Source organism: Marmota flaviventris, chromosome 9 (assembly GCF_047511675.1).
Source record: "Marmota flaviventris isolate mMarFla1 chromosome 9, mMarFla1.hap1, whole genome shotgun sequence".
Taxonomy (NCBI): Eukaryota; Metazoa; Chordata; class Mammalia; order Rodentia; family Sciuridae; genus Marmota; species Marmota flaviventris.
The window spans coordinates 62,860,658-62,918,107 of NC_092506.1; the positions used below are offsets into that span (position 1 = coordinate 62,860,658).

General features: G+C 49.4%; 1 protein-coding gene across 3 annotated transcripts; it reads right to left on the reverse strand.

The window, feature by feature from the left end:
- Nucleotides 1-25,842: 25,842 nt before the first annotated feature.
- On the reverse strand, nt 25,843-57,241 carry Chrdl2 (chordin like 2). 3 transcript variants are annotated; one of them, XM_027942463.2, is made up of 12 exons: nt 56,609-57,241; nt 46,693-46,805; nt 42,583-42,676; nt 39,761-39,903; nt 37,396-37,489; nt 35,003-35,058; nt 32,887-33,055; nt 31,818-32,012; nt 31,165-31,338; nt 30,328-30,382; nt 26,649-26,741; nt 25,843-25,995 (listed from the first exon to the last, which is right to left on the reverse strand). In XM_027942463.2, the coding sequence occupies exons 1-12, from the start codon at nt 56,688-56,690 to the stop codon at nt 25,905-25,907; spliced, it is 1,359 nt and encodes a 452-aa protein (XP_027798264.2). In that variant the 5' UTR covers nt 56,691-57,241; the 3' UTR covers nt 25,843-25,904. The 3 variants fall into 3 exon arrangements, with proteins under 3 accessions (XP_027798264.2, XP_027798265.2, XP_071472585.1); XM_027942464.2 differs by lacking the exon at nt 30,328-30,382; XM_071616484.1 differs by lacking the exons at nt 39,761-39,903; nt 42,583-42,676.
- Nucleotides 57,242-57,450: the final 209 nt, after the last annotated feature.

Below are 57,450 nucleotides of genomic sequence, written 5' to 3' on the forward strand. Positions count from 1 at the left end.
TAATAAGGGACAATACTGCCAGCTTCCTCTCCTTTTGAAAACTGTGGGATCACAAAGAAAACTGCATAAGAATATTCTTTGTAAACAATAAAAGACTCACCAACTGTAAGGGATCATTATTATTGCAGTGGGAGATGCAGGAGGCCAATAAAATGAATTTGGTTACAGTAAGCACAGAGGTTCCTCTCCGTTTCCTTTAAAAAAGAAAGAAAACCCAGCAGTAGCAAGTACTGCCAGGTGCACAGCGTAGTTTTTCCAACTTTGAGAAGCAAATAACAAGAGGGGCCAACTGGCTCATCCCAGGAGGCCTGTCTTCACCAATTGAATCTAAAATCATGGCCCAGGGAATGGCTGCAGGCCCAGGCCCAGGACATTGGGCCCTGTCCTGGTGGGGCGGGACCCAGGGAATACAGGGCCAGCAGAGGTTGTCCACATGGCTAGAGACCTAGTCCCTAGGTCCCTGTGGCTTGGAACTGCTATCAGGCCCAGCCCCACCAGATGTGCTTCTTAGAGTCCCAGGTGGCCTGTAAGGTGCTGCTCAGCCCCCGACTACAATCAGGAGCATCACCTCAGGGTTAGGCAGGAAAGTGACCATGGCTACACCACAAAATAAGCCAGGCTGAGTTTCTGTGGCTCCCCAGGTGGCCAGCCTCATTAGTGCTGAGAGTTGCGTTGGCCTGCCAGAACTGTGGGCTGAGGTCCAGTGCAGGAAGCTTGGGGAAACTGCTTCCAGTTTTTTCCAGGCCCAAAGACACATCCCCCCAAATGCCTGACTGGATATGAGCCCCTGAAATCTGAATGTAATCTGGGTGCAATCCTCTCAAACACACCTTTAAGGTGGCCACACTTTTGCCAAATCTTCCCTGCCAGGGCTTCAGGTCCAGCCCCTTCATTATCAGTTGAGGAACCTGAGACCTAGAGAGGTCAGGAATTGCTAAAGGTCAGAGCCATGGAGCTTCTCTGAGGCAGCACAATAGAACTGGGAGCAGAAATCAGGCCTCTGGGAGCAGCTCTACACCTCTGCCCCTTCTCCTCCTTCCTGATATTTTCTAGCCTCTTCCCCTGGGGGATGCTGCCCTTTCATCTCTCCCAGAACTTCCAGGCCAGCCTTGTCAGCTCTGAGGTCCCCATCTAAGGCTCAGATTCTGCTTTCTATTTACTCCACACTGGCCAGCTTCAGGAGCATCATGATGGGGCTGGGGGTCAGGGGAGGCGAAGTCTAGGTGAGGAGCTGCAGCTCCAGCCCAATTCTCCATGAATGAGTATGAGAGGGCATAGATGTCTCCTGAAACTCCCATATGGGAGCTTCTCCTGTCTCTCCTTACACCTCGCTCCCAGAGCACTTCTCTTCAAAGTGCATTCTTTATTTAACATATCCTTGCTGAGGATTAAGACTCTGTGGCATGCCTTGTTAGGGCTTCTGGGGTTCAGAAACTACTTACCAGCTCAGCCTTGTCCTCTGGTGCTTCAAGTCTGATGGAGAAATCGGGCTAGACACCATCAGTGTGATCAGCACTATGAGAGAGGGAAGCACAGGGGACTCCAGGGCCCAGAGGCTATCCCTTGTCTATAAGCTGGGTTGTTTAGAGAAGACCTCACTGAAGTCAAATAGCTGTTCAAAAGATGAGACATTTCCTAGGCAGACAAGGTGGAGAAATGTATCCCAGAAAACTTGTGCTAAGATAAGAGGTAGAAGACATGATAGGGTTAGGGAACAGTGCTCAGTTCGGTGTGGCTTAAATACAGGTTGTGTGGGGTGAGGGCAGGGGTGGACTTGGGGCACAGAGGAGACCAAATGTGAAGTGTGCTACAGGCAAGTCATTACTTGGACTTTAATGATGGAGAAGCAATTGAAGAGTGTTGAGCAGGGGAAATGTCATCAAATGAACATTCTAGAAACACCCTTCTGTCTTACAAAGGACAGATTGGAGTTGAGGCATCTGGAAGTATCAAGTCCAACCTCCCATTTCGCTTATATTCCAGGCCTAGAGAGGTGCCAGGGCAGGTTCAACCTGTTTACATTCTCCATGGAGTTGCACGGCCACTGTTTCTACCAGGGGTTGAACCCAGGGGCACTTAACCATCGAGCTACATCCCTAACCCTTTTTATATTTTATTTTGAGACAGGGTCTCACTAAGTTGCTTAGGGCCTCCTTAAGTTGCTAAGGCTGGCTTTAAACTTGTGATCCTCCTGCCTCAGCCACCTGAGCCACTGGGATTATAGATGTGTGCCCCTGCACCTTGCAGTACTTCTTGTCCTTACCAGCCTGAGGCTTCCCATCCAGCAATAGGAAGGACGAGACCCAGTGAAATTTCAGAGAGTTTCACCCAAGGATGAATCAAAATCAACCATGGAATTTCTAAATGACACATGGTTAAACACCATCTCAAGCTTACTGAATCATCCATTCATTTCACAAATACTTATTGAGCACACATCACATGCCAGACACTGCTCTAGATAGTGGGGATACAGCAATGGGCAAAGTCCCTGCCCTCTTGGAGCTTGCACATAGAATCTCTGAGGAGAGGCCCAGACATCTGTATAGAGAAGAGCTCTACTGGTGGTGATCCAAAGCATTGTCATGGGCTGAACTGTGCCCACCAAAAATTCATACACTGAAGTCCTAACCCCCCAGTACCTCAGACTGTGACCACATTTGGAGACAGGGTCATTTAAAAGCAACTAAGTTAAAATGAGGTCATTGATTGATGATGAGGTCATCAGAGTGGGCCCTAATCCAATATGGAGTTAAAAAGGTTAGAACACAGAGGGAAGACCACATGAAAACACAGGGAGAAGATGGCCATCTGCAAGTCAAGGAGAGAGGCCTCAGGGAAAAAAAAAAAAAAAAAAAAAGCCAACCCTGCTGACACCTGGATTTTGAATATCCAGAAGTATGAGGAAATAAGTTTCTGTTGTTTAAGTCACAAGTCCATGGTATTTTGTTATAGCAGCTTTAGCAAATTATGTATCAGCCTGGGCCTGGGGTCTGCTACTAGAAGGGACTGCTGCTTAGAAGAACTGGCTAAGGATGCAGAATGCAAATTGGGAACATATCTGAACAGTGTGGACCAGCAAAACCAAAACTGAGAGATATCTACAGCTGTATCCCTGACAGAAGCCAGGTAGCTTCTCATGGGTTCACAGAGGCATGACTATCCGGGAAGTGTGGATGTGGCAGAGAAACCTACTGCTAGAGCTCTATCTCAAACCCTGGCAGGCCTGGCAGGGACTCCTCCTCACCCACAACAAATCACATCTACAGAAATGATCAGAAAATTCCCAGGTTCTTGGTCTTTACAAGGAGGCTCCAATGGGAACAAGCCCACAGAGACCCAGAATGGGCAAGAACCTAGCCTGAGGTCACACAGCACAATGGATGGTATCCAAGCTACTGTCTAACTCCCTGCTGGTCCCAGCTGCCTCCTTCTCCAGCCCTGGCACCTCGCCCAAACCTACTGCCACCCACTCTGCTTTCCCACCCTCTCCTCCCCACCTCTCTGGCTCTGACTTAGGCCAGGAGCATGATTTCAGAATGATGAAACCCAGATCCTGAGGTCACGCCGGCCTCTTTGCAGTGGCTATAATTTTGCACAACCCCCTTCCCCCCAGTATGCCGGGGAAGCTGCCAGGCCTTTGGCACTTGTTTGGGGGAATGTGAGGATGAGACACCAGAAGGGATCACTTGAAGCCAGGTCAAAAGGGATTTTACGTTACAGGCCATCTCCTGACCCAGCACTGGACTAGGGGACACACAGACCAAATATGCAATCTGACGCTCACATCATACATTCACCCATCATCCCACTTAATCTCCTTTATGTTCATGTGTTCCAAGTTAACACCACCCAAATGCCTATTCCTTTGTCCCCTGAGATGCTGATTTACATTTCTGGGATATTGCTTGTGAGATTTCCTTTGCCTGGATTGTTCTGTCTTTCTCCCCGACCCTCCTTGTCTAATTTTTCTAACTCCTGCTCAACCTTTAAAGCCCAGCTCTGGTGTCACCTTACCCAGCAAGCCTTCTCTGATCATTCCCCCAACAGATGGGCCTATATTTTTCTTATTGTACACACATGATAATGTATCTTTCTGTTCATCACATTGTGCTTACATGTCTGACTGTTTTCCCATTCAGAATAGGAGTTTCCTCAAGAATAAGAATGGGGTTGGGACTAGGTCATCTTGTGTCCCAGACCCTCATACAGAGCTGAGCATAGGATGAGTCAGTAAGCATTAATTGACTATTGAACACTCCCCACCCAAAGATAAATAAAGCAAGGAGTGTTAGCCCCCATTTTACAGAGAGGAAAATGAGGCCCCAAAGAAGTTACCTTACCTGCTCAAGATCCCGGTGAGTTGATATCAGGGCATGGATTAGAGTATAAACTAGTTCTCCTTATACACCGAGGACAATATTCGTAGAGCAGCCAGCTCAAAGGTTGTTCAGACTCACTGAGGATGAGCTATAGAGTGGATGTATTAGTTTCTAATTGCTTCTATAACAAATTTCCACAATTTAGTGGCTTAAAAAAAACACGTTTATTAGGATTCTAATGGTCAGAAATTCAAAACAAGTCTCATTGAGCCAAAATCAGGGTATCAGTAAGTGCATTTCTTTCTGGAAGCTCTTGATGTGACTCCATATTACTTTTTCCAGCTTCTATGGGCTGCCTCCCTTCCTTGACTCATGGCCCCTTTCCATCTTCAAAGCCAATATGACTAATAGAGTCTCTCTTGCATCGCGTCAGTCCAATGCCTTCCTTTCTTTTTTTTTTAATACTTATTTTTTAGTTTTAGGTGGACCCAATATCTTTTTTTTGTTTGTTTTTATGTGGTGCTGAGAATTGAACCCAGTGCCTCATGCATGTTAGGCAAGCACCACATCTGTCTCTCCAATTTATAAGAATTCTTGTGATTATGTTGGGCTCACCCATGTGATCCAAAATAATTTCTTCATGTCCAGGTCAACTGATTTGCTTTAGTTCCTTTTACTATATAACCTAACATATCTCAAGACCCCATGGAATAGGAGGTGTCCATCTTTTGGGGAAAGAGGAGCTAGGGAGAGGCATTTTGCTTCCTACATTGGTGAGCAAATAAGCAATGGAATGGACCCACTGAGTGTAAAATGACCAGATTTCCATTGTGCTCAAACTGTCCTGGCAAATCTGTCATCCTGAGAGTGATAGTACCCCATTTCACTCTCAAATGCATCTTGTTTGATGGATAAATTATATGATTGTTCTAGTCTCAGACTTAGAGCAGGAAACCCCAGCCTTCCATTTTTCCATTGAGGAAGTTAAGGCTTACAGAGAGGAAGGAGCTTGCTCAGTGTCATAGTGAGTGACAGAGTTGAGACTAGAACCTAGATGTATTGCCAGGAGGAGAAGGCCAGACTGATGGCCCATTCAGATTGGAAAATTTCTTTCAAGTCAAGAAGGCTCCCTAGAGGAAGTGGTAGGCCCAGTCATCAATTGTGATAATGAAGAGGGAGATGACGATAACAACTTATTAACAATTAGTGCCGAATACTTTACATGTATTATTTCATTGGGTTCTCACAAAAATCTTGGGTCATTTTACAAATTGAGAGATTCATGGTGGTGAACTGACCAACCAGAAGGTATTGAAGCTAACTTTCAAACACAGATCTTTTCCTGTTATAAAGCCCTGTACTTGGTGTTGTTGGGCGTGGATTACTAAGAGGATCAGAAGCTTTATTCTGGAGAAGCAACAGCTGTTGGATAGAGATGGATTTTGATGGATGGGGGGTTGGGATTTTCTGAGTCTATGAATCTATGAGAATGCGTGTGATGATGAAGATACAGTGATTCAACCACTTGTGTTTAATTTCCACTGAAAACAAATAATGGTCACAGGATGAAGAGTTTATTTATCGTAAGAGGTTTAGTTATTCTTTCCTTATCTGCTCACTATAAAACATTTGGAAAATACCAAAAGTAAAAAGAATATAACAATCATGGTAATTCCACAATCCCAAAGAACCACTATTCACATTTTGTCAAATTTTCTTAAAGGGAATTTTAAAGTAAAATATTTCCACATATAAAAAAAAAATAAGAATAATATGATCCACACCCATGTACCCACCCTCCATTTTATGAAATAAAATGTAAGCTGGGTGTGATGGTGCATACCTGTAATCCCAGCAGCTTGGGAGACTGAGGCAGGAGGAGGGCAAGTTTGAGAACAGCTATGGAAATTTAGGCCCTGTCATAAATAAATGAATAGGGATTGAACAGGGATGGGGATGTAGCTCTGTGGTAAAGCACTGCTGGGTTCAATCCCTAAAACCATACACACACACACACACACACACACACACACACACACATATCTGGTCCCCAATTTACAATGAGTTGATTTGGTATTTTTCAACTTGCTGAAGTGGGAAATTGATACAAATTCAGAAGAAACTACTTTGAATGTTGAGTGTTGATCTTTGCCCAGGCTAGCAGTATGCCATGTTATACTCTGTCAGTGCAGGGCAACCGCAGTGAGCCACAGCTCCAGTCAACCATGACGTCATGAGGGGAATAATTCATACTCTACAGTGTACTGTGTTGAAAGTGTTTTTGATGTTGTGTTCTGTGTTTTCCCATTCCATCATGTGTACAAAACACCATCCATGTTTTTAAAGAGAGATTCAGCACTTTATTATAAAACAGGTTTTGTGTTAGATGATTTTGAACAAGTGTAGGCTAGTGTAAGTGTTCTGAGCACATTGAAGGTAAGCTGGCTAAGCTAGGGTGTTCAATAGGTTAGGTGTATTCAATGCATTTTCAACATCTGATATTTTCAACTTACAATGAGTTTACCAGGAACATCGCCCTCTTGTAAGCTGTTGAATATTTGTAATTGAAGTCTGGTGGACCAGTATACATTATTCCCTACCTTCCTGCCAAGAGGTCCTTTCAGGAGGCTGCAGAGGCTCAGTGGTAGAGTACTCTCCTAGTATGGGCAAGACCCTGGGTTTGATCCCTAGCACCTGCCCCCCCCCCAAAAAAAAAAGAGTTCTTTTTAGGCTTTTCTCTATGCTTATTGTTTTTGCTTGGTGATTTTAGTTTTATACCAGAAGAGTACAGAAAAGACATCAGAGGGCCCCCCAACCCCCCAAAATTGGTAGCTCCAGTTTATTTTATTTTTTGGTACTGGGGATTGAACCCAGGGATGCTTTACACTGAGCTATATTCCCAGCCCTTTTTTTTATCTTGAGACAGGCTCTTGCTAAGTTACTTAGGGCTTCACTCAAGTGCTGAGGCTGGCCTCAAATTTTGATCCTCCTACTTCAGTCTCCCAAGTCACTGGGATTACAGGCGTGTGCCACTGCACCCCACCAACATGTTTTCTTAAGAAAAAAAGGAGTTTTTGAAATGGCTTCTTCTTCATACATGTGGCTTTTGGTGGCTTAGGGATGTCACTCCAATTCTGGCAGTTCCTGCTTCTGGTGTGCAGGACATGGCCCCTCCTCTGGCCCCTTCTTACCTGTCTGACCTCGGTGCTTTCTGCCTTCCCTCTTTCTTGGCCTCTCCTTTTCCTCCCATCTCAACCTCAGTGTATTGTCCTGTCCCATCAGTCCCCATCTCTTCTCTCTGCACCTCTCCTCAACTCTGCCCAGCTCCTTATCTAGTTTTCAGCCACTCCAAGAAGCTGCCCAGGTAGAGAGAGCAGCTATACTTCTGCCAAAGGTCGTGCTTCCCAGGGGTTATAAATCTCCCCCATCTTCCCCACCAATGCCTGGAATTCTTCTATTTCCAATTTTATTCATAATATCATTGATTCTCAGGACTGGAAGCATACTTAGAGACTAGCCATCCTTCCTCACACCCCCATCTTCAGAGCAAAATCAGAACCCAGGTGCCCTGCCTCTCATGACAGGGCTCTTGAGATTCCTCCCACCAAGAAAGCACCCACCAAGGCTGGACCCTTCCCTGAAGCCTGCTTCAAGAAGAAGGGTATGTTGTATACATGTGGGGCTCGGGGGGGGGGGTCACTGCTACTGTCCCATCTGGAGCACAGAGTACCTGTAGCTGGGTGTCCCCTGGCTATGGAGAAGGTCTTGCAGCAGCCTCATTTAGAAGAAGTATCAGAGCTGGTGAGTTCTAAGACCACCCAAACAAAGTCCACTTCTTCAAGACTGGAGAAAACTGAATCCCAGAGAGGGCTTAAGCACACACACAATCTGTGGCCTTCAGTCAAATGACTAACATCGAGTCACCCAGCTCTAGACAAGGTACTGGCCTGTCTTCCTGTGTTCACTTGTCCCCTCTTCCTGGACCCCTGAGACACCTCATTTTCCTACCCTGGCTCCCTTCCTGCCCCATCCTAAGGAGGGGCAGGAGTAAAGCTGTGTGGGTGGGAAGGGGCAGAGGTACTTGGGTACCATGAAGCAGGAGGCCAGTCTTGCTGATGCTGTTGAAGTCATCTTGCAAAGAGTCTAGAATGCCAGATGGAAAATGTGATCTTTACTCAAAAGGCTGAGGATGGAGATCTGGCTCCCTCATTTACTAGTTATGTGATCCTGGGCAAGTCACTAAACCTCTCTAAGCCCCCATATCATCCTCTATAAAATTGGATAATGATAGCATTTAATGTGCAGATGAAATAAGAGGATGCAGGGGGAGTGCCTAGCACAGATCCTGATACACACATTTATCCATGGCAAATGGCAACCCTGTGACTCCTTAGATGTCCCAGGATTAGTCTGGGCTCTGTTGCTAAGATCCTGAGTGGCACCTGATTCCTTAAATCTTGCTGAGTCTCCCATAGGTTCTTGGCCCCACACAGGGTCACACTTGAGGGGGATTCATTCTCTAACCTGATAAATGTAGAACTCATGTTTCTTTCTTCTTCCAGTACTGGGGATTGAACTCAGAGGCACTCTACCAGCCATTTTTGTTTTTAATTTTGAGACAGGTTCTCGCTAAGTTGCTGAGGCAGGCTTTAAACTTGTGATCCTCTTGCCTCAGCTTCCTGAGTTGCTGAGACTACAGGTGTGCACCATTGTGCCTAGCTGAACTCATAGTCTTTGAGGAACCAGCTGCAAATACACATCCCTGAGCTCTGTTCTTCACACAAAAGGGTAGCTGGCAGGTGTGGCAGGGCCCACTGCACTGGGAGGGGGAACTGCAGCTGGAGGTGACATGGCTCAGGCCACACTTGTTGTTCAGGGTATAAAGCTCAAGATTCTGCTCCAGATGACAGTGTCCAACATGGGGCCAGGCCAGGGCAGACTTCAGGGAGTGACTATGAGGCAGCTGTGTCCTACAGTCCCCTCAACAACATCCCATGAAGCCCGTGATGCTGCAAAGACTGCAAGCTCAGCCTCAGCTTATCCTGGGTTCCTCACCACGAGCTGATGTTGAACAAGGATCCCCAGAAACTCCCTGACTCTGTCTCCTCGTCTGTAATGTGTGGCCTGAGGACCATTCTCCCTTGGATGGGCTTGATATCATCATGTGTCAATCACACAGCACAGGGCTGGTGTAGTGTAGGTGCTCCCAAAGATGATGGTGAGGATGTCTGTGAATCTCATCTTCCCAATATAGACTGTGAGCCCTTGGAGGCTTGTGCTGGGGTCTTGTTCTCTTGTCCCCCACTTTCCAGCCCCAAATGGTGTCATATTTAAGTGGGACTTTTCCAAATCCATTGACTGAATGAATGAATAATTTTCTAATCTGGGGGAGGGCATAAGGCAAGGATTTGCCATTTGGTGTTTTCACGCTGATGAGGTCATAAATGATGAATCACTTGTAATTGGCTGCTGAGCCTCCGTGTGGTTTCCAATTTGTGATCTCATTTATTCTCCCACCCCCTGCCAGCATCGTGTCTTATGGGAGGACATGGAGAAACTGGGATTGGTCTCCCCAATCTCCAGATGGGAAAATTGAGCCTGGAGAAACGTGATTTATCTAGGTCACTCTGTAGTTGATGCCACAATTGGGGCTTGTCCCTTCTAGCCCAGGGGTTTTTGCAGGAATCTAGTGGTAAGTTTGGGTTTTTCAGGTTGCAAGGAGTAGAGAGCCACTGAGGTCTGCAGGAGACATGTGGGGACCATGAGAGCACAAAGGACTTCTCAGGCAGCACGGCAGTGATGAGCTTGGGGTTTAAACTGCAGCTTTGCCAGTCTGATATCCCTTAAGTACCTTCTCAATTCCCCAGTCTCTGCTTTTCTTTCCTGTGCACTCTCTGAGTCTCCTATTTTTACCCCCCTCGGGGACAATCTGTTAGCTAGGCAGGCATTTTGGTTGCAAGGAGCCAGGCTCTTGGGCCACATTAGGATACTTCTCTGGGGGGCATGTGGCCTAGAACTGAGAAAGGAATACCAAGGCCACTTTCCACATGCTCCATTCTCCTCCACTCTCACTGCCCGGTGCTCTGAGTCTAGAGCCCTGGAAGGGTATCAGTCAGGCTGAGCCAGACACCTTTCTGGCAGACCTTTCCCAAAGATCACCCTGGGAGCTCTGGGAGCACGTAAATTGGTGTTCTTCCTCATTTTATTCTCAAGCAGTAGCCTTCCCTGAGCAAAAATCTGCCCAGCACAACTTCCTTGAAGGGAATATAGGATCAATTTCATAAGAACAAAATATTGGACAGAGGAAGCTTGCTGCCAACCCCCTTACGCCTTTAAGTTGGATTTTGCCCCCAACTCCTCAGAGCCAGCCCACCTCCCAGAGCACTAGTCTCTCTTAGGCCCAGCCTAGAAATGGACACTTCTGCCTTAGGTGTGGCTAGGATTGGTAGGGACATAACTCCAAACTGCCACTATGTGTCCACAGTGGTGTCTTCAAAAGAAGCTTTCCCAGGCAAAGGACAACCAGATGCAGATGGATCTCTAGTGTCTGTGAGCAGAGTGGGACAGCCGGTTCTCTCTCAGCGCCTATGCTCAAAGCCCTCTCAGCCCACAAAGTGGGTGATAGATGGGTATTCCCGAGGCAAGGATTGCATCATGGTGTTCTGGGAAGTTCTTAACAGTGAATGGAAAGTTGTGATGTGCCCTTGTGGTGTAGGGGAATAATTAGAGGGACTATGCAGGTAAGGCCACCTTGAACAAGCTGGCTGCAGAGAAAAATTCAACATGATGTGAAAACAGAGGAGGAAGTGGGTATGTGAGGTCCTCACAAGTGTGAGCCTGAGCTTCTGTAGCCACGGGTTGGCAATGCCCAGAGGCTGTTGTGAGGAACGCTCAGCCAGGTACCCTTGAGAAAGGCCACATGTCCTTACATCTCCTGATTTACTAGTGTCTAGTTCCTAACCCAGCCTGTGTGAGGGCCCAGAAAGTTAAAACTTTTGATTTACTCCCTCATTCTATGAATGGGCATTTGTGTCTGGTTTGATCCATTCCTGGGAAGAGCTGGGTAGGTACTATCCAATAGGGAGCAGCTAGGCTTGCCCATGAGCTCTATGAGGGCAGGGAACTTACCTATGTACTGTGTCCAGAGGTTTCCAGAAAGCCCTACCTAAAGTAAGACACTGCAGAGGAATCTGACGCTTCTGGTCATAAGGACTCCAGCTCTCCTCCATGAGGGCATCCAGAACAGGAAGCTTCCACGAGCAAGTGGCTGGCCTCTGACAAGCCTGTCTGCACTGACTCACAAAGAGCCCAAGACTTCTAGAAGCAAAATGGGGAGGCTTACGTCCAAACTTTGCTGAGTGACCTCAGGCAAGTTATGTAACTACCTTGAGACTTGGTTTCCTTCACTGTATCCTGCGAAACACATGCTATTTGTCCTACATTAATGGGAAAGCACCTGAGCACAGCAGAGCTCTGTGCACACCTAAGCCATTCTTGCCATTAGACTACAATGGAACTTACTGGAAATTAGGGGCTGCCTGTCAGTTCACCTTCTTGAACCCAGGGTCTGACGCACCATAGGTGCTCAGTAAATCCTTTTTCAGTAAATTGACAGTGGAAAGGAGCATTTTTGAGAGTCATTATTAATGATGGTCATTCCATCAGTCAGCAGAGTGGGAGGCCAAGGGGCCCGTTGGAAATGGCATCAGGCCAGCAGACTCCAGTTCTAGGCCAGACCTAGAGCAAGCCTAGCTTGCTCAGGGACCCGGCAAGGCACATCACAAGTCTGGACCCCAGTTTTCTCACTTGTTCAATGACAGAGCTGGACAAAATGAGCTCTCAGGTCCTTCTTGGCTCTGAGGGGTTACTAGGGGGTGACCATGTGCCCACCCCACTCCGGGTCCAGGATGATCATGGAACTGCTCTTCTGGTTTTCCCTCCTCCTCCATGTTTTGTCTTCATCTTCTGGGTGTTTTCTCTTTGAGGCTATTTTCATTTGTCAGAGTTTAAACACTGCTTTGGTCATTTTCATACACACATGCCCTGTCCCCCAAGCCCACCCCATTTTGGAAACTCTTTGTGGTCAGCAGCACTGTCTCCCCCTCACCCAGCTCATCCTTCCCCTTCCTTTCATCAGTTTGGGACAAGTCTCATCTTCACGTTGGTCTCTCCCCTGGATCCAGCCCAGGGCTGTGGCTGCCCCTTACCACAGGTGGGGGAGGGCAGAGTGACATGTCTGCTGACAGACTGATGGCCAGCACTCCAAGGGAGCAGGCCAGCAGCCGCAAAGGTGCAGTCTGTGCCAGGTGGGCCTTGCCAGCCAGAGCTAATTTTAGAAGCCATGTTTGCAAATTTTGTGTTAATAGTGTCTCTGTCCAAGCTTTGGCTCCCAGGGCTTAGCGGGGGAGAGAGCCTTTGAGAAACCCTCCCTCCCTCCTTGTCCTCCTCCTCATTTGTGTTGTCGTCTTCACAGGTGGTTGGGATCAGTGGAGGACTCCCATCCCAGTTGGAGCCCTCCCCAGCCACATGTCTGCAGACACAGGGCCATGGGAGGGGGGCAGGGTGCGGAGGTATAGAGTTGAGATTGCTAAAGGACCAGTCCCAGAGGTAAGGCAGGACCCCAAGCATGGGCCACTCTTGTCAGTGCCCACCTCACTGAATGAGAACTATCTGCTGCTTTGCCTGTTACCTCATTTGGCAGTGAACCTGGACCACCAGGTTCTGTATTTCTCTAATAACACCCACCCTAACCTAAAGTCCCTCAACAAGGCCTTGACTGAGCCCTCACCAAAAGTACCACAGAAATTACTCCCCAGTGTATCTTCTTCCTGGGCCAGTTTGTGAAGGGAGTTGAAGTGGCAACAGAGGGGAACAAGTCCTTTCAGTCCCATCCTCAGGGGCTCCTGGTCTGGCAGGAAGGACAAAGGCCTTCAGCATGTCGTTACCCTTGGGCTGGGTATTCTGGAAGAGAAGTGGTGAGTGCTGGGAGGGTATAGCCTTCTTTGAACTGAGAAATGAAAAGACAGCAGGAGTCAGGTGAAAAGTCAGAGGACAAGCAAGCTAGATGGCAAGAGCAAGAGCAAAGACCTTGAGGTAAGAGTATGATCCCAAGATTCAGTGACTTGGTGACCATGGAGGCTTGGGGGTGGGGATACCTCCAACCACGAGTGCTCCCAATAAGGAGGCTCCCATCTTTTCCTAGTGTCCACTCATCCACACAGACCTGCACCCCTGCAAGCACTAGCAATAACCCTAAATCCCACCCAGTGTAGCCCAGGATGGAAGGGACCTCCTCCTGCAGGGCAGTGCCACTGGCTGCAGCCAGAGACCCTCAAGTCTGGGGCTGCTAAGGCAACTCTCAGAGTAATTCTGTCTAGGGCCCTACCTGAGTAACCCTGTGCTGGGAGCTCACTCTCAAATGGACAGCTTGGTAGGTAGTAAGCAGGCTCTGACCAGAAAAACCCCTGTGGAAGCCCACCTCCCTGTGACCCAGGTGGCCCTTCCTAGTTCTCCCTGGGCTGAGTGGCAGTCTACTGTGGCTTTTGGAGACATAGTCCTGGGTTCCAGGCTGGCTCTTTCATTTAGAACCATGTGACCTTGGGCAAGGTACTCAACCTCCCTGGGCTTCACCTATAAAATGGGGATATTACGCCAGGCGTGGTGCCAGTCTGTAATCCCAGCAGCTCCGAAGGCTGAGGTAGGAGGATCACGAGTTCAAAGCCAGTCTCAGCAAAAGCGAAGCCCTAAGCAACTCAGTGAGACCCTGTCTCTAAATTAAATACAAAATAGGGATGGGGATGTGGGTGAGTGCCCCTGAGTTCAATCCCTGGTACAAAAAAAAAAAAAAAAAAAAGTGGGGGGATATTAATAAAGCTGGTAGGATTTCACAAAATGAAATGGGAACAGCCTATGCCCAGGGCCTGGAATACAGCAAGCACTCGAACGTTCTTAGTAATACTACTATGTTGTCACCGTTACCATGTAACAGAAGGGGAAACTGAGGCCCCAGGTGTCGTGGGACTGGCCCAAGGTCGCCTGGGGGTGCGCGGGGAGCCCAGCGCTGCCGGGCGGGCGGGGCGGGCGGCCGTGGCCTCAGGGGCCCTCGCCGGCTCCGGCCCCCCGCCGCCTGGGCACCGCTCGGCGGCCGCGCTTTACGAGCAAAAACAAACAAGTCCCACAAGCGGCCCCTGTGCGGCGGGGCCCCGCGCCCGCCGGGTCAAAGCCGGCTTTGTGCCCGCCCCGCCGCCCCCGCAGCACAGGCGATTTTAATTAGCGTCTGGGTCTGCGCCGGGACGCAGAATCAAAGCCCCGTTCTTCCAGCGCCCCCACCCCGACCCCGCCTCCCGGCCCCGGCTCAGCGTACGCTGGCTAGCAGCCGCCGGAAGTGGGGCCCTCCCCGAGTGGAGCGGAGTCTCGAGTTCGAGTCTCGGGGGGCGAGTTATCCGCGCGCTGCGCCTCAGTTTCCCCCTTATTGACCGCACTCACCTCAGCCAGCCGGCCGCCCCTACCGTGTTACTGGGAGGTTGACACCCAAAGTTGAAAGGTTAACAGGCGAGCTAGCGCTGGGGCCAGGCTCAGAAGAAAGACCCCCAACGAGGAGGCCGCGGAGGAGGGCAAGTTGAGGTGTTCAGCAGGCAGAGGGAGCAGGGCTGCCACCCAGAGTGCCTTGCGTCGGCCAGAGCTGGACTGCCTCCTGCATGGGCGAGGGAGGTGGCTGCTCACCTGTGGGTGATGGGGAGCCCCGCAAGGAGTTTGAGCTGGGGACTGAGAAGGTCAGATCTGGGCTTTGGAAAGTTCCGAAGAGCTGCTGGGTGAAGTAGGGCTGGGGAGGGGGCTTGAGGCCGAAGTTGTGATGAGGCATGAGTTGGGCTAAGACAGCCACCAAAGGGAGGGACAGGAGGAGAAGGCCTTGCAGGGTCAGGCTGGATCATGGGTAGCCTTCTCCAACCAGGCTGATAGTTTCTTGAAGGATAACCAGGACCTTTGGGTACTCCTGGGGTGTTTGTTTAAAATGCCAATTCAGATCTCCACCCAGTACCTACCCAATCAGAACTTCTCGGCTTGGGGTCCCAGAATCCAAACTTTGATCAATCCCCATATTGAGTCTGTTGTATGAACATGGGATTTACAGAGGGTGGGTAAACCAACATCTGTAGGAAAAAAAAAAATATATATATATATATATATATATATATATATATATATATATATATATATATATATATATAATCCTTGGTCCCCACTCTCCCAAGGGTCATCACTGAAATGGGAAATGGGACATTTGTTCCCACCACTGAGCCTCATTTCACTCACAGGGCCCCATGTCTTTCATTGAGCCTCATTTTCCTCATTCATAAAATGGTCACAGTCTCACTCATGTACTGTCCCTTCTAAGTGGGAGAATCAAAGGTGCCCTTGGGTGAAAAAGGCCACCAGAGGCCAGAAGATGCTCAACAGTTCCCTCATTTATTCTCTGCCATTAACCCTTCTAAAGGCATCTTTGTGTATGTCTGCTTTTGCTCAACACTCCTCTGTCACTCCCCATTGTCTTCAAAATAAAGCTGTGACTCCTCAGCCTGTTTTTCCAAATGAGGACCTGGCCATATTTTCAACCTCCTTTCCCACACTCCCCTGTCTTGGGCCAAAACAACCTGCCACCCTATCCCATCCCAAATGCCTGTGCTTGCCTCCTTCATTTGCCTAAACTGTCCCCGGAATAATGCTTTCTTCTCTCCTTCCTCCTCCACTCTCAAATAGCCAAAACTGGTCATTTCTTTCTGACCCTGTTGGAAGTCTACATCCTCTAGCCCTGCCCTGCACTGATGCAGTGGGGTGTTCTTTGTTGTTATGAACCCCTTTAGCACACTCTATTCCTGTCAAAATGCTGGCTACCTTCTATACTGGCTAAGACCTTGGGCTTTGAAATCTGATAAGCCTGATTTGTTGCTCTCATTCCACTATAGCCCTAACTGGTGCCTGGATCGCAGCCTGGTAAGACCCTGAAGCAGAGACATGTCCTCAGACTTCTGACCTACAGAAATTGTGAAACAATAAAAGTGTTTTAAGATGCTAAATTTGCAGCAATTTGTTACTCAGTATAGAAAACTAATATAAGCAGTATCCACCACATAGGTTTAATCTAGTGAAAATTTAAAGAGGTCACTGAGGTAGTATTGGCCTAGTGCCACTTAAGAAAGATGCTCAGTAATTGGGTAGTAATTAACTGTCTTTGTTATTATATTTAGGATATAGAACTTTACTAAAATATATTTTCAATCATCAGCTAATTGATTTAGCAAGACCATAGAAGGCTAGGCATGGTGGTTTAAGCCTGTAATTTCAGTGACTGAGGAGGCGGAGGCAGGAAGATTGCAAGTTCAAGGCTGACCTCAGCCCTTTAGCAAGAGCCTGTCTCAAGATTTAAAAAATGAAAGGGGCTGAAGATTGTAGCTCTGTGGTAAAGCACCCAGTACTACAAAAAATACAAAATAAACCCCAAACTGAAGCAAAACAGGATTCTCAGGCAGAAAACGTAGATAGATATGAACAAACTTGCCATGGGAACTTGCCCTGCTGGGCCTGTGTCCTTTAAGATGCTCTGGGCTGCAGGTACAGAAAACCTGGCTAATGGTGGCTCTTAGGTTGGGGTTCCCAGGAGAAGTTGAGATAAGGAGTCATGTGAAAGTGATGTGTTAGAAAGTAACACATTTGAAGACAAATCCATAGTAGGGGAGTGGAGGAGAGGGGACGGCAGGAAAAAGGGAAGAAGGCAAGGCAAGAGCATGATTCAGGGCAAGTCCCACAAAGGGGAATTTGGCTCAGTTTTAGAGCTGCACAAAGGACAGTTTAAATTACTCCTCAGTTGTCCACATCACAAGGGAGCTGGGGGATTAATGATTTTTCACTATCAGTCACTGGTTAAGGGCCACAGGGGTGGTGGTGGGGGACGGGGGAGTGGGAGCTATAGATTCCCAGGCTCTTCTGGTTTTCCAGGCTCAAACATGCAAACTAGGTTCCAGCTGTGAGGACAGTTCTTTTACAAGAAGTAGATGCTGGCCTCGATGTTGGGAGATAAATATCCAGCACTGAGAGCCCGTGCATCTGAAAATGGCAAAGGGATAAGAGGTACTGGGTGGGTCACTTCTAAAGCACTTCTATGGTAATATAAGCTCTGAGGACATCTTGTTTTCTTTTTTTGTAATTGTATGCTTTATTTTTATATGGTGCCGAGGATTGAACCCAGTGCCTCACATGTGCTAGGCAAGTGCTCTACCACTGAGCCAGAATCACAGCCTCCTTGTTTCCTTAATAAGAAATGTGGAGGTAGACTCCTAGGTTGGTCCAATGGGGCTCATGGATGTCTTTGAAGACTCAGCTCCCTACAGTCTTCCTCAGCATTGTTGGCTTTCATCATTCCTCATGGTTACAATATGGCTACTGCAGCACCATGTCTCACATTCTTAACTAATACCATATGAAACAAGAAGCAAAGGGAAAAAGAAACAAAAATGCTTTCTCCTCATGTGACTCCCTCCTGTGAGGAGGAAAATCTGCCCTCCACTGGCACTGGATCATGTACCTAGCCCTAGGTCACTCACCAACAGAGGAGAATTGGATTACCAGCACTGGCTTAGGTCAGTCATGGTTCACCCCAGATGCTAAGCATCCATCCAAATGGGGTTCTATTAGAAAAGAGAAAGACAGTGATTGCTGGGTGGGCAGCTAACAGCATCTGCCACAGGGCATCAATTTCCCTCATTTGCGAAACTGGAATATTGTTACCTGCATCTGAGATTGATGGTGAGGATTAAGTGAGATCACCTGCAAAACAGTGATTGTAATTGCTATTCGTGTCCATGCTATTTCTTCTCTATTGCACAGTGAGCTTCTTGAAGGTAGGGGCCATGTCTGACTCACCCTGGCTTCTTTTGATTCTAAATAACTCACAAACCCGTCCACTTCTCTATCTCTTGTCTGTGCCCTAGTCCAGACTCCTACCACGTCTGACACTGAGAGCTACGATCATTTACCAAGATATTGTTCTACTCCTGTTTTTGACTCCCTCCCAGCCCTCTCCCACAGAAGCCTGACTGTTCTTTGTAAAGCACAAATCTGACTGAGCCACTCCACTGCTACAAATCCTTCCAGGCTCAAAAATAGGGGGAGACATTTAAAGTAACTACTGGTTTGAAAGAGGCCCTGGGGCATCAGGATAAGCTCTGGTATTGGCAACCATGCCAGCACCTCTTCCCTGATCGCCAGCCCCATTCTGAAAGAATGGAAAGGCTGGCCCCTGCTCCCTCTCCAGGCTTCTCTTTACACACTGTGCCCCTCACCCCTGCTTCACTGCCCAAAGCTCTTCTCTTGCCTGGCTGGACTTCTTGCAGGTTCCCAAGATGTCCACACTCATGCTTGTCGCAGGGCCTCTGGCCATACTGTTTCCTAGAACTGGAACAAGATTTCTCTATCCCCTGCCACCTGGGGCAATTTTTCCCGGGGCCATTCCTTAAGGTATCTACTTGGATGGTCCCTCTTCTGGGAAGATTTCTCTGACCACCTTCTCCCCCAGCTGCCAGCCATGGTTTCTTACAGCCTCCCTGAGCCTTCTATCTGAATGCTTGTCATGCTCTTTTGTTACTATTTATGTCTCTTTCTCCTTCACCACACTGGGGACTTTTGAGGACATGGCTGGGATGCAGAGAATATTTGCATCACCTATGCTGGTAGTAGTAGGTGTTGATGGTGGCAGTGGAGAGCAGGACCACCTTTAGACTCAGAAAGAGGGACTCCCCATTCACCCACAGCCAGGCCTCTAAAGGGCCCCATGTAGGCCCTCTTCCAGCTGCCCCTCCACCCGCATCATTAGCACAAGGAGTCCATGAGATCAGGGGAATGTACACCCCCACCTCCTTGTTGAATACACTCAGAATCCCAGAATCCTGAACTTCTCTGCCAAACAGCCAAATTCAGTTACAGACCTGCACATCTTCCTGCCCTAGGCCCCTTCTCTAGCCTGAGGGATTGTTTACCACTAAAGGGGTCAGGCCAGCTGTGGGTGAAATTCGAATCTGTTCTACTTATTTTTGCTGCATAACAAATTATCCTCAAAATTCAGCACCTTAAAACAACTGTTTTAGAATGCTCATGAATTCTGTGTGTCAGGAACTTGGGCAGGGAGGAATGGGATGTTTTATCCCTGCTCCATGGTGTCTGGGGTTTCAGCTGGGAAGACTCAATAGCTGGAGACTGAAATCACCTAGAGAGGTTTTTATGTACATGATCTGATTGTAGCTTCCAATAGCAGGCCTGGAGCTCAGCTAGAGCTGTAACTGGAGCATCTATGTGTGGCCTCTCCAGGTGGCCTGGGCTTCCTCATAGCATGGTAGCCTCAGGTGGTTGGATTTCAAATCTAGCAATGTAGGGTTCCAAAAACTGATCCTCAGCACCACATAAAAATAAAATAAACAAAGCAGTAGTCGAATTGTTTGTTCTGGTCTAGCATTGGAAGTCACCCAGCCTAATTTCTGCTTCATTCTGCTGGTACCAATGATCAAGTCTACCCAGATTTAAGGGAAAAGACATGGGCCACACCTTACAGTGAGGGGAGTATAAAAGCATTTATGGAGGTATTCTAAAACCATCACAGACATGCACACTGGAGTGTTCAGCATGTGTATGTATAAGACCCCTCTCAGTACAGGACAGAGCTAGAATAAAAAATAAGAGTGGTAAGCTAAGGGCTGAAAACTCCCTATTCTGCTACTATATTCTGGCAAAGAATTCAGAGAAGTCAGAAAACTTCGTATTTGAACATGGACATCAAGGTCATTAAGTAATAAGTTATATTTGTCAAAGTGGAAAGATAGCGCTGGGGTTTGTGGCTCTTATTATTCCAGTTTATCCTCAAGATGTCCTCAGAGAAGCCAGCCCTGGTCTTCCCTGCTGCCTGGCGCTATAGGCCCTTCTGCAGTGGAACTTATTCTTTTTGACTTCAATGATTGACTTTTGAGCCTTTCTGCTACTGGTCAGTGGGCTTCTTAAACAAGAGAGCAAGTGGTACAAACTGGAATAATAAGAGCAGAAAATAGGAAAAGGCTTTCCAGAAAGAGAGAATAGCCTGTAAAAGGCACAGAAGAAAAAACACACAGGGCTGGGGTTGTGGCTCAGAGGAAAAGTGTTCACCTAGTATGTGTGAGGCACTGGGTTTGATCCTCAGCACCACATAAAAATAAAATAAAGATATTGTGCCACCTACAACTAAAAAATAAATGTTAAAAAATAAAAGAAAACACACAGGTCCAATACATGGTGCAAAGTTATAGTGGTAGCAGTCTGAGAACAAGGATCTCTTTGGTGACCATGTATTTGCTATACCCACCTTATTTGGGGCACTGCTCTTCCCCACTCCAGTCATATGATAGCACCTAGGATTATTGATATGTCACCCAAGGAGGACTGATCAGAGTCTCCCACAAGAACATTTCTTGGAGAGGAGGACCCTTCGTATCCGGTCTGCTTGTGAGCTGTGAGGGTGCTCAGTAGTGCATGGTGTGTTGTCTACTTCTAAGAAGAGTTGGTTGGAAAGAAAGTGCTGACATTCAGGGGCAACAGAATTGAGAATGGAGAGAGAACGTTTCTGATGGTGTCAGAGTCTGATTCCTGTCTTCCCGGAGCCCAGATCCATCCCAAACTTGATCAGGTGGTGCAGCACACTGGACACTGGGGTGCCATTGGGAGACAAAACAGGGGATTCGGTTGAATCGGCAACAGGTGACAGACCAGGAAGGGTCAGGAGAGGGAGCTTGGCATTAACCTGGGGGCAGTGGAAAGTCATGCACAGAGGGCCTTGATGAGGGAGAGACATGGTCAGATCTATGTTTTTGAAAGGTCATTCTAGAGAATAGTCTTGTGGCAGAGGAGCTGGTGAGAAGGCTGATCTACTCATTCTTGGGACAGATGTCATGTGCAGGGGAGGCCCAAACTTCAGAAGCAGACCCTCAGATTCCAGTTGTAGCTACACATTCAGTTGCTGTTTGAACTTTCATTTATGCCAGAGGGAGATAAAAGTGAGACCAGGGAGAGAAATTAGACTTCATGTGGCCATTAAACCAGTCTGGAGCTGTGATCCAAAGATCCAGGTTCTCATTCTAGAGGGTCTGAGAAAACATATACATAGAAAGACCTGAACATAGAAACCCTTACCACCCATGCCCCTTCCAATCTCAGCCAACCTCCTACAGCAATTCCTGCCCATCTTCCATGAACTGACTGTGAAGGAGAAGGCAGGCAGAGGAGACTTCCAAGGATCAGGGTAAAGGAAGAAGGATTGCTGAGCCAGCCCTAGAAAGAGATGCCATTGTCCCTGGTGGGGCCCCAGGCCTTCCCTCACCCCCAGGCCAGCTCCAAACCACAGGCCACGTCCTGTTTCTCAGAAATACTGCCATTTCCCAGAGCCCAGTGTTCTTGGGGGGGATGGGAGGACATGGCTTCACAGCTGCTGCAGGAAGAGGAGGAGGAAGCCTCCCCAGGAAACCTGGAGGCCAGGTCTGGCACTGTAATAGGATGATACAGTTTGGGGGTCAGGAGGGTCAAGTGGGAGAGTGGTTCTGAGCCCAGGTCTGCTGCACCTGACTCAGCCCAGGATCTGGCCCCCTCCAGTGCTCTGGGATTTTTAAGGATACTGTATCATAGTCCTCAGTTGGAACCAAACTCCTCCATTTGCTATTATGTGGTCGCTTTCCCTGAGCCTTAATGTCCTCATCTCTATGATATTGTTAACAAGCCCCACCTCACTGGGTTGTCCTTGGGATCAGAAAAGACAATGAATATGAAACTGCTTTGTTTATTAATGGCCATTCATGTGGGAAGGGATGTCACTGGTCACCAGGAAGGACAGTGGATCTATAGGACTCCCTGCTGGACCCTTGGGAAGCCCCAGGAGGGGAAGAGCTGGGCAGCCCTGGAGACTACCTCTCCTGTCTCCCCCATCTCTGTCATGGGAGACAAGTCAGGGTTACACAGCAATTCTGCAGCCAAGAAAAATGGGTTTTAGTTTGTCCTTGAACCTCATCTTCCTCCCTCCTACTTCTGTTTTTTTTTTTTTCTTTTTCTTCTCATCACTGAGACTTGCTTGAATCTCCCATAGAAAACCCTTCTTCCATCTCATGTGCACAGCCAACCACTCTTTTGCCTCTCTCCTTTATAGCCAAATTTCTTTTATTATTTATTTATTTACTTGCTTGCTTGCTTGCTTACTTGCTTAGTTTTTGGTACTGGGGATTGAACCCAGGAGAGCTTTACCACTAAGTTACATCCCTAGCCCTTTTTATTTTGAGACAGAGGCTTTGTAAGTTGCTGAGGGTCTCCCTAAATTCTGATCCTGGCCTCGAACTTACAATTCTGATCCTGCTTCAGCCTCCCAAGTTGCTGGGATTATAAGCATGCACTACCAGCCTGGCCCTTCTTTAATACCAGATTCCTTAAAAGACTTTTCAATTTCCTCACTCCCCAGATACCACCTCAACCCCACCTCCCAAACCCCAGCATCTCCCTGTCAACAATCCTGACATTGCTGATTGCCATGGTCACCAGATCCCTCTTGTCCTCACAGAGGGCTCTTTAAGACCTCATCTAGCAGACTTCTCAACCTCCATTCCTCCTGCTTTCCCTCTAATCTTTGCAGTTGTTCCCTTGTTGATGGCTCTGTCCTTGTCCCCCTTCTCGTTTCATTCTTTAGTCTCTCCGCTGGCTTTAGTTACCACCACAGGCCAACAGTGCCCACCCCTATCTCTGGCCCAGCCTTCTCTCCTGATCCCTAATATGCCCAAAGAGCTATGGCTGTCTCCGGAGACTCCGGTGTGCCCAGCTGAAATTTCTGGGTCCTTTTCCCTGTTGTCACCAGGTGAGACTCCAGGAACACATGGACTCCTCCCTCTCCTTCACTCCTACATCCAGTCAGTTGGTTGTCCTCTCTGCCTCTCCATGACCTCCCTCCTACCAGGCCATTGTCATCATCCCTCACTTGGATTCCCACAACTACCTCCTACCTGGTCTCAGCCTCTTTCTCCCAACCTCTAAGCCCCTTCCGGTTTTCTAAACCACACATCCAACCACAGTGCTACCCAGGCTCCCCAGTGCCCTAGAATGAAGTCAGAGACTCAGCCAGACAGGCAACCTCACTTCCCTTTGCCCATTGCCTCAAACTATTGTCTCACAACAGTGAGCTATTTGTGATTCTCCCTATTTTTCATCTTCCATGGAGTTTTCTCTATGTAGGCTATCACCAGCCCTCCTCTCTCTTCATCTTCCTCTTTTTCCTTTTTGTTTTTTGGGGACTAGGGATTGAACCAAGGGGTGCTTTACCACTGAGCCACATCCCCAGACCTTTTTATTTTTTATTTGAGACAGGATCTCAATAAGTTGCTTAGGGTTTCACTGAGGCTGGCCTTGCTCAATTGCTGAGGTTTGTCTTGAACTTGGGATCTTCCTGCCTCAGCCTCCCAAGTCACTGGGATTACAGGTGTGCACACCCTCACCTGGCACCCCCACCCCTTTCCCACCTCCTCATCCTTCAGCGCCATCTTGTTCTTCCTCAGTTTTGGCAGGGCACTGTACTCCCCACAGTCCCTGCCAACACCACCCTCAGCACTCAGGTGTCACAACACTTTCATCTCCCCCTTCTCCTCAGGGCTTGGGGCTTCCTCAGGATGGGAAGGGCAATTTTGATCCTTGCTCTGTGTCAAAGGTTTAGCACAGGGCCTAGGCAGAGTGGCTCAGAAGATGTTTTATGAACAATGATGGAAGGAAAAGACAACTAGAATGGTGTGAGCTTCTTGGATTAACACCACTGTGTTCGCACACTGAGAAAGGCCCAGACTGATTTAAGGAGGGGTTGATGTGCCCCTACCGTGGTGGAACATGGGATTCACAGCATAGGCTTCAGATAAGTGAAAAGCCCATTAAAGCAACCAGGATGGCAGATTGGCTTGCAACAGCAGGATAACTATACAGGGGAAGCTATTCCTGTCCAGGGACCCTGAGGTTAGCACCTCCAAGACCACTCTCTAGCAGAGGGGAGGGGCCTGGCACCAGGGCAGGGTTGGGGAAGGTGTCAGGGAAAGCTTCACTAGAAGAACACATCCGAGCTAGCTTGAAAGAGGACCAAAGGTCACCATGTGAATGGCTGGGCCTTGCAGTTCTTGTGCTACTTTAAATATGGGATGCTCAGAGCCCATTCTGAGTTCCAGGTTAAGCCTGTGTGGGAACAAGGCAGGCTGAAGTAAAGAGTCTTCTTCAGGAGGGACAGGCAAAGGCTACGGGGGAAGGAGATGAATGTCTTTTGACTCAGGGGATGAGGGTAAGGCTCTGGCCATGTTACTCAATTCCCAGTATCTCAAACCAGGGGCCCCAGATCTGGCAAAGGGAGCTTGAGGAAGTTGGACACCCATCCCTGATCAGTGGGGGTGACATTGGTGGGATACTTAGCTGTCTTTCTGGACCTCAGGAACCCTAGATTGGAGGCCAAGACTACGAGAACAGTTGTCAGGCCCTCTAAGTGGCTGCATAAGTATCCTCTCCACCTTTTCTCCAGGGCTTTCAACCAGTCCTGGGCAAGGTGTCCATAGGGAGCTGTGGCTGCAGGAAGTTGAGACCAACTGTACCAGAGCCTCTGGTCCTGCTTCAACACTCCAAATGCTGTGAGGCGTTGGGGAAGAGAACACCTTTCGGAGCCTCCCATTCCTCCTCTCTACAAAGGGCATAAATCCTATACTTACTAACCTTAAGGAAATCGTGGGTCTTAAAACGTTTTTGATATTGCAAGGACAATGCATGTGGACAGGATCAATTATTGATCTGTCTTTCGTTATATGTGTTAGTCCTTCTTCTCATGATGCCAAGTTGGCCATCTGACTGCAAAGCCTTGGAACGCCTCAGAGGTGAAAATATTTGGGCTTCTAACATTAATCCCAGCATGGAACTGGGGAAGGAGTGCCAGCCTGAGCACAGCCCTGGCTTCCAGTTCTACCTTTGCTAATAACCAGCTCTGTGCCTTCTGGCAAATGCTGCTTATGCTCCTTAAACTCAGTTTTGTCTCTATCAAGGGACTGAAAATGGTGAGGGCCCCTGACTCCTGGGGAAGGGCTTTGGGGCTCCATTCACTACACTGCTGGCTAACTGAGTCAGTGCCCCTTCTTGGGCTCAGTGCCACTTAGGTGAGGCCAGGAGGGTTGGGGTGGGGGAAGAAACTGCTCGTAAAAGCAGGAGCTGCTTTAGTGGGGGGCTTGGGGATAGAGGAAGTGCTGGGCAGAGGACAAGGGTACTGTAGCACACAAGGGCCTGGGCTACGAGGCTGAAGGAACTCTCCCTGGCTCCAGTGGCAACCCACCATGAGGATGAGGGCTCCTTTCTACCCCTTCTGGATTTCACCCCTGTAAAATACGGATAGCTGGGCCAACCTGCGGAGTCCCTGGAAGAGCACACATGGGACTGGATTAAATGCAGCACACAGGGTTTAGGGGTAATGCAAGTTCTTATTTATTAATATATAATAACAAAAATGATAAAGCTCACATCTGCAATTGCTTAGATCTTTGTTATAAGGTCTTGGTCACTTTGTCTGGACTGGCTGTGACCTTCAGTTCTGGTGTCTGGGCTAGGAAGACGTTCCAGTGACCTGTATAGAGGGAGGCAGAAGAGAGAAAAGAGTATGTGTGTGAGCACGCGTACAACAGAGGCGGTGACTGGGGATGGGGAAAGCTGAGGGTAGGAGGAGTTGCACAGCCAGGGGCTGGAGCAAAGAGGTGTCATCCTCATCATAACAGTTCTGGTCCATGACCCAGCCTTCAGACAACCTGTGTTTTGGGACTGGGATGGTTCCTGACTCCTGTTGGTAATACTCACATCTGTGCCCTGCCCTCCCCTACCCCTACCTGGGCCCATTTTCCTAAAAGTAATGCAGAACAAATTAAGGGTACTAAGGACAGTGAGTAGGAGGGTTTCAATGGGAAATGTTCCAGTAGAGAGGGAGTGGGCAGCACCAGGGTTTGGAGGCTTAAACCTCCCTCCTACAGCTCTGTCCTCTCAACCCCACCCCCAACACCAAGACCAAAGCCAGCCAGCTCTGCTTCACCTTCCCTCTCTGGCTTCCGAGTTGAGAAATCTGGCCCAGCCGCCCACTGGATTCCTGTGCTGGGAACTGACGTCTGTGGCTGACACCCCCCCTTGACAGCCCCTCCTCCTGGCACCAGCAGCCTGGGAACTCCCCAAGAGGTCCTGCCTCCATCCCTGCTCTCCTCTGAGGCCCCATTTCTCAGCCCAAGGTCCCACCTTCCTGGGTGCTGGTGAGCAGCCGGAAGTTCTGTGCCTCTTTCTGGAAGTCTTGCTTCCTGACTTTCTTGATCTGAATCAAGTGGAAGATTCCTGAGGGCAGAGACAAGGGCATGAGCAGGAAAAGCAGGACCTTACCGTCAGTGACTTAGACTTAAAACCAACCCAGCCACCTCCCTCCCCTTCCCCCATTCTGATCAGTCACCAAATCCTGTGGAATAAATCTGAATATTTCCATCTGCTCTCCTGTCTCACTGCCATTGTCCTCAGTCAGGCCCCCACTGCCCTGCCCCACCCACTATTATAGAGCCTAACTCTTCCTACTGCCCATCTAACGGTAATCCTAGTGGTGGCCATTTAACATGTGTATGGAACCCTGCCATTCCCCTTCTATGACATTCACACGCCACTTCCAAGACAAGGTCCATACTCCATAATCTCTTTTCTCTGCTGACCCTGCTCCTGTCACTAGCACCATCTGCTCTCACACAGCTACCTGGCCACAGGTCCAGAACAGAGAGAGAGAAGGAGGGAGTGGAAGTGGGTGGCTGGCCCATATAGACTGGTCAAGCATTCTTCTGGGCAGAGAACATATGGTAAAGACCAATAGCTGTGCTTACTCGGTCACTAAAGAACTCAGAATGGTAGTACCTTGCATGTGGTCCAGCTCTAAGCAAACACCTGAAGTTCCTGAGGGGCCAAGCCCTTCCAATGCCAACCCCTTTGCTGCAACACCTTCTCTGCTCCTTCTACTTCTCCCATTGCCAGGTGAACTGACTATTCACCAAGCTTGGCTGGTACATCTTCCCTAATCCACCCCTGAGACAGTGAGAACTTCCTCCTTGGAACAACCATAGCATTTGGCTTTTGCCATTGTACCCATTTCTAAGGTGCTACTATTATGTATATTCCAGTGTCCCTACCAGACTTCCAACTTCTAGAGGGCCTTCCTCTTTGGATCCAGAGGTTGGCCCATATCAGGTATGTAGAATGAATGAATCCCTGGATGTATGTATGAATGTATGGATGGACGGATAGGAGAATAGGTGGATGGATGGATGGATGGGAGGGTGGGTGGAAGGATGGATGGGAGGATAGGAGGATGGATGGATGAATGGATGGATGGATGGATGGATGGATGAGAGAATGGATGGATGGAGAAATGGATGGGATGATGGGAGGATGGATGAATGGATGGATGGATGGGAGGATAGATGGATGGATAAATGGGTGAGAGGATGAACAAATACATATGTGCCCAGGCTAGGTGATGCTCTGAGGAGGAATGAAGTATAGCTAGATCCCCTGAGGTTTGTAGCTCATGGGGAGCTGGCCCCTGGCAACACACATGAGACTAGGCCCTGAGCACAGTGACATCGTACCAGCTGTTACCCACCAAGGCCTCTGGCCAAAAAGAACAGATGTAACCAGCAAGACCTCTGTTAAGCCAGCACCGCCTTCAAGAAAACCAAGAACTAAACAGGTTTATGGGAATCGGAGTGGGACCCCATCAAGGGGAACAGAAAATATTGATCTTGGAACTGAGTTTTAGGAACCAGGAAACTGTCCCCAGGGCTATTTCCACTGACACTTAGCACTGTCTTTGGTACCCCCAGCCCAGAGGCCAAGGACCAGGATATAACTCCAAAAGTGCAGGGCTACATCACAGTTACAAGCATGAGATGAGGAAGGAACAAGTCCTTATACACAGGCCTGCCCCTGGAGAGGGAGTGACAGGAATGAGGGAGGGGGCCCGCACTATAGTCTCTAAAGCATAATGGGAGGACTGGGCTCTTGACCTGGAATCAAGAGCTGGCCTGAGGGCCATGGTAATGTCTCTTGTCCTTTGAAGGACTGTGAAGATTTGAGGGTAACTGGGCCCTGTGGTCCCCAAGGGCAGAACTGGCTTTGGTAGATGAGTTCCAGGAAAGAGGACAGGTTCCATTTATTGTGAAGATGAACTATGCCTGGGCTGAGCCATTCACAGTATTGGAACTGAGTCACTTGGGGGCATGTACACACTGGACCAGAGACCGTCAGGAGGCTGCAGGGACATTTCTTTCCCAGACGGGCTTAGGATTGAGACCTCTGAGGTCTTCCCTACCCCGAAGCTCCGGAATATCCAAGGTCCTTTCCCTTAGGCCAGCTCTCTCTTAGGTTCCAGTGCCTGGAGCTGGCCCTCTGTGGGGAGGCCTCACTAGCACAAGTCCCAGCACCCACCTGCCTGCTGTTTTCACTCCTCTGTGAGGACAGTGAGTGGTGTCCCCTGACAATCAGCCCTAGGAATGCTCATTTTGACTCTCCTGGTCTGAGTGGGACAGGGAAGGATTGAGGAAGCTGATCTAACATTTACGCAGTTCAGGGGTCAGGCCATGGGGAACATGGTAGTGACAGGAGGGTGGCCTGGCATTGGGAAGGTGAAGAGTCCTACACAGAGTCTTCTCTGTGGGGCCTGGTGTGATTGGCAGTGAGCTACAGCCCTGCTGTGCCATCCTGGCACAGCTTAGCCTTCCTCAAGTGGCTCCCTAAAAACATAAAGTACCTCTATGGAGGTGGCACTGGGGACATCAGACCTGGGTTTGAATCCTTGGTTTACTGTTTAAACTGTGTGACTTTGAGCAAATTGTTTGATTTCTCAGGCTCAGTTTTCTTATCTACAAAATGGGCATTCATACATACCCCTTAGGTTTCTCACAAGGATTAGATGAGGCGCATGCTACATAGTGCCTGCTACATGCAGGTCACAGAGTACAGGGAATGTGATCGTAGGCTCCAGAGCCAAAGTTTGAGGCTGTCGCTACCATTCTGCCAGCAAAGCACCCCTTTGAAGTCCCTCTCAGCCCCCTACATTGTGGAGGCCCATCTCTGGCAGCCTTTCCTGGCCAGCTCAGCCCCCGACAGCTCTCACTGCACTTGGGTCACTAAGCCATGCATTCCTGAGGACAGAACCTGGGGCTTATTACTTTCCATGGCCCCAGCACCTGCTTGGAGAGTGTGGATTCTGGGGAGGCCCAGAGTAAACATGCAGCCAGCACCAGCCCAGGGACTGACAGAATCTTAAGACTCAAAACAATGGAAAGGACAGACCCCCCAGCCTTGCTCACACACTACTCTAAGCAGAGATTGCTCCCTCCCTCCTCTGTAGGAAGGCTCTGGTTATGAGAAAGTTCCTCTCATTGATAGGAAACCTGCCTCTCTGCAATTCTTACCAACCCATGGGTGGGAGGAGGAAACTGACATTTGCAGTATGTTTATAGGTTAGGGGTTATCCTTATATCATTTCATTTAATCTTACAAAACCCCTCTTCCCCGATTAACAGAAGAGAAAACTGAGGTCCAGAGAGGTCAAGTGATTGCCCAAGTTCATACAGCTAAGAAAGAGCAGAATCAGGATTTGAAGTGGCAGAGGTGGGATTCGAACCCAGGTCTGCCTTATTCCAAAGCCCATGCTTGTGGTCTGACCCTTGTGATCACTCAGAACATGGCTGTTCCCTCTGCCTGGGGCAGCCCTTCAGAACCATGAAGCCAGCAGTCCTGGCCCCCTGAGTCTTCTCTTCTCCAGGCTGAACAGCTCCACTTTCTTCGTCCATTCTTCCTACGACAGGGGGCAGAGTAGAGCAGGGAAAGAGCCGCATCTGACGTCACAAGACATGGGCTCTAGCTCCCGTCCTCTACTTACTGGCTGTGTGGCCTTGGGCCAGGTACTTCACCTCTCTGAGCCTCAGTTTCCTCATCTGTAAAATGGGGATAATAATATCTAACTCTCAGGATCGTTGAGGATCAAATGAGATAGTGAATGTGGAAGCACTTTATAAAGTGCGACACACATTGGTTGTCATGGTCATTCATCATTCTTAACATCATTCCCTCTTCCGCTTCCACCCCACTCCCCCGGCCAAACCCATCAGTGGAGAAAAGTGACCTTATCAGTAATTCACACTTAAAGAGTTTAGTTTGAATCGTGGTTTAATGTTTCACTCTACCCAAAAACCAAACTCTCAGCAACCCCCTTATCAGTGAAAACTCCTCCTGATCTTCACTTGGTAATAGGAGCAGCCTATTAAATAGGGCAATTTTCTCACAGAATTCTGACATCAACTTACCTTGAAGTGATAGGATCCACCACTGAGAAAAGGCTGAGTGAAACTAGCCTCAAGGCCTAGTGCTTTGGGGATGCTGTCCTGCCTGGAAAGATCTGCCTCAGGGGCCACTGAAATCCTACCATTAAACATCTCTCAGTTCCATCAGGGTAGGCTCCTTGCAAGATGCAATAACCCCTTCCCCCCAGGAGAGGGAGCACTTCAAGGCCTTGGCATCTCAGAGAGGGAATTTATCAGAACTGTCAAGAGAATCACAGACCAAGTTGGTCTCCCAGCTTCTTGGAATCAGGGACTCTTACACCTGAGAGGGCATTCAGAAGCACCTGATCAACAAAACACGCCTAAGGCCCCGGGGGGTCTGGAGGACAGGAAGGGGAAAGGCCAGAGGTATCCCCAGCCCAGAGTGAGTTGCTCACCTTTTACCAGCTTCCAGAGGTAGATCTCCACCTGATCAGAGGCTTCGTGCTCAAGGGCAAAGCGATGCAGGGTGTCTGGGCTTGGGGATACTGACGTGTGGACGAGAACCCGGCTGGGCGCTGTGGGACACCTGGTGGAACTGATCTCACTGTGGCCAGGGTCTGCCTTGTCCTCTGGATGAGATAAGGAACTCGTGAAGTGTTCAATCAGCAATGGCTATTCTTGAAATTTCTAAGGTTCTAAGATTTTATGACTGGGGCTGGGGATGTGGCTCAAGCGGTAGCGCGCTCGCCTGGCATGCGTGCGGCCCGGGTTCGATCCTCAGCACTACATACAGACAAAGATGTTGTGTCTGCCAAATACTAAAAAATAAATATTAAAGTTTAAAAAAAAAAAAGATTTTATGACTTGATGGAGTCCAGACATTATATGAGTTTACATCTTTGTCAGGCACCTGATTCTATTACTATAACATTTGATCATTCCATTACGGTCTGACATTTTCCCCTTCTGTGCTCCTACAGTCCGTGCATCTATAAACCCTGTGTCCTGTGGCTCTGAGTGTGTGCACCTCCAGGTCTGAGATATTCCAAATGTCTGTGGCCCTGGGGAGAGTGTCTGTGCCCTCCCTGCTCCCAGCACCTCCTTGTACCTGGGCAAATCTTGCAGCACTTGCCAGCCACTTTCTCAGGGTGATGGCATGGATACTCGGTAGGGCAGGTCACACGCTGACAGTCCTGGTGGCCATCCTGACAAGTACATAGGATGCAGGGCAGGGGGCCAAAGGAGCGGAAGGCGGGGTGCCACACCTCCCCATGGGAATATGTCTTCCCTCCATGCACGCAGGCTAGATGAGGACAGGAAGGGTGAAGGGTCAGTGCCTCAGGCCCAGCCAGATTCTCTGGGCAGCAGCAGATGGGATGGGCCCTGGAGGAGCTCCCTCCCCGCAACAGTGTGACCTGCAAAGCACAGGCCAGGGTGTAACACCTGTCCTCTGACACTCCCCCATCTCGGCACCCAGGGCTGAGATGCCCCAGTAGGGACTAGCTGAAGATGGAGAGCCCTCCCCTAGCTTCGGGAACAAGGAGAGGGCTGGCCTGGGGGTAGGAGAACTGAGATCAACTTGACACCTGTTGATCGCATGAGCTCTGGCAAGTCCCTTTCCCCTTCCCCACCTCAGTGTCCTATCTGTGCAATGGCTGGGATTTGGTAGCCACATGGCTCTCCATCACCACCAGTGGGGGACCCCTGCAGTGAGGCCCTGACCCTTATGCAGCCCTGGCTTCCCTGACTCCATCCCCACGGTCTCTCTGCAGCCCAGCTCCCTTCTTCCTTTGTCAAAAATTTCCTCAGCACTGCTTGATATTAATTTATTCATCTTTCTCCCCAGCTAGCCCATGAACCACTTGAGGGCAGAGACCATTCTTCACCTCTCTGTTCTGTCTCTTCCATTTACCAGAAAAGACACGACAGAGGCTCAAAAAATATTGCTGTAATGTTCTAGGACTGGTTCTATCTCTGACTCAATGCTGTGCCATTCAAGGTCCTGTCAAATGGGGGTTAGACCCCTTGACCTCCAAGGGCATTTCAGTTTTGATATTCTATGAGATTACAAGCTCATGGCCAAGTTGAGTTGGGGGAACCAGAAGAAGGGGTAAAGGAGGTAGACACAGTTGGGTCCCCTGCACCCATCAACAGATTGGAGGAGGGTCCAGCCCCACCTTTCTTATGTTTCTCCTTCAGGACAATCTTGACAGTTGTGCTGCCTGCCCCCTTTGGTCGGAAGTGACGAGGGATGAAGCCCCGAGGGGAGCTGGGGCCAGTGGGGGCTGGGGTGCCAGGGTCTTTCTTTCTCCCGCCATCGCCTGAACATGGATCCTGGGAACGTCTCTACAAATGGCAAGAAGAACACGGCTCACTCACTGAGTGCCACGGTCCACTGCTGGGGGAGGAGCCATGGGCAAGGCTGCAGCAAGAGGCCTGAGGGTGAACACCACAGATTTCCCAGTAAAGAGAGGGCATAGGCTCCAGATAGAAAGATCTGGATGGAGTCTAGGATGTTCTCAGTGGATCTTTGAAAACTCTCAGAGCATAGTGATTTTAAAATCCAGTCTCCATCAAACCTTTTCAGGCCTCGTCAGAGCCAGGACCTTGGGGCTGGAGTGAGTAGAAGCTGCTGAGGTTTTGATCTGGGAGACATAACTGATGAAAGATGTGGAGAACTTAAGTGAGAAACAGAAAGTGAAGACAGTGTGCACGCCTAGCAACTCAGGTTGCTGAGGCAGGAGGATTGCAAGTTCAAGGCCAGCCTCAGCAACTTAGAAATGCAGCATCTTAGCAAGATTCTGTGTCAATTTTTTATTTAAAAATAAATAAAGTTAAAAGGGCTGGTGATGTAGCTCAGTGGTAAAATGCTCCTGTTCAATCCCCAGTGCCAAAAAAAAAAAAAAAAAAAAAAAAAAAAGAAAGAAAGAAAGAAAAGAAAAAAGAAAGTGATACATAGTAAGAGTACGAACCAGGAATTTTCTTTTGTGTGAGAAGAGTTAGTTGGTATGAAAAAACGATGGGCCTCTGAAGATCCCAGTAGGTCCCCAAATCCTATGGGGCAGAAGACTAAGATCAGGCTGCATGCAGAGACAAAAGTCTTCAAGCTCAAAAGTCTTTTCCTGAGCTCCTGGAATCCAAGAGCCCAAGGTGCTGCCCCTTCAGATCAGATCTGGACTAGCAATGATGGCAAAGGGTGGGAAGCGAGGGCAGCTTACGGGCTTTGCAGTTCAGTTTGGGAACTGGGCAGCTCCAGGCCATGGGAGAGGAGCAAGTGGACAGGGGACAGAGCCTAGTACTGCCCTCTCCACCCAGAGTCACATCCCTTCTTCTAAAGCTCATTCCTGCCCATACAGTCTCTGAGTCACTTCTTTCGTAGGCCAGAGACTGAGTTCACAAGAGGTCCCAGTGTAGAAACTGTCCCAGACCCTAGCACAGGCCCAGGTACACAGGAAATGCTTTTTGAGTGGAATTGAGGTAAGAAGGACTTAGGGAGTCCACTCCCCATGTGGTGACTTGCCCAATTCATCCAGCAAGTCAGTAAGTTGCTGCCCTGGGCCTGGAACTAAGCTTGGGTGGGCTTGAAGTTACACTGCCTCCTAGGGAGAGGATAGAATGGCTCAGGTCCTGTGGCACAGGCCTCCCCTTGAGAAGGTCCAGCCTGGAAAAAGAGGATGATCTGGCAGAGAAGGAGAGGTCATGAGCACTCCTGAGGATCTCTGAGAAGAGGAACCCAGCCTCCAGTGCCCCAGGATTCAGGAGACCCAGGCTGAAAGAGCAGGTGAGACTGTTCCTACTGTAGACCTAGCACAGAGGATCAATGGGAGACTCGAGTCAGTGTCTGGCCCTTTCTCCCACCTCCTTCCTCTCAGACCAGCAAGAGAGCAGTTCAGTCCAACTTAACTGCAGACTGGACTGGGAAGGGAAAACAGAGAGGTAGATCCCAAAGAACCAGTGTCCCAAGAACTGGGTGGGGGGCCTGACTCAAACCAGAGGTCATTCCCTTAGGAGAACATGTTCCTGGAGGCAGCCCGAGGACAGGCCGGATGGAACAGTGACAAAGAGATGTAAGGAAGTTTAGGTCCTGCTCCTAGCCTGTGTGGATATCTGTTTTCTCCCAGGCTCCTCCTGGCCCATCAGCCATGATGGGAGTGCAGCGAGAGGAACTAGACTGGGGTAGCGGGGAGGTGGCTAGCATAGCTGACCCAAGGCACTAATGATCCATGAGTCATGCGGATTTAGGCCCAGATACAGCCTCTCTATCCTCCCTACTAGGGTAAGCTACATACTTACCATCCCACTGTGTGTTTGCAAGGGATCCTCTTCAGCTGATGTCTCACCTGCTCCATCTGAAAACTCAAAAGGAAGATAGGTCAGCCTCCAGTTCCTCAGCCCTGCTAGCTCCAGCCTTGAGGCTTCTATCCACAGACTCTGCCCTTTCCAGAGTCTAGTCCACAGCCCCAGCCTACCAGCAGGCTCCTCTGCCCAGGGGTAACTCATCCCACTTTCCATTTCAGCCTCCCCTCATCCTGGATTTCTTCCTTGTTTTCCCCACAATGACCTCCTGGTCACCATTAAGACTGAACTGCTTGACCAGGCCAGAGCATCATGTTCATCTTGGGTTTTTTTTTTGTTTTTTGTTTTTTTGTACCGGGGATTAAACCCAGAGGTGCTTAACCACTGAGCTACATCCCCAACTCTTTTTTTATTTTTTTATTTAGAGACAGGGTCTTGCTGAATTGCTTATGGCCTTCCTAAGTTGCTGAGGCTAGCCTTGAACTTGTGATCTGCCTGCGTCAACCTCTCAAATCTCTAAATCAGGCACAGTGGTGCCACTTATAGTCTTACTAGTTGAGAGAATGAGGCAGGAGGGTTCCTTTGAGCTCAGGAGTTCAAGAGTAGCCTAGACAACATAGCAAGATTCTGTCTCAAGAAAATAAAAACAAAACCAAATCACGCGGGGCATGGTGGCACATGCCTGTAATCCCAGTGGCCTGTGAGGCTGAGATGGCAGGATTGCAAGTTCAAAGCCAGCCTCAGCAATTTAGGAAGACCCTAAGCAACTCAGTGAGACCCCGTTTCTAAATAAAATATAGGGCTGGGGATGTGGCTAAGTGGTTGAGTGCCTCTGAGTTCAATCCCAGGTACCAAAAAAAAAAAAAAAAAAAAAAGACAAATCTCTTCTCTGGGATACTGAGCCATCATGGATGTCCAAGGACCCAGAATCCCACTCCTGCAGCCAGTTTAGCTGCAGTGTCCTGGACAGCCACCCCTCTTACCTACAGCTGCACTGAAGTATGAGGCCTTGGTTTTCACCACACACTCCCAGGTCCCTACCCTCCAGCCCCTCGGCCCCTCCAGTTGAACACTGCAGGACCTTCTAGTTTCCTCTCCCCTAGGGAACCAGCTCACAGCGTCCTGTGGAGACCCACAGCTTCCTATAGCCCTGAGTGCCATCTATCTCCTAGGCCGGCCTCTACCGTCTAGCTCCCACTGAGCTTTCCTGCTTCCCAGAATCAGACATTGGAGTTAATATCTGTAGGAAATCACAGGCCAACTTCTGTGGGCACAATTGATGCCCAGAGAAGGCAAGAAATTTCTGGCATTAGCTTCAAGAACTGGGACTACACTTGAGTCACCTAACTCCTGGTCCAGTGCATCTTCCAAAATGCCACCATCTGAAGCATTCCCCTGCCCTCAGTGCTGCCTCCTCCTGAAAGCTGTCCTTGACTACCAAGCACACGGGGAACAGCCTGGCTACTTCCTTCTGCTCAAGCCCAGCCTGCCCTTCACTAGCCTGTGTGTGGGCCTCTCTTTCATCCAGAGATTCTACAGCCATCTTCTGAACCCCGGGGAGCCAAATCCTATGCCCCACCCTGCCACGAGGAAGACAGGAAGAGACATGGTCCCAGCCTGGGTTAGTCCTTGCTCTTGTGCCATTTCACCCCTTTGAGCCTCTTCTGATCTAGGGACATGTCCACTGGCACACTATAGCAGTGCCGCTTCTGCTCCAGCCAACAGGTCCTTAATCTAGCAGCACCCCTCCTGTGCCTGCATCTCCTGTTCATGGCCCGTGTCCTGACTTCTTACCTCACTCCACTCCTGCCTGCCACTCCCAGTGCTACCCAGCACCCAGTACCCAGCACCCAGCACCGACATGAATGCATGGCAGGGAAGCGTAAAGGAATTCCCCACCCTTGGGGTGAACCTTTGACCATGGGTGAGTAAATTCTTACCTCTTCCTCTGCCACCCCCTATCTATCTTTCTTTCCCTTCCTTTCTTTTTCCCTAGTGCTGGGGATTGAAACCAGGCCTGTGCATAGGTAGCCACTATGCTATGCCCCAGCCCCACCCTGGGCTTTTCTAAGAAGATCACTTAGAGCACAAGATCCCCTGGTTTGCCAAGCAGAGGCCAGACCCCAAAGGCATCCCTGTGTTACTTCTCTCTCCTGCTCTGCCCCACTCTCCCTTTCCCTGCTTCCGGGGTTGTGATGATAATGTAAATGGCACATTGGTCTCTGCAACGAGCTCTATTTTCCAGTAGGGGTCCAGGCGAAGCCACCTTTGCCCTGGAGGAATGGTCACTGTATGCTGGGTGTACCCGGGGTTCCTCCTAGCTCTGACACTTCATGGTTAGTCCACAGAGGAGGGGCCGGGGTGGCTGGCGGATCTAGGCACAGACTCACCTTTGCAGGCCTGGCAGCAGGAGGCAGGCAGCGGGAGGGGTGCGGGGCAGCCGGGTTCAGGGCAGGTGGCGAGGCCACAGTAGATCTGGCCCTCCTGACACACAGAACAAATGGCCGCTGAAAGGTTCTGAAGAGGATTTGCCTAGGAGCTAGGAGAGCCCTGGTCCCTGAGAGCAAATGCGCTGGAGGTCTCCCCTGAGGTGTGGGGAGGAGAGCACGAGGCTCCTGGGCGAGGTCCAGCCAGCATGGGATGAGGGGTAGGGGGATGTCCCCTGTGCCCTCCCCACTCCCCCATGGCCCCTGAAGGTGATATCATCTTTTTCTAAAGCCTTTTCACACCTAGTCTCCCCTGGGCTCTCACAGCAACCTGTGAAGTGGGGTTCTCCTCACCCGCAGATGAGAGGATCCCTGAGAAGGGCCTGTTTCATGGAGTCAGAGAGACAGTTGGGGCAGAATGGACTGAAGCCCAGCCCTTAGACTTTTCCTACTAAAATCAGGATCTCCTGGCTTGGAACAGGGGCCCCAGCATGGGTAGAGGTCCAGATGAGTGACACCTGGGGCTTATCTTGATCTTACTTAAAAGTCCTTGGCCTCCCACTTTGGTACCAGCCTTGAAAGACAAGACCACAGGGCAAAGGGCCTCTGGGAGGAAGGAGGCCAAATGACATTGGTGAGGGCTTCTGTTTTCTGGGCTTAATTTCCCCCTCTGTAAAATGGGGGCACATCCATCTAGGTTGTGGATCAACCAAGGGAATGGTTACAAAAACCAACTGTGAGGCTAAGTTCCCAGAGAAAGTGACATGACCTGGAGTGCTCCTCCTGCTCCTCCCAATGAGGCTGAGAAGAAAGAATCTCTATCCCTCAGATGAAGCCAGGAATTGAGCCAGTCTCATAAGCAGGGAGGAGAAGAAAGAAGTGGGGACTCTAGTATCCAGTTAGAATGGACAAAGGTATCACTAGAATGTTCTCACCAGCCTACTACCATCATTTCTGCCTCTTCCCCCACACCTGTACTAATCCAGGCTCTCCCTACACAAGAAGCAATATGACACAGGGAAAAGAATGTGAGCTTTTTGGAGTGACCTAGCCTACATCTGCAATATGGCTCTGCCACTTACTAGCTGTGTGACCTTATGCAAATCACTTGACTGATCTTAGCTGCAGTTTCCTAAAGAATAGGAATAGTGAACTGGGGTTGTAGGTTCAAAGGTAGAGCATTTGCCTAACACATTTGAGGTACTGGGTTCAATCCTCAGTTAAAAAAAGTTATAAAAATATATATTTTAAAAAAGAATAGGAATAGTGATATGCTCCTTCTATTTCCTATAGGTAGATATATATGGCATTTCTATGAATCTAGTGGTGCAATGTACTACACTACTGAGAGAGGCTCAGGCCACATGCAAAGTTGTTTCATAGTCACTCCAGGTATTTATAAGTTGTTTGCTCTGCAGCAACAGATTGGATTCAGACTGATGGGGCTTTCACTGAAGAAATGGGGAGGCAGGCCTGAGAGAAATGACCTGCCCAAAGTCACACAAGGAACCAAGGCAGAACTGGAGCTCAAACCTCATTTCCCCTAGGGAGACTTCCCCTAGAGAGGACATCACCAAGTCAGACTCCCTCTTAGAGGAACTATGGCTAGAGAAACTGGATGATCAGCTAGCAAGGAGGTGAGAAGAGCAGAGATTTCTCTAGATGCAAAAGAGAGCCCCTTCTAGAGGGCTCTGAGCAAGAGGGCGAAGACTTTCTAGGCCAAGCCATTCCAGGCCATTCTCTGTTCTCTGGTAATACTGCCAAGTCCATCCTGCCTATCCCTGACCACAGGCAGGGAGAGTTGAAGCAGTTTCAGATTAAATTCCATTTGCTACCATTTGGCCTTCTCTCTGTGCCCTAGGACTGATGAACAATCATTCACTCATTCATTCTGCAATTCTCCTAAGCATCTTCTGCATGCCACGTCCTGGGCTGAGAGCAGCAGAGACACAGAAACAAAATGGGTGTGTTCAGGGCTCAGTGGTATAGTGGTTGCTGAGCGTATGTAAGGCCCTGGGTTCCATCCCCAGCACTGCCCCGCCTCCAAAAAAAGTTATATTCCCTCTTCTCAAGGAGTGCAGTGCCCACTGAGGGAAGCAGAAATGGGCTACTCAGTACCAGTGATCAGTGCTGTAACAGGAAGACTAGGAGGGTGTGGAAACCCAGAAAGGTCACCTGACCCAGATAAGGCAGGATATTTCAGACCCTAGAGGTTCCCTTCCCTCTAAGCTCTTCCATTTTAAGACCAGGGAAAAAATGCTTCCCACCCTCATCCATACTGCTGTGCTCTTTCCAGGCCTGGACACCACAGGGACAGTAAAAGTCTTACTGTACAGCTGCAGAGGACACACTGGTTGGGCAGGCGGGTGGGGAACAGCTCCCGGGCAGTGAAGATCTCTCCATGTTGGTACATGGTCCCGTTGTGCTGGCAGGACTTTGGTGGGGCACGGAGCCCAGAGGGGGTATGAGGTTCTGCAGGTGGGGAGGGTCAGGAGGAAGAAGAAAATGAGGTTTTATGTGGACCTATGATTTTTTGCTAGAATTAAACAGTCCACTCTTCTGAAGATTTTGCATATTATCCTTTCTTGGCATTTAAACCAAACCCTGGTGTCTGCCTTCCCAGCCATTCCCCACGTCAGCCCGCCGAGGGGTCCTGCTGACACCTACAGCTGACCATGTTCCTCCCTCGCCCTCCACCACAGCCTTGCAGCCCCTCAGCATCTGAGCTGGTCCTGACCAGAGCGAGAAGGAAAGCCCAGAAGCCTCAGCCCCACTGAAGTACACAGCGTTCATGTAGCAGCTCCTGGTGCCAAGCTCTGTTCTAGGTGCCAAGGGCCACAGCTGGGAGGAAAAAGTCCCCATCCTCAGAGAGCTATGTTCTCAGAGTCAGCTGGAATGATCTCCACTGCCCCTATAATGGGGTAAACTTCCACCATTCACTGAGGGCCAGGACCCCCGCCCAATCATCGCCAATAAGTCAATCCTCCTGCAGGGCAGAGGGCTGTGCCTGAGACAACTCACTCATTCATTCAAGAACCTTCACCAAGCACCTTCCCTGGACCAGGCACCATGCAAGACATTGGGAATGGAGTGAAGACCAAGATTCCTCCAGATCCTACCATCAGAAGTCCCACAATGTAAATACGGGAGAGAAACAAGCCACAGGCAATGCAACTGCAGAATGGTGAGGGCTGGGGCACGTGGAAGGACAGAAATGGCTGCAAAGAGGAGAAAGCTTCCCAAGGAGGCTGATGGCTAAATGGAGTCTTGAAGAACAAGGAGAAGCTAAGTCCAGTGACCTATCCCAGTGACTTGAGAGGATAAGGCAGGGGTATTGCAAGTTCAAGGCCAGCCAGCCTGGGCAACTCAAAATAAAAAAAAATAAAAAGGGCTAGGGATGTGGCTCAATGGTCCAATGCCCCTGGGTTCAAGCCTAGTCCCCCAAAAATAGAAGAACAAATGGAGCTAAGCAGGTGGAGGGGCAGAGGGTGGGGAGAGGCAGTAAAAAACACTGGAGTAGGGAGGGACCTAGGCCAAGGCACAGGAAAGTCCACAGTCAGCCAGGAGAGGTGGGGGCCCTGGAGTCAGCACAGACACAGAAGAGGCATGATGCCCTCAGAGAAGGTGATGCTGAGAGCCTCTGCTCCTTAAGGAACCCAAAGCCAGGAATCTCTGTGACTCATGTTAGGGCCCTCCTGGGCTCCCTTTTAGAAAATGGGTACCTCTCCACACGAACCTCCCTACAGCTCACTGGAGAGCCTGATTCCAGAGCTCAGATTGAGGTCTCCATAGGGAACCCCTTCCTTGTCACCTTCTTGATGTTTCTGAACATTGATTCTCTTCTGAGCATCTCACTGGTCCTTCTAAGTTGGTCTCTCCTAGTCTACTTGGTTGTGCCATTTGTTCTCAAACTATCTCTCTTCTCTCTTGCCTTTACTTCCTAGTATCCTAATCTCAGAGGCTCTTAGTTTTAAAGCCATGGAATCACAGACATTTAGCATTAGGACAAATAGAGTCACCTAATTTCAGCATTGGAGGAATCTTGGAGTACAGACACCAACTCCTTTGCTCCCTCCCAGCCCCAGGAAGGTCATCGTGGGGGCTCCCCTACAGGACTACTGTGGTTTTGGATACAATTTTACTGTGTCCCCCAGAGGTTCATGAGCTGGAAGTTTGGTCCCCAGTGTAGGTCTTGGGAAATGGCCTGACCTTTAAGAGGTGGGGCCTAATGGAATCGGTTAGGTCATGGGGAGCGTTCTTAGAAGAGAAAAATGTAATTCCCACAGGACCTAGTTAGTTCCTATGAGTGAGTTGTTATTAAGCAAGTCTGCCAGGCAGGCATGGTGGTGCACACCTTTAATCTTAGTAACTTGAAAGGCTGAGGCAGGAGGGTCACAAGTTTAAGGCCAGCCTCAACAACTTAGTGAGGCCCTTTGTAACTAAGTGAGACCCTGTCTCAAAATAAAAAATAAAAAGAACTGGGGATGTGACTCAGTGGTAAAGCACCCTGAATTCAATCCCTGGTACCAAACCAATAAATCAACACAGTGAGTCCACCTGTGCTCTTGCCTTCTGCACACAGTCAAGTCAGTTCTCTGTTTCTATGTTATGTTGTGACCCCATTGAGAGGTACCCCACCAGAAGCCAAACTGGGGAGGCTGCCAGATCTTGGACTTTCAACCTTCAAAACTGTGAGCTAAATAATCTTTATAATATAATCTTTATAAGTACCCAACTTCAGGTTCAGAAACAGAACCCATATAAGAGCCTTCCAGCCCACGATCACTTGCCGTCAATTCCCACAATGTGTCCGCTCCCCCCAACCCTGGCCAGCTAGAGAGAGATTGGAGCCCAAGTGTGCCAGTCAACAGGCCAAGCAAGCCCCTATCTCCTCCAGTTATTTTTTTTTTACTTTTTCTACCTCCTCCTGCCAGGCACACTTACTTAAGAATGAGAAGTTCGCTGCTACCCCAGCCCTGCATGGGGATCCATGTTTTCTCCTCTAAGACTCTCTGTTTCTCAGTGCCTTAGTGGGCAGAGACTGCCGCTCTCTTTCCGGGGCTCTGTTCAGCTGGAAACTGCATCAGGGGTAAGGTGAAGGGCAGTAGGCAGTGAGGATGTTGGTGCAAGGGGAAGAGCGAGGCTACTTACCCACACACCTGGGACAGCACTGCTGTGGCTCCGTCACAGGCTGGGGGCAGTGGACAGGTGGGCAGTGGAGGCGGTAACAACTCACCTGGGCAGTCTAAAGGGGACACAGGGGTCAACCCTGGCTCTGAAGAACCATTGCCTCCCTCCTACACTGGTGGTCCTTTCCCCAAACCTCCACCCCAACTAGGGAACTCTCTGCCTCATTTTAAGCCTGCGATGGGATTAAAACCAATGAACTCCAGTGGGCCCAGTCCCTCCCCACCCCTGCCCACTGTGGGGATCTCACTTGGCCACTCATCCGCATCCCCCTCCCACCCTGGAGGAGGGCAGACCTTCTTGTGGCTTTGCTCAGATGTTGTGTCCCTTCATAGTGTGTGAGAAATACAAGTAATAGCCTTGAGTTATTTTGACATTGATCTGGGTGCTTTGACACTGCTATCTTTAACTGTAGGGCTTTTAACTCTGACCCTGAGCCTTCCTGTCAAGGGAGGAATGTAACACCTGAGGGCAGGTGACCAGGATGGGGACAAGACTAAATACCTAATGTGGAGAAGACTCAGGGTACTAAGATTCCATCCCCTGAATCTCCGGAGGTCCAGGAAATCCTGGACAGAGCCTTTGGAGTTAGCATCAGAGAAGGAGGGACCCAAAGTTCTTTTACTTTTTCAGGTATAGCACATGAGAGAGAATCAGGCAGTGAAACACAAACATACGCACACACACAGAGACCAGCAGAAACTGCAAGAAAGGCCACCACCCCTTTTGGAGATTTTTCCAGTTCACCAGGCAGCCTCCCAGCCCCTCCTCAGCCGTCCCACCTCTCACTCTCCCCTCATTACAGGTTCACTGCACTGTGTGGCCACAAGCCATCAATATCTGTCTCACCTATTCAACAATGAACCCAAAGGAGTGATCAGCACAGGGCCTTGCTCTGAGTGCCTACTCAAGTCCCAGTGAACAAATGAGTGAGTAATAGATGAGAACAAGGAGATGAGGCACAGATGATCTCTCTCAGATGAATAGTAGGCTTTGTTCAAAACTGTGAAGTTGGTAACTTGTTTCCAGGTCCCATATCCTGGTCCTTCCTACTGCCATTTTCTCAGCAGAGGTCCCTGACAGTATTTTCCCCAGAGGCTGCCTCTTGCCCCATGGAAGACCTGAGACAGGTCTTAGCCCCTCTGAGTCACTGCTGCTCAAGATGGCCAGAGATAATTACCAGGACTAATCTCCATGTTGAGGAGCATCCCTGAGTCCACAGGGACTGCTGAGCTCTAATAGGGGTCTTCCAGAAGCCCAGCACACATGAGTGCTTAATCAACATCAGGAGGGTAAACTGATCCCCTCAGATGACAAACTAGGTGGAGTGTGAAGGACTGTGTGGCCTAAGGAGTTAGAGTGTCTCTGCTGACTGTGGCCTTGGAGGAGCCATGGGTTGGAGGTGACCAGCAGCAGGCAGCAGGAAATGAGGTGGAGACAGGCTGGGATGAATGGGCAAAGCCTTTTGAGACCAAAAGGAACCTCTCGGATAAGTCACAGCCACTATGTATTGAGTGGCTACTAGGCAGGGACTTTTTGCATTATACATGCATATACATATACATACATAGATTATTTCATTTCCTCTCCCAAACAACAAACAGAGAGGTAAGTACTACTATTCCCACTTTTGAAATGAGAAGAGTATCCCAGAGGTGAAGTACCTGAGCTCACAGAGCAGGTAAATACCATCACCAGGGACCCTGCACTGTCCAGGAGCTTGAGCTGCCTAGGGTGGATGGGGCCTGGACTTCCTCACTCAATGTGTGCTACATGTCTAGGGGAGCCAGGCCCTCTTCTGAGCACTAGGAACACAGCAGAGTAAGATGACATGCTTTCTGTTCTCACCAAGCTCACATTCTAGCAGTTGGAGTTAGACTAGAAAAATGTAATCAGGTGGAAACAAGAGAATTCCCCCAATGTTAAAGTTGTGACTTGATAAAGCAGTGTAAAGTTTAGGTGACAAGGTTGACTCCTTCAGAAATGGCTGTAAGGGAAGGCCTCATGAGAAGGTAACATTCATGTTAAGAACTGGAAGAGAGAAGGAGCCATTCATGAAATCCAGGGAAGAACATTCTAGGTGGAGCAAATACATGGGAAAGTTTCAAGCCAGTGTTGCTGCCCCAGAGAGAGCAGACATAAGGTGAAGTTGGAGAATCAGACAGACATGGGATCACACAGAGCTCGCAGCAGGGGGAATTTTATTATAGGTGCAACAAAAGCCATTGGAGGGTTTTAAGAGTGGAATGACATGATCAATTTCATGTTCATAAAAGATCATTCTAACTATTGTGTGGATGATGGATTTGGGGAGGTGAACAGAGAGACTGTTAGGAGGCTGGTGTAGCAGCTCAAGTAAGAGATGAAGATGACTTAGGTCAGAGGAAGTGATGGTGGCAGGAAGTGGAGGCACTCCAAACACGTTGGAGATACCACAGGACTATTTTCTCAACAGTCTTTTGGGTTGAAGAAACTGCGTGTGTGAACTCTGGGGAAGGAGAGAGCTCCATTGGATCACAAAACTTGGACTTTGTCAACTGGACCACATGATATGTCTGGAATTTTCTGTTATGGTTGTTTTGTTCTCTGGCTACATTTCATAAAATTCTTCTTGAAAAGGTTGACTGGCCTCAGATGTGCTAAGGAAAACCACAGGGAGGCAGCCATGGGGGAGCTGTGTCCCTGTCTGTGTCAACAATCTACCTGAGAAACAGTGGAAGCAAGGGAGAATCAGGAAAAGAACAGTAGGAAGGAGCCCCTGGGTGAGTCAGCCGAGGGCTGGCCCACCTGCTCCTTCACCCTGGGTCTCCTCAGGAACTCTTCTCTTCCTTTTTTTGTCTTATCTAGGAAGGCTCTGCCTTCCACTCTTGATCTGTGCAGGGTTACAGAGGGGCAGGCGGCTGGCTCCAGCTGGGAGCTAAGCTACACTTTCCTGCCCAAGCACGGACACCCAGGCAGAGAGCTGGGACATCTGTACTGGGCACCCAGTGACTGAGCCAAAGCCAAGGGTTTTTCAAGCCTCCTAAGCCACTCCCTCATCTCCTACCTTTCCAACCTCACACCTCACCTGAGACTCTGGATCACCAGGGAGTGTCATTTGTTCTACCTAATTGATTTTACAAGGCCCTGTGGAGACACTGGGCTGGTGTTATTATTTGGATGTTAAATATTACCTAGAGGCCCATGGGTTAAAGGATTAGTCCCCAGGGTGGTGTTCTGAGGAGATGCTGTGGACCCGTAGGAGGTGGGGTCTTGTTAGAGGCCCTTAGATCATTGCGAGTATACCCTTGAAAGGGATTATGGGTCTCTGGCTTCTTTCTCCCTTTTGCTTCCTGGCCACACAGTGAGAGGTTTTGTTTTGCCATACATTCTTGCTATGATGTGTTACCTTGCCACAGGCCCAAAGCAATGGAGTTGATTTATCATAGACTAGAACTTCCAAAACCACGAGTCAAAACAAGCCTTTTCTCTTTATAAACTGATTATCTCGGTATTTTTTCATAGTGACAGAAAGTTGACGAATACAGTTGGGGTGGGTGAGAGGAGACAAGTGAGAACAAATTTGTGGTCTCTGCTTCAGTTGGCTCAGCCTTTGGTAGGGCATCACACTGGATACCTGTTAGGGTCCAGCAAGACCTGTTCTTGGGGACTCAATTTGGAGGTACAGTAACTGACAGATGCAAATAAACTATGAATAGTAAGTAAAAGGAACAAAGAAACTTGTGTGGAATCCCAGAAGGAAAAACTACTTTCAGGCAGTGGTCATCTGCCCATTTGGGCAGTCTTGAGGAAAACAAATATTTGGGCCAGTAGAGTTGGGGGAATGCATCCTGGGGCAGGGCAGGAGGTGGCTGGAGGGAGTCATATGGGAAAGTAAAGAATGGGAGGAAGGTCAGAAAGGCTCTGACCTTCCTCCCATTCAGAAAGGCTGTGTGGGAGGCAGACGATGGCACCAGCACCAGCTGGAAAGAAGCCCCTGACCCACTGTGACCTAGCTCTGGGAGGCATCCAGGGACCTCTACTCCTATGTATTGAGAACTCGGTAGTGAGGTGTCGGTGGCCAGAGGAACCTACCTCAGAGCAGGTGCAGCGCAGGCAGTACATCAGGCCTTGTGGCTCCAAATAGGGGTGCCAGCTGTCGCCAGGGGAATACTTCTTCCCGTGGAAAAGGCAGAACATGTCTGGGCCTGACAAACCAACAATCGCCGTTAGTCCTAGGAGGTACCAGCCCCAAGACCCACTTCATCCCTTCTCCTTCCTAACTTTAGGAACAATGTCATCTGAGCTCCTTCAGATGGTCTCTTCTCTTCAGGCAGAAGAGATCCACTGAAACTGCTCTCCCAGTCAGGGGACCAGAATGTCCGAGTTTGGATCTCATCTTGACCACACACTTGCTATGCGACATCGGTCATGTTTCTGCCCCTCTCTGAGCTTTAACAGTTATCTTACAGGGCAGTGAGGGCATGGAGCAATAAAAATGCTTTACAGCCAGGTGTGGTGGTGCAGGCCTGTAATCCCAGTCACTCAGGAGGTTGAGGCAGGAGGATGGAAAGTTCAAGTCCAGCCTCAGCTACTTAGCAAGACTCTGGATCAGTGGTAAAGTGCCCCCGGGTTCAATTCTCAGTATTCTCCCCACAAAAAAAAAAAAAAAAAGCTTTACATATTTAAGTAGTGGTATAAATGATAGATGGGTAGTATGTAGTATGAGGCCCAGAGAGGATAAATTATATTATTCAGTGCATCAGAGCAAGTCAGTCATCAAGCAGGGACAAGAGGAGCCTAAGTCTCCTGACTCTCTGTCCAGTGCTCCTTTTGCTCTCACAATAACTGATTTCCTTTTCCTTTGTCCCTTTCACCTCTCATAACCAATCCACTCCTGCCCCTTCTTTTACCCCTCCCTACCTAGCCCTGGTCAGGCTTCCCCATCCAACGCTGTACCCTCTGCTGGCCACTCTGCCTCTTGCCCTGTCTCCATCAGCCATCCTCCATGGATGAGCTTCATCCCAAAAGGGATGCTTTCATTCCTTTGAGAAAACTCTCCATTATCCAATGCAAGCTAAGTACCAGCAAAAGCGTGCTAAATTAAATGAGAATGAAAACATTTATTGACTTCTCTGTGTTACACTTTTTCTGTAAGTTAATGATCTCAACATTCTGTCTTGAGAATTAAATAGGATAATGCTTGAAAAGTGCTTACTGAGCCCACTTCCCAATTCTTAGTTGAGTGTTACTCTTATGATTACAGCATTGATCACAAACATTTTTTTTAGAGACCCTGTCTCTAAATAAAATACAAAATAGGCCTGGGGATGTAGCTCAGTGTGAGTGCCCCTGAGTTCAATCCCCGGTAACCATGCCCCCCTCCCCCATACATAAAACAAGAAATCTGGACTGGAATGATAATATCTATCCTACTGTGGCTTTCTGATAGTTATCTTAATTATGAGAAGGCTAGATTAGAAAATAAAGGCTCACAGAGACAAGTGAAGTGCCTGAAGCCCTCCAGCTAGTGGTCTGAACCCAGGGCTCCAGGCTCCAAGCTCCTCTGGGCTCAACCCATCACTTTGGCTTTAACCCAACTCCAGGCCTAAAACTTCACTTGTCTCTGCTGCACCAGCCACCATCCCCCATTCCCTGTTTTTGTCTGCTAAACCTCTGTTGGTCTAGAATCTAGATGTTGCCTTTCATAACTCCCCCTTCCCACTTTATAGTGTCAGAAATGTGGACTCACACTTTCTGAATCACTTCTCTTAGTGTTCAAGCTTAGGAAATGGCAGAGCACTGGCAGCAGCAACTAGTTGGGTGGGGTGGGGCTCACACTGTGGTGCAGGGAATCCCCCTAAGCATTGGTGGTGGGCTGGAGCACAGGAACAGGAACTCATAGGCCATCTAAACCTAGGAATGTTATCTCTGTAAGAAGCTGATATAAAGCCAGGTGTGGTGGCACACCTATCATCCCAGTGACTTGGGAGGCTGAGGTAGGTTGGATCACCTCAGCAATTTAGCCAGGCCCTAAGCAACTCAGTGAGACCCAGTCTCTAAATAAAAATATTAAAAAGGGCTAGAGATGTGGCTCAGTGGTTAAGCACCCATGGGTTCAATCCCCAATACAAAAGAAAAAAGAAAATCTGATATCAGGCTCCTCACACTGCTACTGCTCAGTCCTTTTGGGCCTCCCTCCCAGGGCAAAGATTTGAGGCCATTGTCAAGGTGCTTTTGTCTGCTTTAGTGGGCCACCAAAGACCCCAGAAACACATAGCTTAGTTCTCTCCCTACCCCCATACCAGCACCCCACAGTGCAGGAAGTGACCCATTTGCAGATCCCTTTCTCCAGTGAGCCAGTAAGGCCCAGCTGGCTGTCTGGTCGGCCGTATCAAATGGGCTGTGTTTATCTCTGGGCCTCCACTGGCAGAGGGTGGAACACAGGCCCAGCTGGGACGCTGGTCAGAGCCAGCCCAACTCTCCAAGGACTGAATAATGTCTTTCTTCCTCAGTCCCCTCCCCCCACAAGGGAGGGGATGATTGCAACACTGTGGCCACCTTAGGTCTCAGCCCCTTGCTGAAGAAACCCTGTCCTACCTTCCTTGGGGCAGCCCTACAGTCTGGGCCCCTGTGCCAATTGGCACCCCTTCACCACCCGGCCTGCTCAGATGGTGGAGACTGGGAGTGTCTCAGCCAATGCTCAGGCCAGGAGGCCCCTTCCCCCACCAAGAGAAGACTGAAAACATGGGGGGCCTGGCAGGAGCTTCCTGTGGCCAAAGCCCCACCCTGCCATGCCCCTTAAGGTGAGAGGCCTAAGAAGGTGACAGTGCCTGGAGCGCTCTTCCTCTGGGGAAGTGAGTGCCCAAGGCCATGTCAAAACCAGATGGGAAGAGGACCTGCAGGCCCAGCACCCTCCATTCCTGAGGCCCTGGCAGCAGCCCCAGTCCTTGCACATGGCTGGTGGAAGCAGCTCTAAACTGTACTGTGTGACATCCAGGGAAGGGTCTTTCTTCCCTTCTGTGAGCCTGTTTCCCGTCCAAATTAGGGGAGTGGGGTATGATCTTCAAAGAGTTTTTACATAGTTACAAACCCATGATTTCAGATGCAAAGACTCCAAAGTTCTAGGTTTCTAAGATTCAAGATTTGACAATGCCGTGTTTCCGAGAGCCTAAATTTCATTAGAACACAAAGTTTCTAGAATTGTATGATGCCATGGTTCTAAGATTTGATCATTCCAAGATTCCATGTTCTTGGAAGTATTTCCACCCATCTGGGCTCTCAGGGCCTCCAAGGTGGATTAGGGTGAGGTTCCAGGAGCCACCAGAGCCAATCCTGAGTGACACTGTGAAGGAGGCAGTTGGTCACTCCCCTCCCCCTCCCTTCCTATCTACTTTGTTCATACCTCAGCCTTCTCATTGCTATCCTGGCTCTAGACCTCCCAGCTTCCTCTCTCACCCTCCACCATTTGTCATCCCAGCCATCTATGCTCAGGTCAAGGGTGTCTTCTCTCAAGGATCTTCTGGAGTCAGATAGATCAAGGTTCAAATGATGGATTTAGCTTTTATTTGCAGCCTGAGTTAAGATAAACTAACCATTACAGGACTGTTTCCACAGCTGTTAAAAGAGACTAGTAATAATCTCTACCTCTTGGGGTTATTATAGAGTTAAATCAGATAATATATGTAATATTCCTAGTGTCTGATACATATTAGATACTAATTTAAATAGTAAGAATGAACAGACAGACAAAAACCAGATCTGGTGCTGTTAATTTCCTTAACAGTGTGTTTTTCAGAGCATAAATATTGTTGAGGTCAAATCTCCCAGGTCCCACAGCCACACCTGCCCTCTTTCCTGTGGCTCTCTGCATTCTTCTAGCCTAGTTTTCCTCAATAACACCCCATGCCCACACAGACCTCGGGCTGGGATTCAGAGATCAAAGTGGCTTCAAAGGTTGGTGCAGAGAATGAGAAGGCAGGAAAGAGAGGCAGAGACTCACAAAGGACCTTAAGAACATGGAGGGAAAAGGAAAGCTGTGGAAAAGCCTTACCCTGGAGAGGCATGTGATGAGGTTTGCATTTTAGAATTGTGGTCTGTTAGGCAAGCCTGCGGGCAGAGGCTGGGGAGAGGCTAGGCTGTTGCAGTCACCTGTTTGAGCTAATGCGGCACCTGGACCTAGGGCCTGGGCCGAAATGGACCCAGTACTAATGGACACAAATACAGATTTGAGGAACATGTCATACGTACAGGGAAGATGGATAGGATATAGTAGAGAGGGTGAAGGAGCAAGTCAAGAATGAGATGGAGGTTTGGAGCCACCCTGAATCTGATGTCACGGTGACCCAAAGCATCTCCTTTGCAGAGAACTGTAAGCCAACATAGCAGCCTTCAGCTTCTAGTGGCTGAAAGTTGAGATGAGGGTGGTGCAAGGTGACCACAGTGGTGGCAACTTCTGGGCAGGGATCAGAAAATAAAGCATAGTGAGTGTGGGACACTTAACAGAAGAGGCACAGATAAGTGAAGGAGCCGGGTGGAGTGGTGGAGAAAACCCAGCAAGAGGAGGGGAGGCTGAAAACAGGCCACCACAAAAAAATTTTGGCTGCAAAAGCAGGAAGCCTGCACGGTGCAGTTTCCTTGCCTGGAATGAGAGTCCCTGTCTCCAGTTTCATCAACTCCTCCTCACCCTTCCAAAGACAGCCACTGTCTCTAGCTGCCCCAACTTTGCCATACCCTGGCCTCTCCTTTGGGACTGGATTCAGTCCTCTGTTAAAATTCTCATTGCCATGAAACAAAAGTACTTGTTAAGTGAGTGTGTCTTCCTCACGACACTGTGAGCTTTTTGAAAGAAAGGACCAGATCTCATTTTGTGCTCTGTGCTCAATAAATGAATGAATGAAGAAAGAATGGAGTTAACAGAGAGGGAGCAGCTCTGGAAGAGGAGCCAATTGACAGTCCTTAATCCTGGAAACCTCTTTCTTTAACAAGAATTGCATTGTACGGAAGGACAGCCAAGTCCCTCTCGCACGTTTACCTTGCCACCTAGTAGGAATTAGCCTTTGACCTTCCCTTCGGGCTCCCTGCCATTTGACTCCCAAACCACCTGCCAAACCAAAGAACACCATGTACAAAAAGGTCAGGAGCCTGGGGCAGATAAAGGGATAAGCGATTCCATGATCTTCACGTGTAATCCAAACTGTCCCCATCCAAGTGTGTCCTGCGATCTGACTTGAAATTCTCGTGCTATGATAAAGGTCTCACAGCGTGTCACTTAAGAGTGGGTAGTGAAGTTGGAAACTCTTTCAAGACAACCAGAAAGAAGCTAGGCTGGAGGTGAGGCGGTTTTAAGGCCATGAAAATGCACCAGGAGGGCCTGGGGTGAGAGAAGAGGTCTGGAATCGTGGCTGGCCTGTCCCCAGCCTGCAACAACTCAGGAAGCCTGAGTGAGCCAGGCTGCTCAGGAATGTGAGAACGTTTACATCTCTTCCCTCACACCCACGCAGCCATACTTTCTCTATTTATTTATAGTCCCCTCTTCACACAAACAAACTTGCTCCCCTCTGAGACATCAGCTCCACTCTGGGCTCTGGCACGGGATGGGGGAAGCCTCTTAAGGAGAAAAACCTATGTACCTCAGTGTCTGAGCTGTGAAACCTAGAAAAAGGGACCCACTTTTCTGCAACTGACTCCTTTTTACCTGGCACACAACAGATGTACAGGACCTCAGAAGGATCTCAGGGAAGATAGTGGTCAAATCAGGAAAGGCATCTCTGTTACTGATTGCGGGCAGGGCAGGAGTACAACTGCTTGCCTTCTGTTATGCCTTGCATATCCACACTTACATTCATAGAGTTCTAGAAGGTGAGGGGCTTAGCTGACATTAAATTCCTTCATTCTACATATCTATATAGGGGCTTGCCTGAGATCACTTGCTGATCTATACCAGCACAAATTCCAAAGCCAGTCGGAAGATCAGGAGATGTTTACAGGAATATCCATCCCCTAAGGGACAGGTAAGAAATGGCTTTAACTTAGAAACAAAAGGATTCAGGCGAGACATAAATAAAGATTCTGTATATAAGAATAGACAACAGAAGCTGGGAAGCAGCCTTCTTTGGGATGGAGTCCTGTCCAAAGGCAGGGGGATGCCTGAATGATCTCTGAGCTGCACTTCCCAGGAACTCTCCTCTCACGCCGGTTCTTCTTTTTGGGAATCGGAGGGATTCCAAGGCTCTCTCCCAGAGCTGATGCCTTGGCCCGAAGCTAGGGGAACTTGAGAGGCCAGTCCTGAAACAGGTGCAACAGCTGGAGCAGCTGCGCAGCTGTCCCTGGCCGGCTCAGAGCCGGCCAGCCAGGGAGTGAGGCAGAGACCTCTACTGGTGAGAGAGAGGAGGTGCAGAACCTCGGAGCAAAAGACCCAGATGGTCTGCCTAGAGAGCTGGACTTCAGACCCTCACTCAGTGCCCCTCTGCCTCATGCCCATCTAGACAGTTGCTTGGGGATGCTACAAAGCTGAACAGAAAGGCAGGACCTCTTCTGGTGGGTGCTGCACTGCTTCCAGTGCCCCAGGCCCTCCAGGCACTGTTTCCTGACATCTAAGGATCTGTGTGTCCACTCCTCCCTGTACCTACACTGCCCCAGCTCCCTTTTCTTTCCAAAGGTCAGAGTGGACTCAGAACCAAGGCAATCTTTGGATCTTAGAGACTTAGAATGTTGGGCTGTTAAATCCTCAGTGATCAGCCACTTTACAGATGGGAAAAGTGAGAGGCAGAAAAAGGCCACTGTGGGAGTCAGTGGAAGAGCCAGGACTGGAGCCCTGAACTGATTCCAAATTTTCCCTATGCACCACATCATACTGTGGAGAGCTCCCTTCCTGCCCCAGGCCTGCTTCTAGGGTCTGGGATTCTGAACCAAAGCTTCAATTCCCATCATGCACAAACCCTTGAAGAAAGAATAGAATGGTTGATGTTGTTATGTGGTAACTGACTCTCCTGCATAGCACTGGGTAGAGGGAGGGAAGATAAAATAAGATAAAGCAGAAGCATATCTAAAAGGGACATTTACCAAAGTACAAGCCCAAAAGAGGGGAGCCAATGTAGAGAAAAGAACAGTGGAAAAGGAGTGAAAAAATAGGTTACTTCTGGGTCCCAGAGGGGATGAAGGACCAGAGTAGAGTGGCTAATATTACACATGCATGTGGCTCAGCCTGGGGTCAATACCAGTGGGTGACAAGGTCAGGAACCCAGCCTATGTAAGGGTTCCAGCCTGAGGTAGAATTGGTATTCAGTCAGTGAGCAGGGTTGGAGGATTGGTGCTCAGCCTGTGGCTGGAGTTGAAACTCAGGCCGGATTGCTTTGGGGCTCAATCTACAGTCAAAAATGGAACCAGAGAGAAAATAATCTTTGTTGAGCAGCCTTCAACCTTAACGGAGGAACACACCAGAAGCCCTGTTCACAGGACCTGTTCACAGGTCCTCAGCATTCTGCAGGGCGTGGCCACCTCAAGAGTCTGACACCATCCAGACCTCAGAATTCCCATCTGTTGGCACTACTTCTTAAAACATCTAGAATGTCAGCAGGAGATTCCTTACCCACAGCAGGCTTCACTTAAATTAAGATGAGTCCCTTCAGAAGAGACCTTTAAATCAGATCCTGGGAAATGACTACAGGATGATTTCATAGACAGTCAACACTAGACAACAAGGTTCAGAGAAGGGAAGTGATTTGTCCCAATTCACAAGCCAGTAAGTGACAAATCAGTCCTCTGTTCTTTTCTTTAAAAAAAAAAAAGTTGTCGATGGACCTTTATTTATTTATATGTGATGCTGAGAATTGAATCCAGTGCCTCACACACGCTAGGCAAGCACTCTACCACTGAGTCACAACCCCAGCCCCTGTTCTTTTCTTTAAAAAATTCACTGTGCTAGGTTGTGACAAATAATTCCCCCTTTCTGGGCTTCAGTTTAACTCTAAGTCATTTGATGAGCAGAAGCAGATGAGAAGGCTCTTCCAGCTCCGACATCCCAGAAACTTAACACTCCTCCCTGAATGACAGTCCACTTCACCTTAACCCACTGGGTTGGCTCCAAGTCTTTCTCAAGTCGGGAGCCCTGGATTTACAAGGCTGTAGGGAGATGGAATACTGGCAGGACCTCGTGAGAGGTATGGACTTAAAGGCCAGTGGAGGCACAGAAGAGGGGAAGGCAGAGTGGATCAGGTCACCAGGGAGAGTTTGCTGGAAGAGATGACCAAAGTGAGGCTGTGACAGGCTGACAAGACATAGAATAACAGGAATAGGACATGAACAATCCCGCAGTGATCTGATTCTAGGACATCTTTCCAGTGTAGGCCAAGGGCAATGGTATCTGGAGTAAAACCAAGGGGCTGAGAATGAGAGGCCAAGTGGAAAGCAGTCAGACAGGGAGGGCCTCCTGGGCTGTCTCTTTCAAGGAACAACAGGCAGGGACAGGCAGGTGTTAGGAGGAAACCTGCAGGGTTCAAGGAGGGGAAGGAGACATTTACAGGGGAGTATTTGGACACATTACATCCTTCAATCCTCACCAGGACCCTCAGGTTCCAGGTTTGTATCTCTTAAGTGGATGAAGAAATCGGGGCTCAGAGAAATTGTGACTTAGGAAGAGTCACACAGCTCTAAGAGGCAGAGCCAGCACTTGAAACCAATACCAAACCCTCTTCATTAGTTGTTTCCAAGGACTTCTGAGTCTCGTGTGCTACTGGCAGGCCAGGGGCATTGGAAAGACATGCAGGCTTTACTTCAGGAGCAGAGACAAGACTGAAACAAAATCCAGCAACACCAGTGCCAGAAAGTCACGTGCAAAAGAAAGGCATGGAAAGGAGAGCTAAGAGGTTTGAGAAGAAAGAGCACCAGGCTGGGCATTGGGCAACTGGGCTATTAATCCTAGGCTCTGTCCTGTGTGACCTGAAGCAAGGCACTATTCCTCCTTGGCCTTGGTTTCATTATCGGGTATTTCAGGGTCTGTACTAAGCTCCTTCCTCCTCATTAAGCGAATCTTAATTGATTTTGCATTCTCACAGCATTCTAAGAGATTGGCAGGGGATGCAGAGGGGGTCCACCAGCCTATTGGGACAGTGAGGGAACTGAGTTCCAGAGAGATTATATAACCTGTTTGAAGTTACACTGTTTCATAAGTAGAAAAGTGTGAATTAGACAACTGTTTTTTTTTTTTTTTTTTTTTTTGGAGGAGCTACCATGTACCACCCTTGTGCTAGCTCCTTTACTAATTCCTATAATTTAATCTTCATAACAGTCCTGGGATGTTTTTATTTCCATTCTATAGATTAGAAAACTAAGCTCAGAGAGGTGCCTTCCCTACCTGCCTCACACCCATTGGTGTTCAGTGGGGCTGAGAAGATGAAGACCCTGGTCTATTTCACTATGCCCTGCTGCCTCCCAGTGTCACAACTCCTAATCAGGGTCCCTTCCAGACACTGCGGGGCAGGGTTTGGAATTAGAGTTCTGTCTTTGGATGGTTTACTAACTGTAAATTCCAGCAAGTTCCTTCTCTTTGCTCAACCTGTTTGCTCATCTGTAAAATGTAAATGACACTACCCAGGGCACAGGAGTTTGGGATCAAAAGAGATAAGGGACTAGAAAGGTCATTCTACTTAGCTCTTTCCTTCCAAGGGCAGTAGCCTTTGCATCTTCAGCACAGCGGCTTTTTGCAGTCAAACATACCCCACTCTACTAAGTCCCTTTTCCCAAAGCACAGCGTCCTGCCCTCTGGCTCCTGCTGTCAGTCCTCACATCCTCAGGTCCATGGCAGCAGCTCCCTCAGCTCTAACTCTTGTCAACATCCCCTTTCCTCCAGACTCACCAGCCCAGGTCCGCAGAGGAGTCTCCACCCCTCCGGCACAGGTGCTGCCCGGATAGCTGTCACAACAGTTAGGGGTCCCAGATCTTGGTGTTTTCCCCGCACATCCCTGGGGCCCGCATCCCTCCTCTGCACTCCCAGCTTCCCACTTCTACTTACGCGCTCGAGCGTGGGAGTCCAAGGGGAACCAGAGCAGCGCGAGTCCTAGCAAGGTGGAGAGGACCCTCACCTGGGGAACCATCCTTCCTTCCCCCAGGGTCCGGCCACCCGGCACTGAGCAGGAAGGGGAGCCGGGAGGAAGTGAGATGGGAGGGAAACTGAGGCTCAGGGGCACAAATCACAGACCCAGAGGGGGCTGCTGCTGGAGGAGAGTCAGGGAAGGGTCTAGAGGAAAAAGGGAGAACAGAAAGGAAGGTCTAAGGCGTGAAAAAGAGAAAGGTGGGCAGAGGACAAGGGGCAAGGAGGGAAAGAGATGGAGAGATGGAGGAAGGTCCAACAGGAGGGAAAGGCAATCAAAGATCTGGAGAAGGTGAGAGGGCGAGGAGAAGAAAGAGGGGCGAGGACCGGGGACTGCCGGGAGCGCGGCGCTGAGTGAGGCGCCCGGGACCCGCGGTGTTCTGGGCACGCGGGCTGGAGGCGGCCGGCGCCCCCTGCTCGGTGGGTTGGGGGTCAGGCCTCGGGGGCCTGGGTCCCGGCGGGGCGGCGGTCCCGGCTGCGGCGGCGGCGGCGGCGCTGCGGCCGTGGGGGAGGCAGAGCGCGGGCGGGCTGTGCACGCCAAGGGCGCCAGGCGCCGTGCTCGGGCGCATTTGTACTTTGCCGCGGGAAGCAGGCTGCCCCGGCCTGGCGCTGGCCTAGCGCTGGCGCCTCCTCTGGGGCACCGCGGGCTCGTGGATTGGCCACTCGAGAAACAGGCCCACTTTCCCCCCTCCTTTCTCGTGCCGGTCTCAGGGACCGACGCTCCAGGCGCCGCGCCGAGTGAGGCGAGGGGGTTGGGGAGGGGG

Coding starts and splice junctions, on each gene's coding strand:
- Chrdl2 (XM_027942463.2), bottom strand. CDS start 56,690: ATGGTTCCCCAGGTGAGGGTCCTCTCCACCTTGCTAGGACTCGCGCTG. Junction 33,056..35,002: donor TGCAAACACACAGTGGGATG/GTAAGTATGTAG, acceptor TGCCATTTGTAG/AGACGTTCCCAGGATCCATG. Junction 30,383..31,164: donor CCTCTGGAAGCTGGTAAAAG/GTGAGCAACTCA, acceptor CCCATTTTACAG/ATGAGGAAACTGAGGCTCAG.